Raw genomic sequence first — 72,089 nt, 5'->3', positions numbered from 1 at the left:
ACTTTCAGATGTTGTACTTCTTGGTATGTGTTACATGTTCGCTTATTTTGTTGTAATTCATTGTATATTTAAATACTTCTTAAATATTTCGCTTATTCAATTTGTTGTAATTGTATATTTAAATATGTTCATATTATCTTTTTATTCAATGAAATTAACATGTATATAAATACATCTCAAGGCGATTAAATATATATATATTGATATATATTTTCATTTTTCTTACACCACTTGTTTTCTTTTTGTATAACTATATTATAAAATAAAAAGACCACATCATCGTTAATATTCTAATAATATAATCAATAAAGACTTTTTTCTTCGATTGAATTTAATAAAGTGTCTTTTTTCTGTCTAATTTTTATCCTGTGTGACCATCCTAATAACCGTTCTAGATTAAATCCTCAAGCCTACTATTTCTCTTTCATTATGGTGGAGTATAGGAATCATATCAAAATCAAAGTTCTATTGAAAACATTGGATCTGAAATTTTTAGCCGAAAATATTGTTGATGAGGCAACTAAGAAATACAAACTTTTCGAAACAATGACAAAGATATGGCTGTTAGTATTATGGACAACATAGATAACTTATCGTATCAACAGATGAAAGATTTAATACAAAAAAAAGTTGAAAAAAACAAGATTATGCGCATATTTGAATTATTCATTACAAAATCGGACAGACTTGAGTCTTCCAGAGAGTATCTCGAAAGACTGAAAGGGTATGGTTCGGAGCTCAATCCTGAATTTTTGTCGGTGCAATTTATGTTGAATTGTAATGAAAAGGTAAAAACAAGGTTGATAGAAGAAAATACTACAGAGCTTAATATTATAGAGGACATTGTTGTCAAATTTCAATCGTTAGAGATAATAATAATAAAACATATGTAGAGAAAGATTCTTGGAGAAGAGAGGATAGAGCCGACTGGCAAGGCTATTCGTCTTGGAAAGAGAACAAGCAGGATTTTAAGGCCAACACCAACTACAACAATTTCAAAAAACAAGAAATGATACAAACGCCATATAATTTGAGGCCAAGGAATAAGATAAATATTATTAATGATTTTATGATTAATATGCAACTTAATAATCTAAATTTTTCTTTTTTGATAGATACAGGTTCTCCGGTGACATCCTTGCCCATTAATTTTGAAAAATTGGAGAATTATGAAGAATTTGAGTTGGAAAATTGTTCTAAAAAATTATTCTCTTATGAGGGTTCTCCTATCACAGTCGTTGGTCAGGTCTCGAATATTAAGGTTAAATATTTGAATACAATTAAATATTTAAATTTGGATGTATTGGATGGGGAGGGACTACCGCTATGTGGTCAAGACTGAATTAAAGAATTTGACATAATCAAATTCAACGTTGATGGGAGATAGGGTAAATTTTTTAACTTTAACAATCCTTTCAAAGATACTGATAAATTTTATAAAAAAAATTATGTCATTCAATCGTTATTTACTAAAAAAGGGTATTTTGAAGAGAGTTGTGACATCAACAAACTAATTAAGAAATTTGATTGTGTTTTTAATGATAGAATTGGAAAAGTCAAAAATTTGGAAATAGACATTTTATTAAAAAATGACTTTAAGCCAAAATTTGTGAAGGCCAGGAGAGTGCCCTTCGAGTTAGAAGAAGAATTGGAAAACACTATAGAGCAATGGCGCCAGCAGGGAGTGATTAAGCCTGTCAGATTTTCACAATGGGCCACTCCATTAGTGTTAGTTAAAAAAAAGATAATACTTTGAGAGTTTGTGCTGACTTTAGAGTTACTGTAAACCCACAATTAGAAAGGTTCAAATATTCGCTTCCAAGGATTAGTGACATAATTGCTAAAGTAGGTAATGGAAAGTTTTTTTCAAAAATATATTTCTCATCGACGTATCTGCAGATTCCTGTATCTAAAGAAACTTCCAAATTTCTGACCGTTTCCACCCACAAGGGTCTTTTTCAATTAATATACTACCTTTTGGGCTTACAGTATCAATTGCTTATTTCCAGAAGACTATGGACGAAATATTTGCTGATATTAAGGGGGTCATTTATTATTTAGATGATTTGTTAATTTTTGGTAAGGATAAGTTAGACCATTTTTATAAATTGAAAAGAGTGTTTGAAAGAATGTTGGAATTTGGGCTGATTGGAAATATAAAAAAAAGTGAGTTTTACAAAGAGAGTATAAATATTTAGGTAATTTAATAAGTGACAAAGGCATACTGCCAATCAAAGAAAAAATTGATCCTATAAGTACAATGACCGAACCTAAGAATAAGGATGAATTACATTCTTGGTTGGGTCTTATGAATTATTATTCTAGATTTATAAGAGATTTTTCTAAATTAGCAGCTAATTTATATTATTTAATTAAAAGGGGTAAGAAATTTTGTTGGGGATAAATGAAAGAACTAGTTTTTACGAAATTAGATAAAAATTGTGTAATGCACCAATTCTTGCACATTATTATAGAAATAAGGAATTGTTTATTTCAACGGATGCGTCCAATAAAGGCATGGGTGCAGTCTTATTTCAGGTAGAAGAAGATGGTTTAGAAAGGCCAATTGAGTTTATGTCTAAGGCATGGGCTGGAGCTGAAAAAAGATATTCAATTATTGAAAAAGAAGGATTGTCTGTTGTTTTGGCAGTAATAAAATGGAAAGAATATGTAGTAGGTAGGAAATTTAAAATTTTTTTGGACCATAAACCACTGGTGAATTTGTTTGGAGTAGATCCTGTTAAGCTTTACAATATGTCTCCCAGATAACAGAAATGGGGTTTTTGTTTAGCCGGTTTTGATTTTGACATTAATTATAGGAGGGGTAAGGATTAAATCATTCCTGTTGGATTATCAAGGTTAATTAAGGAAGATATCATTTGTTTTGTTAATGTTAATAATGATATGAAGGATGTAAGAATAATTAACAATTTAGAATTGATTAAAGGAGAAACCTTTTTAGATTCAGAATTAATCCAAGTAAAAAATTGTGTTGGAAAAAGGTGAAAATGATACGCTGATTAAAGGTTACAAGGCATTCGGTAAGTTGTTGAATATTAAGAATGATTGTATTTTTAAGGGCGAACAAGTTATTATTCCTCAAAGGTTAAGAAAAAAGTTTCTTAGTGTGTTACATGAGGGACATATTGGGTTGTATAGGATGTTAGATACTATGGAAAGGTATTTTTGGTGGCCAGGAGTCAATAAAGATATTAAAGAAATGATTTTTAGATGTAATATGTGCATGATCAATGCGCCTAAACTCCCAAAAGTTAAACAAAATTATTGGGTACAACCTAACAAACCCTTGTACCGAGTCTATATTGATTTTTTTGGACCTATTAAAAAATTTTACGGATTAGTAATTATTGATGGGTACTCTCGCTGGTTAGAGATTATTAAGGTGAAAAACATTAATGCGACTACAACCATTATGGTATTAAATAATATTTTTTCCAGATTTGGGTATCCAGTAGAATTGGTATCAGATAATGTACCAGCTTTTAGGTCTGTTGATTTTAATAACTTTTTAAAAGAAAAGGGAATTTTACATATATATACTCCTGCATACCATCCTGCGTCAAATGGTATGGCTGAAAGAGCTGTACGATCAGCAAAAAATATGATATATAAATTAGGAGGCTGAGATGACATTTTGGAAGATGTGTTGTTAAATTATTGCAACACGAAACATGCGGTTACTAAGTCATCACCTGCTTTTAGATTATTCGGAAGGGAGTTAAGATGGAAATGGAGTTTTTTAAAAGACGATAACTGTGATAATAGACCCAATGTAAAAAGAATAAATTTCAGAGAATTAACATTAGGCAACTCTGTCTTTATTAAAGTGGGCTCCAATCAAAAATGGCGTGTGGGGATTGTCGTTGGGAGAATTAGTAACGTCATTTGGGAAATTCAGGTAGATGATAAGTTTCTCTTTGTTCATTTCGATCACATTAGAAATTATCAAAAGGAATATATTGCATTATATTTTTTTTACTTATCTATTGTTGGTTACAAATATTAAAACATCATACATATTCCATTTTTCCTAGTTAATATAATTATGATTAATAATACATTGTTAATAATGACAATAATTCCCCCTTCCCGATTGTAATTGTTTATTATATTCCAAAATAATGAAATAATGACAATAATTCCCCCTACCAAATGTAATTGTTTATTATATTTCAAAAAAAGGAAAAAATGACAATAATTCCCCCTTCCCAATTGTAATTGTTTATTATATTCCAAAATAAGGAAATAATGACAATAATTCCCCTCCCAAATGTAATTGTTTATTATATTCCAAAATAAGGAAATAATGACAATAATTCCCCCTTCCCAATTGTAATTGTTTATTATATTCCAAAATAATGAAATAATGACAATAATTCCCCCTACCAAATGTAATTGTTTATTATATTTCAAAAAAAGGAAAAAATGACAATAATTCCCCCTTCCCAATTGTAATTGTTTATTATATTCCAAAATAAGGAAATAATGACAATAATTCCCCTCCCAAATGTAATTGTTTATTATATTCTAAAAAAAGGAAAAAATGACAATAATTCCCCTTTCCCAATTGTAATTGTTTATTATATTCCAAAATAATGAAATAATGACAATAATTCCCCCTACCAAATGTAATTGTTTATTATATTCCAAAAAAAGGAAATAATGACAATAATTCCCCCTTTTCAATTGTAATTGTTTATTATATTCCAAAATAAGGAAATAATGACAATAATTCCCCTCCCAAATGTAATTGTTTATTATATTCCAAAAAAAGGAAATAATGACAATAATTCCCCCTTCCCAATTGTAATTGTTTATTATATTCCAAAAAAAAGGAAATAATGACAATAATTCCCCTCCCAAATGTAATTGTTTATTATTTTCCAATATAAGGAAATAATGACAATAATTCCCCCTTCCCAATTGTAGTTCCTACTATCCCCATATATATATTATTTTTTATATAATTCCTTGTTAATCTTAATGTAAGTATTGGGTATTATTTTAATAATGAAACCATTATTGTAACATTAAATATTAACCCTATTACTCAATTAACATTATAAGAGTTACCTCCCGCATGCCAAATGAGTTCTTTCCTTCCCCATTTTTTGTACCATGTTGTTTTTTCAAGACTTAAATTTTTTTTATATATTTTTCTTTGGAGGTGGTGCATGTTACATGTTCGCTTAATTTGTTGTAGTTCATTGTATATTTAAATACTTCTTAAATATTTCGCTTATTCAATTTGTTGTAATTGTATATTTAAATATGTTCATATTATCTTTTTATTCAATGAAATTAACATGTATATAAATACATCTCAAGGCGATTAAATATATATATATATTGATATATATTTTCATTTTTCTTACACCACTTGTTTTCTTTTTGTATAACTATATTATAAAATAAAAAGACCACATCAACGTTAATATTCTAATAATATAATCAATAAAGACTATCATTTTTCTTCGATTGAATTTAATAAAGTGTCTTTTTTCTGTCTAATTTTTATCCTGTGCGACTATCCTAATAACCGTTCTAGATTAAATCCTCAAGCCTACTATTTCTCTTTCATTAGTATGTTTTTCAGAGACCTGCAGGCCCGGCTCCTGGGCAGGACAGTATTTTAATTTTTTTTTAATATCCCGGGCCGGGCCCAAAATTTTTTTTAAAAAATACCCTGGCCGCGGGCCTGAATTATTTTTTAAAAAACACCCAGGCCGAGCTGTATTTTTTAAAACAGCCTATATTTGAAATCGTTATTATTAGCTATAAAAATCAAAAATAAATATAATTTATTTTAAAAAAATCCGGGCCGGGCCTGAAAATTTTATTTTAAAAAAAGCCGGGCCAAGCCTGGCCGGGCCTGAAAATTTTTTTAAAAAAACCCAGGCCGGGCCATAAAAATTTTTTAAAAAAAATCTGGGCAGGGCCCTGCAAGTGGTACTTCTGCAGGCCTCTGTTATTCTTCTTAAAAAAGAGAATGTTCTCTCATTAGTTTGCTAAAGAAGAGTTTATAAACCCTTTTAATACATTGGGAATTTAATCTAAAATGTGTTTGAAATAATGCAGAGCATCCATAGCATTTTTTGGGACTATGTCAACCATAGTTAATCTTATAAACATAGTTATTCAGCTAGTAAGGCATCATAAGATACTTTAACATCTTCATAATAAAAATCTAACAAAAATTTTTTTTCCTATCACCATCTGAAAAAGGTTGGGAAGGCTTTTGTGGAAGTAATATTTGCAGATTAGTAAGTGCTGCATGATGAATTAAAAATTCATTTATTTGGATTATAAATGTATCTGTATCTAAGATATACTCTTCTACTTATCCTATATTAATGTTTTAACGATGAGCTTGCCTTGCTACAAGTCGAGGGAGACAAGTATTAAACACGTATATCTCTGCTTTTGACTCAACAATAAATTATAAAATATGAAATTCTTCATCAACATTAGCCCTAATTTCCTTGAGTTCTGATAAAATGTTCTCCGCTATTCTCATCTTCTTAATCAAGTCAATGTCATGTTTTTGAAAAGTAATACTTAAAATAGTTGTATAATTATATAATACATTCTAATGAGAAATAAAATTTGGAATAAGCATTGAATCCAATAATTTTCTTGCTTATGAGGAAATATTTCTTTCAGGCCATTGTGATATTTCAGTAATAGCAAATAATTGACTCTTCTAACAAAAGCTGTTACTGCTTGATGGCAGAGATATATCAATTTTATGTTAAATATATTATGTAAAATAAAAATATTTGATTTTATTTATAAAAACTAGACGCCATATAACATATATATTTTATTTTGAGTAATTAAAAAATGAATTTCTATATTTAAATAAATTCGGGCATGGCCGACAAAACTTTTTAAATATAATTCGAGTTCGGGCCGGGCCGGGCCTACAAAATTTTTTAAATTTATTTCGGGCGGGGCAGGCTTGAAAAATTAGGCCCGATGCAGATCACCAATTCTTATTGTAAATGCAATATTTTATTAAAAATAGTAAAACATAAATATTATGACTTAGAATTCATTATAATTACGTATAAAAATTTTATGACTAAGTATATATTATAATCATATAGCAATTTTATGATTTGAATTTATAAAGAGATGTCTACTTTTCTCTGAGATTTGGATAATTCATCTAGAATCAAATTTTTATTTAAAAGGCTTTCACCGGTACTATTTCTTAAATAGGTTTTTAACCTTTTCAAAGTTGAAAAAGACATTTCATTAGTGCTAGTGCTAATCGGTAAGGTCGCTAAAATAAAAGGCAATGTTTTGATATTAGGCAGGGAATCTAAAGTGCAATTACACATGGAAAGGGCCTGCAAATGCATTTTTTGGTCTAAAAGAATACTCTTTTCTGTCTAAATTTTTGACATCACAAAGAAACTTATCATACGATCGTGATAATTCATCAGAATAAAACTTTGAGATTTTCTTAATATCCTCGCGTGTTTCAAGTGTATTCAGACTCAACCAGCAAAAGAAAATAAAAGCTGTTTAAAATAAAATTATGACTAATAAATCTTTCCTTTAATTGAAATAAAAATGTATCAATAAGGAGAATAAAAATATTTGTTTTATAAAAATCCTCAATCGTAGATGCATTATTAAGCAATTGGACTATCTAGAAATTACTATAGGTTAAAAATTTTTAATCCCAAACATATTAGCAATTCACCTTTACTTTCTCGTTATATTTACAAAATTAAATCTTTTCTTTATTTAAAAATTATAAAAAATTAATTAAAATTTTTAAAACTATCGAATTAGTTTAACAATATAAATTTTATTATTAAATTTATATTGATTTAATTTAACTATGCCAGAAAAATTTTACAATATATTTTTTATTGTTATTTAATAATTTACATATAATTTTTAATATATATTTTTAAACCATGTTATCATTTAAAATTGAAATTATTTGTTTTTTTAAATATATTTCATTTTGATATAGTAAATATTATTTTATTTATAAATAGAAACTGTTTTTTAAATAAAATTATTCGCAATAAGAAAAAAATTTTCTAAAAAATCTTTATTTAAATTTTTAAAAAAATTTCGGAGATTATGGTGGCGGGGGGGGGGTTCAACCTCAAACCCTGCCCCCCATTGTCTACGCCACTGAATGATATTTTTGAAATTGATAGCATCCACATCAAAAATAAGCCACGATAGGATGAAGTTGTTAAAGAGGAGAGCACGGTATCTAATGATATGATAAAATATTTAAATCTTAAAGTAATGAGTTTGATTTGTTTAATTTAGCAAGATTTTAGTCTACTTAGTTCACAATTTATGAACAATTAATTTAAATTTAAATTAATTTTTATTTATTTATTAATTATTAATGATTTAACTTTTTATATAAAGATCTCACTTGAGAAAGAGGATATTCAAACGGATATCTAACTTTGGTAGGAAATGACAATAAAAAGATTTCAAAGCTATTAAGATTATCTAGAAAAATTTGGAATTTCCAACTAGTGCTTCTTCTGAACGAGGATTTAGTATTGCTGGAAGGTTTTTAGAACAAAGAAGAATATGTTTGATACAGATAATTTGGATACATTAATATTTTTATTAATTATATTTATAATTTTTTCATAAACATTTTATTTGATCAAAAACCTAACCCTTAATATAAATTGAATATTTTTTTTTGCTTAATAGCAATTTACTAAATTATAAAACTTTTTTGAAGGGGTGTAGCGTTGAAACCGAATCATATTTTTATTAGATACTTAAAAAATTGAAAGAATGAGAATATTAAAATTTATATAGGTGTAGGCGGGCGTAGATAAATTTTATATAAATAATGGGAGGTCGGGTAGATAAAATTTTTAGACCAATGGGCGGGTATGGAATTTTAAACTAATGGACGGGTGGGTATGTTTCTTTAGGGTGAGCAGGTATTGAGTGAGCTGGCTTATAAGCTAAAAACCCGTACATTGCAAACCTCTAATATAAGATCTTTCATACTTAAACCCATGCTCCGATGTAAAAATTATCGGCGAGGGCGTTTCAACTTCTATTGGCAATCGGCAATGCACCCATTTTTACGCAACCGTTTCCGGGTTGCGCGCCGAATTTTTCATTACAGAAATTATTTTCAATTTTTCTTACTTTATTGTAATCATATATTTGAAATAATTATTTCTGAAGTAAAGTTTACTTTTCTAATACCAAAATGATAAATTAAGTTAAATTAAGTTAAATTTATAAAATATTAGATATCATTATAAAAATTATTAGGGTATCCCATCTATATAAAATACACGCTCACTGGAACTGCTTGTAGCTGGAACATACAATATTTAATTTATGCGATTTCAATCATTTTACATATGGATAAAACATAATCCACTGGTGAAGATTAAGGAAATAATAAACATTCTCGTATTGTTTATAATATAGTTTTCCTGAGGGAATTAGATGAAGGTTTATTCACTAATTTTTGTATGTAATCTGATTTAAAATAAAAATCTTGTTCACATTCTAATATTTGATTTATCTCCATATAAAACAATAGTGCGGTTGAATAAAGATTGAACAGAGTAAATAAATTGAGTATTCTCTATATTCATCTTTTGAAATATAGGACCTAAATTGCCGCCAATATCTTGCAAAAAATAAAATAATTTATATAAAAAAATTAAATATCTGAAGAACAGTGAATTGGTACTCTATGATCCAATTTATTGTATTGGATATATTTTGTTTAAAAGAGTATATTAATATTATTAACGATCAAATGATTGGTTATTTCACTGCGAAATAATAAAGCTAAGTTGCATTTTTTTAAGATGATAAAATTATGAATTTATTTATTATAATATTAATCCACCATATTATTTTAAACATACATGGGTTTTGGCTTTAAATAATATATTAAAATTATTGATTGGATTTTTTTAAGGGATTCATAAAAATCGAAATCATATTAAAATTATTTAAAATGCTAATGCTAGTAATGCCTGTTGATATTTTAAATTTTACTTCATAAATTTGATATTAAATTTACATAGAAAGATTTATATTTATAATATATTATATAATTTAAAAATTAATCTATTTTATAATTATAAATATAATATAATAATGATAACAGAATTAATTTTAAAAAGTTTGTATATATATAAACACTTTCCCAATTCATATAAAATTTTAAAAAATATTACAAAGTTTGCATATACATAAAAATTTCAAGATAGCACATGGAATAAATTCCTAATTCATATAAAATTTAAAAAGATTAAAAAGTTTGTATCGTATTGAGATTATGGAATTCATTGCGATTGGGAATCTCTTTATTTTAAACCATTTACTGATACCGATTATTGAATCTAAAAATTATATTTGACCGGAAAGACATTTCAATATGTAGAGAGACTATAAATTTCAGACAATTTTGCCCAGGCGCCTACGCAGGAATTTAGTCTGGGGGTGGGGGGATAATAAAATTTTTTAAGAAATATTATTGTTTTTTTTAAATATCAAGCATAAATTTATTATCTAATAACTATTTCTAATACACAATTTTAAATTAATGTGAATTATAAAAATTTTTATGTATAAACCGGCATATAAAAAACTATAAAATAATGAGAATTAAAAAATAATAAACGGATATAACTGGCGGGCGGTATATGAAAAACTATAAAACAAATGTGAATTATAAAATATAAAGTGAATATAGCCACTATAAGAATCACTTAAATGACCCTAAATAGAAATTTGAATTTTTTGAGCCTTTAAAATTTATATATAAGGCCGAGCCTAAATTTTTTTAAAAAACACCCAAGCCGGGCTCTATATTTTAAAACAGCCTATATTCGAAATCGTTATTATTAGCTATAATAATCCGAAATAAATATAATTTATTTTAAAAAAATCTGGGCTGGGCCTGAAATTTTTTTTAAAAAAACCCAGGCAGAGCCGTAAAAAATCTTAAAAAAATCCCGGCCATGCCCTGCAAATGGTACTTCTGCAGGGCTCTGTTATTCTTCTTAAAAAAGAGAATGTTCTCTCATTAGTTTACTAATGGGAAGAGTTGCTAATATATACGAGGTATATTTCATATATATTTCATATATATTTCATATATATTTCATATATATTTCGTATATTTTATATATATTTAAGATATTATTTTTAAATGATTGATAAATGTCAATCAGTTGAATAATTTTATATTTAGAAAAATTATAGATATTGATTAAAAAAACAGAGTTATTATTTTTTGTTGATTTTAATCGCGGAGTGATATAATTAAAAAAAGAAAAAAATTGATTCGCCATTAATTGAATTATTAAATTATTCTGAAATATATTTTATTTGTACTAAAAGTTGATATTTGGATTGAATTATTGTGAATAAACTGATATACCAGAAATTATAAATAAATATAAATATATTCAGTGAAATTATATAAATCTAATAATGAAAATTAAGTTAATTGAGTAATAAAATGTGTAATATTTTATTCCTGGTATATCAGTTTATTCACAATAATTCAATCCAAACATAGGCGTAGCCAGAATTTTCATAAGGGGGGGGGATTAAAAAATTACTGGGGGCTTCGCCCCCAGACCCCTTTTGGGCGGGCCTTCGACCCGCTTTCCCCCGGCCTTCGACTGGGTTTCTTTAGTCTTTATAAAAGCTGGACCTCCATCCGATACAATTATTTTAGGAATCCCGAATTTAGCCCACAATTTTTGTAATAATTTAATAACAACTTTAGTTGTTAACCTTTGAACCTCTTCAAATTCAATCAATCTGGAATATGAATCCACAACCAAAAAATATAATTATTTATCCAATTCAAAAAAAAATCAATATGGAGACGATCCCATGATTTCTTTGATTTGGGCCACATTTGTCCCTCTTTACGGGGCATAACGGCACAAGTATTACATGGAACACATTACTTTATAATTTTTTCTATATCATTACCCATCCCAGGCCACCACACATATTCACGAGCCCGAGATTTCATTTTAACTTGACCCTGGTGCCCTGCATGTAACATATTAATTATTTTAGCACGTATTTTCAAAGGAATTACTGCCCTATTTCCTCTCATTAAACAATCATCCACCACGGATAATTCTTTTTCGAATTTTTGATAAATTTTATAATTATTTTTCCATGGTTTTTTTCCCGTTAAAAATAATTTTATTTGTCTCAATACTTTATCTTTTAAAGTATATGATTTGAGATCTTCCCAAGTTGTAGGACCTCCCTTTAACATATATGATAGAGTACGCACTAATGCATCTTCTCTATCAATAATCATGTTATCAATTATTTCAGGAGTAGCACAACCTGCCCCTAATCTCGATAATATATCTGGCAAATGATTTTCTCTACCTCGCCGATATTTTATATCTACGTTAAAACTTCCCACAAGTAACAACCACCGTTGTAATCTCGGGGATATCATTAATTCTTTGTTATCTTTCTTGAACAACTGAATTAATGGCTTGTGATCTGTATAAATCACAAATCTTTTCCCGATTAAATACTCGCGACATTTGGTCAACCCAAAAATAATCGCTAAAGCCTCCTGTTCTATAACAGAATATCTAGTTTCCACTTTGTAAAAAAACAACATTCCCTTACCTCTCCACCTCCTTATCTTACTTACTTTCAAACCTTCCGGAAAAGAATATTTGATTTGCACTACTTTATTTTCTGAATATTACCAGATGATTTTACCGAATACAAAACAAAAGAAAATCCAAGACAATGATAATTAATAATTGCTCCACGAGCAATATATGTATAAACATTTCATATATAATATTATAAATATATGTATGAATACAAATAACGTTGAAAATAACTGGTATCTCCTATATATAAATATATATATGTATGACTACATATAATGTAGAAGTTAACTGACATCTCGTATCTAAAATTATATATATGCGTAATTGTAAAAGTACAAAACACAACATGCCCGCCCTTCAAAAAACCCGGTGTTACATTATCCCAAAAGTATTATTATTATTTTTTTTAAAATTTATTGTATACGTTCGATTCATTTTCATGTAATTTTGCCCCTTTGCTTCATCTCTCATCCTTTATTTGATCATCCTCACATTGTTCCATCATTACGTTCGAGTCATAGCTCTTGATAATAATTTTCGTCTGAGTCATAGCTCTTGATCATTATTGCTGCCACACTTCCACTATCTGTATCCTCCAACACATCAGGGGTCAAATGAGACATATATTATATATATTACTTTCTCAAAATAACAATCAAAACATTGAATCTTTTCAAAAAAATATATGAATGGTAATATTTTATTTGAACGTACCACTGAAATTTCAAAAAAAAAATGTATGATACAATAAATTTCATTGTACAAACAATAACAGATCTACAAATATGTTATTGTTACTTAATAAATTTTAACCCCAATTAGGATACCACAGGAATATGGTAATACAAGAATTAAAAAGCTACATATCAAAATGGGCTCAGAATAATTCTTACCCAACTTACAAAAATATTTTTGAATAATGCAAGGAAAACAACAATATCAACATATCATTTCATTGAAGATTAATATATATGTTATTAATGTGATGGTTTATCTCAATAAACTCTTGGATTTTAAAAATAAAGTGCAAAATATTTCACTCAATTATTAACATTGGTGGAAATATAAAAATATATGATTGTCTGACATAAACATAATGAAAATATTTATTACAATCTAAAATTTAAATTTTGAAACAAATAAAATAAGTATCAAAAATTGTTACATATTTATTCTGAAAATAAAATATAAAAAAAAATCTATTAATCATGCTAATATCATCACCAATAATGTTCAAAAACAATGCAACCTGTAAATGGATCCCTTCTCACATTTACCCATTGTATATTTAAACAAATGTGAGACCAAACAAAAATCTCTTATTGATATATTGAATATATATAATAAAATGTGATGTGTTATAAAACTATGAAAGTATATTTTATAAAATAAAATTTAAAAAAAAACATGTCCAGTATCCAACTGAAACCTATTTTTTTTTTCACATAATTTGTACACCATTTACAAATTATTTCCTCACATTAAATTTCCAATAATCATCCAAAACATATTGTTACAAAAACTCTGACTCTACCAATTTATGTAACAACATTTGCTTCTTTTTTAAACAAAAATCACCCATATAAAAGTAATTATTTATGTATAGATATATATATGTATATTATTTTTCTTTATTTACATTGCAAGACCCAAATTTATTCCTGCTAATTAAAATCCCCAAAATTCAAATATTAAGTAATATTTTCTGTCCTATTAGGTCCTGAATTTTCCTCTGACGGAAGACCTTTACCTCCATTCAAAGAGTCTTAAGGCTTAAAATAATCACCAATAAAACCTATTCCCAAAATACCTGACACCAAATTGTCAGGTAATAGATATTTGACCATACCTAATGGTAGCTGACACAAAAACTGACACAATAAAGAGTTAGCTGACACGAGATAACAATATCTGTTACCCCCCCCCCCCAGGTCTTATGTTGGTGTAACTTATTTTAATTAAATGCAATCCTGCCACCTAGTGACCCTTACATACTTTCAATCTTATTATTACTTACTTAACACTTAATCTCCCCTATAATGTATGAATTAAAATTATTTAAATACTCATTCAAAAATGAAAATACATAAACCTCACAACACTTTGGCCCGTATACTCTTATACTTCCACAATTAACATACCATTTTTCTTCCATAAAATCCATAGTACATTGCGTATATATGATTAAACATAAAATATTAAGATATCAAAATATTATTTATTTACCTGTTTACCCAATACTAACCCATACCCTCGGATCCTGGTTCACGGTCAACAACTGTAAAAAAAACAACATTCCCTTACCTCTCCACCTCCTTATCTTACTTACTTTCAAACCTTCCGGAAAAGAATATTTGATTTGCACTACTTTATTTTCTGAATATTACCAGATGATTTTACCGAATACAAAACAAAAGAAAATCCAAGACAATGATAATTAATCATTACTCCACGAGCAATATATGTATAAACATTTCATATATAATATTATAAATATATGTATGAATACAAATAACGTTGAAAATAACTGACATCTCTTATATATAAATATATATATATGTGTGTATGACTACATATAATGTAGAAGTTAACTGACATCTCGTATCTAAATTATATATATGCGTAATTGTAAAAGTACAAAACACAACACACTTCATGAAATATTCGTGAAAAAAAAAATTGGTCTCTCTAAACCATCAATGACATGTAATAATGCGCCTCCGACACCTTTATTTGATGCATTAACAGCAAGAATTATCTCCAAATTATTGTTAAAACACACTAAAATTGCTTCCTCACCAATATTTCTCTTTAAATTTTCAAAAGCACTTCTTTGTTCAATTTTCCACTCAAAATTAACACCTATTTTAATAAGTCATATAATGGAGCTGCTATTTTTCAAAATTATCCACAAATCTATGATAATAATTTATCATGCCCATAAAAGATTGTACTTCAGCTTTATTACTAGGCTGTTTTTGTTTAAAATATTTTTTAAATTTTTATCAAGTGGTTTCACTTCAATTCCATTAATTTGATGACCCAAATATACTAATTCAGTGACACCAAGAATGCTTTTCTCTTTACTAGCTTTTAAATCTTTATCTTGAATTCTCTTGAAAACCTCTTCAAGACGTTGATTATGCTGTTCTGGCGTCACTCCAGTTATCAACACATCATCCATATAATAAAATACACCTTCCAAACCCTGAAAAACTGATGCCATCGTTCTCTGAAAAATCGGTGCAGATACACTTAACCCAAAAGGTAATCTACAAAACGCAAATAATCCTTTAGGCGTTGTTATTGTCAACAATTTACGAATTTCTTCTTTCAAAGGCAATTGTAAATATGCTGATGAAAAGTTAACTTTTGAAAAATATTTGGCTCCCTTTAAATTTGCCAAAATTTCTTCAATTCGAGGTAATGGATATTTCACTTCCACAACCCATTTGTTAAGTGTTACTCGAAAATCTGCACATAATCTAAGTTTTCCATTAGATTTTTTAACATGTACTAATGGTGTAGCCCATTCACTATATTCCACAGGAATAATAATACCATCATTCTAATTCTTCGTTGATTTCCTTTTTCCACTCAAAAGGAACTCTACGACATGCTAAGAAAATAGGTGAAAATCCCTCTTTTAATTTTAAATCCACTTGATAATCATTTAGACATCCCAAAGTGTCTTCAAAAATTATATAATATAACTAAAATAGGTATAGCGTTTTCAACTCTATTTAATTCATTAATTTCATTATTAATTTTTTTATCATTATCAACTTCACTATTGATTTTATATTGATTTGAATCTATTATTAATTTAGCGGGATATTCACAAATATTATTATTAACTATAGATTCTTTCACTTCACTCATTAATTTATTCATTTCCTTTTCTTTAAGCTTTTCCCTGACTTCATTAGTCATTATTTTTCTTTCGGCATTATCTCTAGCCAATTCGTTATCAATTATAAATAAATCCCAATAATTATTTCCAGGTCCAAGTTTGCTAATCCAATCCCAACCCATAATTGTCTCAACATTTTTTTTACTATCCATAAATCTAAAATAATGCGAGTACCATGGAAAAGAACATCCACTTAGTTTTACCCAAAACTTGGATTTCAGATCCATCAAATTGTTTTATACACATATTTTGTCTCTCGACAATACCATTTGGCCAATATTTATAAAAATTTTCATTAGACATTATTGATATACTTGCTCCAGTATCAAATAACATTTCAATATGTCCATCAATTTTCAAATTTATATGAGGACATGAACCTTGTTCAATTGTTCCCTCATCACTTAACTTTTCAATTACTTTCATTGGCTGAATAGTATTTATTATAATCGAATTTCCACTATAATTAACATTCATACCTAAATTCATCTCAGAATTTAAAGGTCTCTGAATCTCATTTATGTTTTTATTAAAAATCTCTCCTGGATATTTCTCACTTGTTTGATTACAATAATCCTTTTTATTCAGATTATTGGTTAATTTATATTTTTTTATTTCATCAAAATGACAATAAAAATTTCCTACATTACAACTCTTTTTATTCGAGTTAAATTTCAATGTATAATCATCATCCCCATGATGATTATCTATTTTATTATATATAACCACCAAATTTTTAATAAAACTATATATATCAAAATATTTATTATTCTCTAAATATGATTTTTCTATTTTTATATGATTCTCTTTCAAATCATATAGTCACTGTGACCCACTCACACTTTGGATACAATGTATGGCAATGTCCATTTCTTCACATTTGAAACACATTCTATCATGGTCTGTATTGTAAGTTTTAGTTTTAGCCACATTTATAATCGGAGGATTTTGTATACTTCGAACTACTGAATTTATCACTACCGATGTTCGTTGAAGAAATCCACTTTTGAAATTGGCTTCTTTCACCATGCAATTTCGTTTTATAGGTCCCACAAAACCACATCGATAACACACCATGTCATTTTTTTCCCTTGTTTTAACAGTGACATTATCATTAGTTTTTCGGTCTCTTGCATAGCAATTTTTACCAACATGTCCTTTTCTTCCACAGATTTCACAACTTTCAAATATATTATTATTTTTAATTTTTAATTTGGAAACATCTCTGGACAAATTTTTCATATTTTCTCTCATTTCTCTAATTTCACGTAAAATTAGAGATTCCTCTGTACTTTGTCTCAAAGTATTATTGGTATTATTTGTATTATTATTTTTCAAAATTTCTACTGGTTTCTCGATTAAAACCTCAGAAATTTGCTTTTTAAATTCTATCACAATTGAATTGAATTTTTTATTTATATCCTCCGATATGTCAATATTTTGAGGAAAATTAAATACTTCACCCGTATCTAATATTTTCTCGGATTTTTCTTCCAGTATAACATTTTTTTTACCATTTAAATTTTTCAATTCTAACAAAATTAAATGTAAACTATTTTTGATATCTTCAGAAATATCTGGAGATTTCACCAAAACTTTAGGAATTAAATTTTCGGCATTTGTATTTTTTATATCATTTTCTCTATTTTTAAGAGATATCCTTTTTATTTTCCTTATTCCTTGTTTCATTATAATTAAGATTACATAAAACACAAAAAAAATTACTGCAGTAATGACATTATTGGTCACATCCACTTTATTAAAGTTTGAATTAAAAATTTTATTAAAATGATCCTTATAACTCGACATTTTATCAAAATTAGGCTTCCTATGCCCAGTAATAAAAGAATAACCCATGATTTCATAAATTTATATTAAAAATAAAAAAAATTTTTAAAACTCTAAAAAAATTAAATTTTAAAATTATTGCGTTGTGTAAATTAAAATCAAATAAAAACAAAATTTCTTACCTTTAAATATCCGGAATCCACTATTATTTAGAAACCCGGTCCTCGAAAATCTTTTTCTTGATTAATAACGTCTGAAATTTATTTTAATAAAACACTCTTTTGTTTTATTTTTTCCTCTAAATATCTTAATTTTATATTTTTCTCTAACTTATTTTTTCCCTAATAAGTGTTCACAAATCCTGGTCGTTCGGTACCATTAAAATATTACTTATTTTATTACTCAATTAACTTAATTTTCACTATTAAGATTTATACAATTTCACTATGAATATTTATATTTATTCATTATTTCTGGTATATCAGTTTATTCACAATAATTCAATCCAAATATCAACTTTTAGTACAAATAAAAATATATTTCACAATAATTTAATAATTCAATTAATAGCGAATCTATTTTTTTCTTTCTTTTAAATTATATCACTCCGCGATTAAAATCAACAAAAATTAATAACTGTTTTTTTAATCAATATCTATAATTTTTCTAAATATAAAATTATTCAACTGATTGGCATTTATCAATCATTAAAAAATAATATCTTAAATATATATGAAATATACGAAATATATATGAAATATACCTCAATATATAAACCCTTTTAATACATTGGGAATATAATCAAAAATGTGTTTGAAATAATGCAGAGCATCCATAGCATTTTTTGGGACTATAACAACCATAGTTAATATAGTTATTCAGCTAATAAGACATCATAAGATACTTTAACATCTTCATGATAAATCTAACAAATATTTTTTTAACACCATCTGAAAAAGGTTGGGAAGGCTTTTGTGGAAGTAATATTTACAGATTGGTAAGTGCTGCATGATAAATTAAAAACCATTCATTTATTTGGGTTATAAATGTATCTTTATCTCAGATATATTCGTCTACTGATCCTAATCAGGGTTGCTAGTCAAAATTTTTAAATTGCGGGAGAAATTTAGTATTATGCGGGAGAAATATGAAAATTGTGGTAGAAATATAAAAATTTCTAAATAGTTCCGACTAGAAGTCTGCATCAATGTTTAAAAAAAAATTTAACCTGTCCGCCCATAGTTTTCAAAAAATATATACCCGCCCGACCCGCCCATGTGTCTAAAATTCCTTACCCGCCCGCCCGCTCGCCCATTAGTCTAAATTTTTTTTAACCCGCCCCCCCGTCTGCCCATTTTCGAAAAATTTTTTGAATTTTCTTTTAATTTATCTACTTCTTCTTTAGAAAGAAATAGGTCGATTTGGGTTAATATTCTTATGAAAATAGAAAACGATTGAAGATCTAAGACATCAGGAAAATTGATTAAAAAATATTAAAGAAAATAATAATAATGAATATGAATCAGAACAAGAATCTGCTACGGATAGCTAAATGTTAGTTATTTAATGACAATGAATTTAAAAAATTAATAATATCGATTCATTTTACTATTATATTCAAAATAAAGTTAATATATCATTTCCCCAGGCCAAATACTCTGATATCCATTATATCCAATTACCGAAATGGTGGCTCCAGTATCAAACAACATGGGTACCATTCTTCCCCCCAAATTTATCATCACTCTTGGACAGGGATCATGTACTAGACCCTCTTGTAACATATTTACACACCCCTCCCCATTTATTTCTTCCTGATTATCCTGCTCCTCTGTCCATTTTAACCTCTGCGCCTCGACCGGTCCTGCCGATTTTTTGCCATCATATAGTCACAAATTTTTACAGTCCATCGCCACATGTCCATTCTGTCGGCACCAAAAACATTCCATATTTTTTTCCTCCACATTTTCGATATTTACTACCCTAACCCCCTCCGTTTTTTCCCGCTCAATTGTCCTCACATTTGAAGCACTGGAACCAACTTCTCTTTGTGGAAAACCGCTTTTATTAATGTAATTGCTCGTATTGCACTCCCATTTATTGTGCCCAAATCGACCACAACCCGCGCATCTTAATCTCTCTTGCTTATTTGGACAATACGGAGCTATATGTCCTAACTTCCCACACCCAAAACATTTTGCCTCGCGGCATTCTCTGAGCATATGACCTGGTTTACCACAATTATAACAACTCATTACTCCCTTTTCACGCGGCACAAAATTTTGTCTTATTTCTAATCTTCTTCCCCGAGAATTCTCTCTGGGCTCTCTATACGGTCGTAACTCTTGATTACTTTCGAAATAACGTTTATCAGAACTATATAAATCTCTACTAACATCACTATCCGTCCATCCCTTAATTAATTCCTGAACAGGTAGCCACGTAACTTTACCCATCATATCCTCCTCCCCATTATGCCCCTCAATTGTTAATGTTTGTCCCCTTATTCTTACACTGCGACTCCTTCTCAATCTCCTGCCCCAGACTAGACTACATACCCATATTAATAGTATAACCAGCGCTCCCAAAATGTTATATTGTATCTCCCAGTATTTAATAAATTTTAAACTTTTCATTCCGGCGTTACAAAAAATTTATAAATAATTTCAGGATATAAATCTTAGTTATCTGTAATGTTAGCAAATAGGATATTATTAATAGCGTAAATAAGCCAATTATGCACATATACATGCACACTTTATATGCTAATATTTGACAAAATCTGTATAAATTTCTTGTAACAGTTTTATATCAACTAAATTTTTGGGCAGCACTCCCGTGTAACCGCTTATTATATTAAAAATTTGCGCGAATTTTAACTAATAGATTTATCTATGCCAAAATTTGGGCAGCACTTCCGTGTAATAGATGCTTTTGGTAAAATTTCTGATAAGCCAAAGTCTCAACTTAACAACTAGGTAATAGTAAACCTCCGCCTAACAGGTAATTAATTATTCCAATTAAACTTCTGTCCCACGGGTATCAAAATAACTTCCGTCCACAGGTAATTTATACTGTCCACGGGTATACCTAACTAATTTTCAAAAATAACTTCCGTCCACAGATAATTTATACTGTCCACGGGTATACCTAACTAATTTTCAAAAATAACTTCCGTCCACAGATAATTTATACTGTCCACGGGTATACCTAACTAATTTTCAAAAATAAATTCCGTCCACAGATAATTTATACTGTCCACGGGTATACCTAACTAATTTTCAAAAATAACTTCCGTCCACAGATAATTTATACTGTCCACGGGTATACCTAACTAATTTTCAAAAATAACTTCCGTCCACAGATAATTTATACTGTCCACGGGTATAACTAACTAATTTTCAAAAATAACTTCCGTCCACAGATAATTTATACTGTCCACGGGTATACCTAACTAATTTTCAAAAATAAATTCCGTCCACAGATAATTTATACTGTCCACGGGTATACCTAACTAATTTTCAAAAATAACTTCCGTCCACAGATAATTTATACTGTCCACGGGTATACCTAACTAATTTTCAAAAATAACTTCCGTCCACAGGTAATTTATACTGTCCACGGGTATACCTAACTAATTTTCAAAAATAACTTCCGTCCACAGATAATTTATACTGTCCACGGGTATACCTAACTAATTTTCAAAAATAACTTCCGTCCACAGATAATTTATACTGTCCACGGGTATACCTAACTAATTTTCAAAAATAACTTCCGTCCACAGATAATTTATACTGTCCACGGGTATACCTAACTAATTTTCAAAAATAACTTCCGTCCACAGATAATTTATACTGTCCACGGGTATACCTAACTAATTTTCAAAAATAACTTCCGTCCACAGATAATTTATACTGTCTACGGGTATACCTAACTAATTTTCAAAAATAACTTCCGTCCACAGGTAATTTATACTGTCCACGGGTATACCTAACTAATTTTCAAAAATAACTTCCGTCCACAGATAATTTATACTGTCTACGGGTATACCTAACTAATTTTCAAAAATAACTTCCGTCCACAGATAATTTATACTGTCCACGGGTATACCTAACTAATTTTCAAAAATAACTTCCGTCCACAGATAATTTATACTGTCCATGGGTATACCTAACTAATTTTCAAAAATATATTCCGTCCACAGATAATTTATACTGTCCACGGGTATACCTAACTAATTTTCAAAAATAACTTCCGTCCACAGGTAATTTATACTGTCCACGGGTATACCTAACTAATTTTCAAAAATAACTTCCGTCCACAGATAATTTATACTGTCTACGGGTATACCTAACTAATTTTCAAATATTTTCTATCCACAGGTAATTTATACTGTCCACGGGTATACCTAACTAAATTTTCCAAATATCTTCCGTCCACACGTAATTTATACTGTCCACGGGTATAACCTAAATAATTTCAAAAATAACAAGACTCGTCTTGGCCACCACTTTTATATTTCTACTTGTAATAGAAATATTTCTGATGAAATGGTTCGGTTGCACTTATTTTATTTTTATTTTAATCTTTACAAATAAATATATTTATTGTTTTTTTGTCTTACTTGAAATTCTTCATTTTTTTAAAAACACACTCCAATTTTTCTTTTTTAATAACTAAATTTCTCCAAAACAACAAAAAAAAATTAACAACCAATTTTCTTCCAAAAACCAACAACGAAAAAATTTTCAAAAACCCGATAACTAACTTTTTATTATTTTTTTTTCTTTATATTCACTACACAAAATTTAAAAAAATAATAATAAATAACAATAATAATAATAATATGCCATCAAAGTCTAAGAATAATCTATTCGCGAAATAATATAATATCGAAATTAAAAGAATAATAATAACAATAATAATAATAATATTCCGTCAAAGTCTAATAATAATCTATTCGCGAAATAATATAATATCTAAATTGAAAGAATAATAATAACAATCATATATTAAATTATACTAATCCTATTTTAAAATAACCAACTATAATAACTCCTTCTAATGACCACATTATAACTTAATATCCCCCCACATCACAGAAATGTGTAGAGGCTTATAAATTATTGGAAGGTAGACCTACCCGTTGCAAAGGACGATGCCACACATTAAATGAAGAGGTAATTCTTCATATTGATAAACATAATCATGTGATAGATGGTATAGAGGTCTTAAAAACCGAATGCCTAAATAACATTAAAAAACGGGCTATTGAGGTGACTGATACACCTCAAAAAATTATAAGCATTGCAATAGCAGAGGGTTCCCCATCCCTTCATGCTGCCCTTCCGCCCATCACGTCAATAAAACGAACCATCTAGCGAGCTAGATCGCTCATGGGTTCTCAATTAACTACCCCGACAAACAGTTATGATCTAGATTTACCTGATATCTATAGAAAAACATGTTCGGGGTTGCCATTCCTTCAATATGATAGCAAGCATTTGCTACCGGAACTACCAAGAATTTTGATATTCGCCACTGCCCAAAACCTTAGATTGATGGCGGAAAGCAGTCACTGGTATGCAGATGGCACGTTTAAGACAACCCCTTTAATTTTTTACCAACTTTGGACCCTCCATGTCCTATATAATAAAACAGTTATACCCACAATTTGCGCTATTACCGAATAAAACCACATTACATATATAAGGGTCTTGGATGAGATAAAAAGATTACAAAACAATGTAAGTACTATATAGGTAATGATCGATTTTGAGCAGGCTGAAATAAATACCTTTACACATTCATTTCCATCGATAACAGTAAGAAGCTGTTTTTTTCATATGACTCAAGCAATTTGGAGGCACATCCAAAGTGATAGCGAATTATTATCTCATTATTTAGATAGAGATGCGGGAAGTGATTGGTCTATAAAAATTAGACAATGGTGTCACTTGCATTTGTTCCCGTGGAGGACGTTTGATGCCTTTTATGGGCTATTACACACAAAATTCTATCAAGACAATGAAAGTGTCTTGGACAAACTTATAACATATTACGAAGCCACCTGGATTGGCAAGATTCTTCGTAATGGAGATAGACAAGAACCAAGATTTCCAATTCCCCTTTGGAATCAATACGCTGCTATATTGGAGGGAATCCCAAAGACAAATAATGCAGTTGAAGGTAATTTTTTTAAAAAAATTTGCTATCTTTTTAATCATTATTACACAATATTTTTTATAATTTACTTTGCAATTATTTTCTAAAGGTTGGCACAGAGCATTCTCATCTCTGCTATCATCGCACCATCACTCTATTTGGAAATTTTTAGATGCTCTACGTTTAGAACAATCGTTAACCGAAGCAAAAATTGAACAATATATTTCTGGTACGCAACCCCCGAGATCAAGAAAGGTGTATCGGGATACAGCTGAAAATATTATATTAATTGTATCTGACTATGTAAATCGCCCGATTAATGATTATTTAAGAGGGATCGCATATAATTTTAATTTACAAACAAATTAATGTTATCTATTTTTTTTAAATGTTCTTTTAAACATATTTTTGGCATGTTTTATATAGTATATTTGTATTTTCTATAGTCATTTTATATATAAATAAAAAAATTGTGCGTTAATTCGTTTTTGATTATTTTATAATAGAAAAAATTAGTTAAACATAATATATATTTAAAATGATTAATAGAATTATTTTAAGGAATTTTAATAAATCTAAAAAATGAATCAGTCTTAATTTGAATTTTATTGGATCAACATTAGTGTCGTTAAACGTCCGATTTGGGTCGATTAAGATTTTAGCCATAATAACATGTAAGATTAGAGATAGAAGTCCAAACTTTTCTTACATTTAGCGCAAAATCTCACTTACATAATATTGGCTACTAATCAAAATAGGGGAGACTGGGGTTAGGTACCTGGGCTTGGCAAACCACTTAATCTCATCTTAAAATTAAACATACCAGAAGGTTAAAATTTTATCATAATATAGTTTTTATTAGTTTACGTCTATAGACAAAAAATCTTTTGAAATAATTATTAAAAATTTTATTTAAGAAATAAAATATTGATGAAGTTTTTATAATTTGGGAAAGTTTTATGAGTATTTATTATATCCAGAAATTTATAGTTAGAAGGGCTTGCTAAACCATACACGTCAATTATGGCAGGTAATAATGAAAAAAATACAAAATGTTTATCGAGATAAAGGTTCACGCAAAATCTCCAGGCTTACATAATATTGCCTACTAATCAGGGGTTTGGCAAACCACTTAATCTCTTCTTAAAATTAATTACAACAGAATGTTAAAATTTTATTATAATATAGTTTTATTAGTTTACGTCTATAAACAAAAAATCTTTTGAAATAATTATTAAAAATTTTATTTAAGAAATAAAATATTGATAAAATTTTCAAAAGATTTTTACATGACAGAAATTTTATTAAAATATATAATCATTCATATGTAAATTAAATTTTATAGCAAAGTTTAAACACTCTTCTATAATTTGGGAAAGTTTTATGAGTTTATTATATCTAAAAATTTAGAGCTAGCAGGGCTTGCTAAACCATACACGTCAATTATGGCAGGTAATAATGAAAAAAATACAAAATGTTTATCGAGATAAAGGTTCACGCAAAATCTCCAGGCTTACATAATATTGCCTACTAATCAGGGGTTTGGCAAACCACTTAATCTCTTCTTAAAATTAATTACAACAGAATGTTAAAATTTTATTATAATATAGTTTTATTAGTTTACGTCTATAAACAAAAAATCTTTTGAAATAATTATTAAAAATTTTATTTAAGAAATAAAATATTGATAAAATTTTCAAAAGATTTTTACATGACAGAAATTTTATTAAAATATATAATCATTCATATGTAAATTAAATTTTATAGCAAAGTTTAAACACTCTTCTATAATTTGGGAAAGTTTTATGAGTTTATTATATCTAAAAATTTAGAGCTAGCAGGGCTTGCTAAACCATACACGTCAATTATGGCAGTAATCTTGAAAAGGCAATTTCATTGCTGTTTATTATTGGTATTTAGGATTTATGCTAAGAAATCATAATATCTCCTTTATGTCCAAAATGTTTATTAAATTAACCTAAATTAAGTTTCAATTTTTATATATAATTTGCTTCAATTTATAAGTATTATGATATTTTTAACAATAAAACAATAAAATTATTCTATACGTATCATTATTAATAAATAAAAATGCATTTCAATTTATTATGGCTAAAAAAACCAATGATTTAGGAAGCCCCTTGAATTTGCCTCACCCCGCTATTGGGGCTTTTTGGATATTATTTTTACTTTTTCAAAAAGTAAAATTTAAAAAAAATGATTATATTCTTAAAATTTTTATAAGGTACCTTTATAGAGTATAATTTTAGGAGGTATCTAATCATATATTATTTTTTATATTATCTAAAAAAATCAGGAGCTAAATTTTGTAAAAATCGGTCCGACTAACCCCAGTCTCCCCTACCTTATAATGTGGTAAATTGGTCCAGCAAGGAAATCGGTATAAATATTGGTTGTTAATTTTTTTTATTGATATTACACATTTAGTAAATAAAATTGAGATTTTTGTAAAAAAAAATACGAAGAAATAATTAATATGACCAACATTCAAAATCATTTCTATTAATCATCCTTTTTTTTATACTAATAAATTTATAATAAATTGCAACTGTATTAGATACGCGCCGAATTGACGCAGCGCCGAATTAACGTTGCGCTGAATTGTCGCCGCGCTGAATTGACGATGCGCCGAATTGACGTGATACCAAAAATTATAAAAGCTGTCCTAACATTTTGAAAATTTTTTTCAATAATGAATGGCAGAGGTATATTTAGGAATGATTTCACATGTAGGAAATCTACTACATGCTGTTAATGTGTAGTTGCAATCAGAAGAATCTTAGCAAAGATTCACAAAATTATGCTGCAGATGTGTTCATCTTTACAGTTAAAAATTGACAATAAATTTTATGGCGCCATTGCTAAGACTTAATTATATTTTATTTGAAATTTAAATAATAGAACTAGATGTTTACCATCGTTATTGAGATTAAAGGCGCGGGCTTAATTTTTTAATCACGGCCCGCCCGCTCATGGTTGCAATAAAAAAAATTCACGCCCATTCACGCTAACCACTAAAAAAATTTCGACCCGACCCGCTTACTCACGAGAGGCAATATTTTAATTCACGCCCTTCACGCCCGAAAATTCACGGTGTTTTTAAATTTTACAAAACTATTGCTATTATTTTATATTTTTTTAATTTATTTTATTTATTTCATTAATCATAATCCATATTAATAACAAAAAATAAATATATCAAAATTTTTATTGAGAAAAAGAAGAATGTACATCTTTTTATTTCATTGTGTACTCCTTTCCTCTAAAGAGATTGGTTACAGAAAATAACCTTTCACTAGAAGCCTAACTTGCCGGGGCTGACAAAATATTGCTCGCTAATTTTCTCAAAAAAGAAAATGAATATTCCCGTTTCCAAAACTTCAAAATATTGTCTTGTTATTTGTCTTATGAACGATGAATCTTTTTAGTTCATCCTCACAGCTTTCATCGAAGATGTTGATGCTTCATCAGAATCATCTAGTAATTTCTAAATTTTTCATTTAGAATAATGAGTTTAGGATAAATTAGGAAAGTTATAAAGGATAATTGGTATTATTTATGCATATCATCTAATTTTATATCATTTAGCATTTTTAAAGTTGTTTTATATATATCATCCTTTTCTTCTTCTATTAAAAACTTAAGACTTTTGAAATTCGTATCTAGAATTAAGCCTACCTTATGTAGGGCTGCATAATGATCTTTATTTTAAAAGAATCTTGTTCTGTTTTTTAAGGTTTTGATTATTATTGTATCACGTTCAGAAGGTTGTCAAAATTTTACTAATTTTTGTTTCCATAGATAAACTTCATTCATTGTTGTACCTGCGCTCAGATTATCCGAACATTCTTTAAATATTAATAAAAATTTATCTAACTCGTATATGATTTAATATCAATTGTGGCTAAATTATTTTATTCTTGCTTGCTAAACAAGTACACCCGTATTTCAGAATATGATTTTAAGAGACTCTGGATCATGATATATACAGAGTTTCCATATCGTTATTACATCTTGTTTAAGGGTGTGGTTTAGCTTGCTATTAGCTGTAGATTCTCTGAAATATTATATACTATAATTTTACACCATTTATATTTAAGGATATTTCAGTTAAACAATTGTCAAAAATATGATGCATAATATTATTTAGTATATGGCATACACATGCTAGCGTTTCGTCATATTTGAATGCATTTAAAGGATTTGCTCCGTTATCAGTCACACAACTATATATTTATTTAAATAATTTTCTACTTCTGTGTATTCTTCTAAAATTGAATTGATTAAACTTTTAATATTGATGCCTATTTTGATTTCCCTTGTGGTCAAAACAAATTCTTTTAATTCAAAATACTTAATGATAATATGTCCTGTAATAGTTAAAAAAAACTTTGATTTTTATAGTCATCCATCCAAAAATCAGTGGTTATGAACAAGTAATTATTATTGATCATGCTTTGAATCTTAATTTCATCGTATATTTTCGGAGCTATAGTATTCTTGAGAGTTTTCCTGCTCACAAGTATATCTTTTATATTTGATTGTCCATATATAACACCAACATTTATTAACTCTTGGCCTAGCTTGTAAAATCCTTCTCTCTTTGTTGCATTTAAAGATCGAAGATCTTTACAAATAAAATATAATTGACTATTCTGTAAAATGCTTTAGCAAAATATAGCAAAGAGTCTTGCAATAAAACACCTAAACATAAAAAAAAATAGAACTAACGGAATGATATCGGATGTTGTTTATAAAATGAGGAAGATTTTTTTTTTCAAAAATTATTCTTTTTCAAAAAAAAATTAAATTAGAAAATATATATTATAATTATAAATTGCAAATTTATATTTTAAAAAAAAAACAATTTTAAAAATTAAAATATCCGTGATTCACGGGAAATTTATGTTCACGCCTGGGTAAAATTTTGGGAAGGCCCGTCACGCCCAATCACGCCTCATAATTTAAAATTTATTCATATTCACACCGTGACCCACAGTGACATGATGGGTCACGCATAATTCAACGGCCCGCGCTCACCTCTAATTGAGATATTTAAAATTCCTGGCTTATTATATATTTGTTTAACCATTAGCTCGGCCTCTAATGTTGTTAAAGTAATCCGATTTCTCTACTTTTTCCAGGCAGTCTTCATCAGGCTAAAAATGCGCTCGGATAAGGCTTTAGAATGAGGGAGAAGATATACTCGCATATTTTTTCCAAGCATGGGGATTTATCGTTATTTCGAAAAAATTCTACCCATTTCTCCTCTGCTTTTAGACCATCTAACTTTAAGTATTTTGGCGTATCATAAAAAATAGAGAGAATCACAATCTTCTCAAACAAGACATCAATGTCTTTCGGTATTTTCAATATATTTATTAAATTATAAAAACCATCAATTGATGGTTTCTGTTCCAAGGTCATAATATTTATACATTTGTAAATAGAGTTATTAAAGTCAAATTTTGATTGTAAATATTCTAAAATTTTCTTAATAAAAATATCTGCTTCATTTAAAAATGTATTAATTAGAGTATTATTTGAACATTTTAATATAATATTTTTAGAATAGCGCCATAAAATTTATTATCAATTTTTAACTGTAGAGATGAACAGACCTGTAGCATGATTTTGTAAATCTTTTTTAATAAAGAATATTCTGATTGCAACTGAATATTAACTGCATGAAGTAGATTTCCTACATGTGAAACGAATCCCAAATATGCTTCTGCCATTTCATACTCGAAAAAATTTTTCAAAATTTTAGGACAGCTTTTAAAATCTATATTTAAAAAGTATTTTTTTAATGGTTTGTAAAATTTTAAAATTCTATCGATGACAGGTTTTAATGACAACCACCTGATAGGTATATATCGCAACAACTCACACCATTCCAAGTCAGACCACTTCATCACTCTTTTAATTCATAAACTCTTTTAGTTGATGAACTAAATTCGTTAAAACATTTCATCACAAATCGACATCCACAGATTTATTGCCTTCTTGCAAGATATGTAATATATGGCTTATAAATTGGTATTAATTCATTATTGTGCTGCCTCAATTCGGTAACTTAGGTTTTGGCCAAAATTTACATTGATAACCCTGAATCAGCTATATTTACCATTATGTGGCTAGCTACATCGTTGGATTTTTCACTATCCGAGGAAAAATTTTTAACAGTTTTAAAATGTTCTTATTATTGTTGAAATAGTTGAAATATTTTAATATTTCCCTTATTAGATGCTTCTGTTAGAATTGTATATGGATGCTCATCTTTCAAATCGTCTAGAATTGACCTTTAGGATTCAGGTACTAAAACACTTGTGATAGCCTTGCTCATTTTTGCTCCGCCACAAGTAAGGTTTGCACTTATACTGGAGTGGTTAAATATCATGAGAAAAGATTCGACCCACATTGTGACGATATAGCTCTGTGAATGTTGAACTACATGATAGATGTATACGATTTCCGCAAATGTAGTTGCGTCTGTATTATTTATTATTTTTGAGAATATTTTTGTATTGCAATCGATGTTGATATACTCCCCTATGAATAAAATGATGTTGATTTATTATTGGATAAAAATTAAACAGGATAGAAAGAAATTTACAAACTAGATATGTTTTTCGAATAAATATTTAAAATTTATTTTAAAAATACAAAAATATTCAATTAATGTCTCTCAAAATTATTATTTATATATTAAAAACGTTAAAATACTAAAAAAAAAAAATTGCCGAAGAAATTAAAAAATTGCGGTAGATTTTTGCGGGAGATTTCCAATTGCGGTATTTTTGCAGGAGAGAGATGTCTGTGTGTAAACTAAAAAATTGCAGGAGTCTCCCGCTGATGGGGGGAGACATGGCAACCCTGATCCTAATTAATGTTTTAACGATGAGCTTGCCTTGCTGTAAGTCCAGTGGGACAAATATTAAACACGTATAGCTCTGCTTTTGACTTAACAATAACATATAAAATATGAAATTTTTCATCAATATTAGTCCTAATTTTCTTGAGTTCTAATAAAATGCTCTCCGCTATTTTCATCTTCTTAATCAAGTCAATGTCATGTTTTTGAAAAGTAATTCATAAAATAGTTGTATAATTAAATAATACATTTTAATGAGAAAAAAAATTTGGAATAAGCATTGAATCCAATAATTTTCTTGCTTCTGAGGAAATATTTCTTTCAGACCATTTTTTGCCTATAACTGTTTAAATACTTTTAATTTATATGTATATTGATGAATACACAGGTTTACTTCGAATAGTTTGAATTTTATAGGCTTGATACTCCAGACATTCTGAAATACATTTCCTCTAAACTTTGATTTTTCAAATTTAAAAAATGATATAGTTGGGAGAATCCGAATCCATGAATTTTATATCACAATACGACATATATAAAATATTTTGTTGCATAAGAATGTTAATAATTTGATATTTCCTTGCATCAGAATGTTTCATTAAGAATGTTTTTGTTGTAAGAATGATAGATAATAAATTATTAGAATTTTTAACGAGATTTCGTGAAAAATATTACCAAAATTTTAAACAACAGCTGATAAATGATTTTGGGAAAACTCGATGGTTCATAAAAATCTTTTTACAAATCGGTTATATATTTTTTTAAATTTCAAACATGTTTAAATCGATTCCTATAATTTCTAATCATAAGGACCTAATACACGATGTAGCTTTTGATTACTATGGGAAAAGAATGGCAACTTGCTCAGGGGATCATACTATAAACGTATTTACATAAAGGTTTTAATGCTATATTTATAATAGGTATGGGATCTGAATAGTAAAAATGAATGGGAATCTTTAGCAAGCTGGAAAGCACATAATGGGCCAATATGGAAAATTTCTTGGGCACATCCAGAGTTTGGTCAAGTTTTAGCATCCTGTTCATATGATAGAACAATAATTATATGGGAAGAAATTTATAATGGTAATATTTATTTTTGCATGAAAGAATTTATAAATATTGTCAGTCACCAATTCAAAATATGCATTATCAAGTCCTGACATTAAAAACAGTTATAAATGGATCAAAAGAGCAAGTTTAGTTGATTCAAGATCTAGTGTCACTAGCATTCAATTTGCCCCTCATTATGACTTTACATTCTTTTTTAATCCATATATAGATAAAAATAATGATAACACTATTAGCAAAATTATTAATAATGTTATGGATAATTATTTGGGCTTTGGTCTTGCATTAGTCTCAGCATCTAGTGATGGAATTCTACGGTTTTATGAAGCACCAGATGTTACAAACCTTAGCCAATGGTCTCTTACCAATGAAATAGTTTTAAGTATTAATGAACAAAGCATCAATATTAATTCTCCAGTTCTGAATACAAATCTTAGCACCAATACATTAATTTACCCAAATAATAAAAATTTGAATTTAGAAATATCACTATCCTTTAGTAATTGTAGGTAATATAATAAATTTATAATTTTTTATTTTTAAGCTATTATTGGAAAAAGTACCCTAAAGATATATAAACAAGAGTTTGAAACTGGGACCAGAACCTTAATCTTTCTTAATATTTATAGGAACCAGAACTCATTTTATATTTAGAAACCATTTCTAACAAATCCAAATGTGTCATGATTGATTTTGGAGTTTATTTATTGTTTAATTATTTTGAATTTTGTGCACAATATGATCAAAATTTAAAGAATGTGCCAGGTTTTAAAAAAACCCTAGCAGTGCTTAAAATATATTGATTAAAAAATCGGGTATTGCTTGACCACCTTAATTTTTAACTTTTAACAACCTTCATTTGATAAAATTATTATGAAATAAATTTTATTAAGTTTTATAATATATAATAATGATTTGATAGAAATTAATATTAAAATATTCTAGCAAAATTCTTAATAAATCCACTTATTTTAATTCAGTTGTGTGACTTTTAGATTTAATAACTGCTAATATTTATTGAGGCATATAACCATAGATATTGTGGCTAGATTTTGCTAGGGGGGGATCACTATTGGGTGCATTACCCTTATATATTTTATGGTAGCCTTCTTGAATCTTTTCCATATATACCCCACATTAGGCTTATTCAAAAACATATATGAATTGAATAGTGCATTATTTATATTCAATATGAATTGAATAGTGCATTATTCATATTCAATATGAATTGAATAGTGCATTATTCATATTCAATTCTAGACAAATTGAATACTATGATACTTTTTTATTTAATTAAATCAAAATTATTACATTATGAAATATCTACATATAATAATTCTTATCATTTAAATATTATAATAATAACAAAATAAATGTTTAAGAAATTTGGTAAGGTTAGAAAAAAGTATCTTATTTGAATATCAATATTTTGAAATAAAATATTTAACTTTTTGACTTATACATTTATATATTTATATTTAGAATCCTACCCCCATTATTAGCCGTTGGATTGGATAATTCTCATAACATAAATCAAAATATTAATTTTCCGAACAAAGATATTTTTAATGGTGAAGTGCAAATTTACCAAAATATGGCAAATGGAAAGTACTAATAAAATATTATGCATTATGGGATGTCTCTTAATAAAACCCTTATTTACTTTTACATATAGAAAATGGATATTAGTTGACAATCATTTAGCTATGATTGCTCAGGGCATCAAAGATATAAAATTTGCACCAGATATGGGCAAATCTCATCACATTTTGGCAGTGGCAACTTTAAGTGGTGTCCATATATTTGCTCTTCAAACTCAAATTGAAGAAATTCAAAATAAGGAAGAAGGATTGGATGCATATTTTGAAAAAAATAATAGGTTTTTATTTTCAAATATTATAAAGATATATATGTGTTGTTAATTTATTGGTTGTGTAAAACCCAGGGTTTGGGTCTAAAAATTGACTAAACCAGCTCTGAGCACGAACCCTTAGCCCAGACCAAGGGTTCAAACCCGTGGTTTAGACTCGAGGTTCCGATGAATAATATTATTCCAAATACTTCAAATAAAAATTTACCAAAAATATAGAATGCAATGGAATTTTCTGAGGTTTGATAGTAAAGTCCTGCAACCAACTCAGCTTAGGGTTAAAAAATTTTTAACCAAAAAATAGGAGAGTTATTATGTTGGTTAGCCATACAGTTATTTCCAGCTTTACCATCTTAGTTCAGAATTGGATCGAACTTTCTACCCGGTATTAATTTTTAATAACAATTGTTTTTCAAAATTTTCATCTGATAGACAGGAACGCTTGATAGTTAATACGGCATTAGCTATACTAAAAACGCACTCTACAGGGGCAGATAAGGGGATAAAAAAGGATACTTTCACAGTTCTTACATTATTATTTCTAAGGTTTTCAATGCATTTTTTCAATAGCGTTATAGCTTATTCTTTATAGGTTCGTTCTTGAAAATTTTTTCTGGTCATTGAAGCTTGAATACTGGATGTATAATTGCAGAAAGAACATATTCATCTTCATATAAATATGTTCAAATCTTTAAAAAAATAGAATATATGTTGAAAGTGATAGGTTTAATACCTTTTATTAATCCCATTTAATACTGCGTCTATCAATGGTTGACCATATTTTAAACAGTTATTATTGGGGTCAAATAGCCCAAATGCATTTTTTTCAATTTAATGATTTTACTTAGTTATATTATATAAAATATTAATATTACAATTTTGAAACTGATATAATACTTTTTGGGCACATTTTACATTCAGTAAATATTGAATTAGTTCCTTCAAAATGGGATATTACTGTAAAATATTTATCATATTTGGGCCATGGTAATGTCAATTCTGAAATAATAATATCCATGTTTATGCTAATCTATTAAATTAAAATATAAACAATAATATTCAAATTAATATAAAATTGAAATGTGAAAAAGGAAAAAAAGTTGATTATAAAATATAACACTTTTTTCTTAAAATAATCAGATTAATATTAAATTTTTCAAATATATAAAAATAAAAAGTGTTTTTAAAATTGAACGATTAAATTCGAACGCGTTCGTCATAAAAAAAATGTGTTCACGTTCAAAGTTCGTCAAAAATAAAAGGAACACCGTCATCATTTTTTCAAAAAACGAACTTCGTTTACGAACGCGTTCGTTTACAAAACTAGTATTTAGCCATAACCCTATAGTAATTACACAAACTTTATAAAAAGTATAAATTGAAGATTTTATATATTTTGACTTCAGAATAGGCTGTACAAAAAGACGCTTGCTAACCCCCCCCCCCACCCCCCAAATAAAAAAGATTCAAAAGTATTCTAAATATCACATTCAAGCTCATACTTACCGAATTTCGGAACTAATATTATCAAATGTACCTATCTAAGATACATTTCTAAAATTAGAAAAAAATCAATGTGTTTTAAAAATAGCGATGAAATTCCAAATCCGGCCAGAAAGTCCGTATCTAATTCTGAACTAGGATGGTATAGCTGGAAATAATCGCTCGGCTAACCAATAATATAAAACATTTTAATCTTATATTTTTGGTATTTCTAAGCGCTAGGTGGTCCCAACTAAAAAAATTTAAACCTAAGCTGAGTTGTTTGCAGGGCTTTATTCTAACCTCAGACAATGCCATTGCATTTTGCTGTTTCTATATTATTGGTAAATATTTTTATTTAAACTATTTGGAATAACATTATTCATCTGAACCAAGGGTTCGTGCTCAGAGCAGGCCTGAGCACAAAATTCGATCTTCAATTTTATGACAAGCAAATTAACAACACTAATATAATATTAAAAATTAATAGCTTTCTGGAGACAATATCCACACCGATGTCTACATCTCCCATCAATAAATACTTTAGGGTACACCAGATGGCATTTCTGAGCTCCCAAAATCACAATATCTGGCGAGTGGCTTGGAATTTAACAGGAAGTGTTTTAGCCTCATCTGGGCACGATGGTTTAGTTAGGCTTTGGAAAGGTTATAATGTTTAACATTTTTATTTTTCTATTCTCCAGTGATAAATTTCATTAGATAACTTTTATTTGATATATAGTAGAACCTGCTGTTATCGGCGGGAACTTTTTACCTTAAAATCTTTGGCGAGATGTTGCGCCTTTTTACGCCGGCGCGCAAAATTTCTCTACCTTAAAAAGGTTTTGTTATTTTTATTTATTCATTAAAAAAAATAACATAAATATGCATAATTTATTTGAAATTAATTTTTTTATATAAAATTTATTGGTTCATCATTATAATGATATATTATAAATTCAATAACTTTATTAAATTATAATTTTTTTAAAAAAGAATTTTATTTAAATTTGAATGACATTAGGCTCTTACTGAATTTAAAGTGAGTCGTTACTGTGTGCTTGTAGCTGAAACACATAATATTTATGTGGCTAAGATTGAAATCTTAAAAGATTTTATTTTTTTTCTTTTAATCAATTATATCTATTGGAGAGAGGATATACATAACGATAAATAATAATATCGTTCTTTATGATTCAGGATATTATTTAGCTTATTTTGATAAATAAGTCACTCCACTAATATTTGTTATAATTTGATTATGAATAAACATATTTCTGGTGCATTTCCTTGGTATATTTTTTTTCATTTGTTCACAATATTTTGAAATTGATAAATGTATATATAATATTAATGTTTTATGTAAGGTAATATATACACCAATGTCATCATAGGCTAAGTGCTAAATACCTCACATTATTCTTAAGGGGATAAAAACATTTGAATCCCCGAAATCCGAATGAAATAAAATTTGAATTAATTCTCAATTCTTCTATTAATCGGATCTTCAACAAGCAGGGGTTACGACAAAAAATCGTCATTAAAATGGGGGAGAGTTAGTAACAAGAATTTTTTGCTAATTTTTATTACCTTTTTTTGCTATTAATTTATTTATCTAAAGCTTATTTGTTGGTAATATTTAAAGCTTTATAATATTTTTTAAGGCTGCCGATCGACATATTTTCATCGATCCGATATTTGTTCAAACCTCCAATATTTATTTTTTTTAACCACCTCTCTCTCTTTGAATCAAATGTAATTAAAAATTCATAGTTTCTTTGCAAAAAATCGAATTAAGCATTTAATTTAATTTTAATATTTTTATTCCTACAATTAGGACTATAATTTAAAAAAAAATTTATATTTAATAATGTATCCATTCTATTTTAAATAATATATGTGAATTCCATATTAAATCAACCAAGGTTTCAACCCGACCCCCTTCAATTTTTCGTATACTGGTAGTATATACTATAACTAAAAAAAAATGAAATTTTACCTTCCAACACTGTTTAACCTCTAAGATATGGCCGTTTAAAGCGCGGAAAAATGGTACATTTTTGACAAAATGCACCTCATTTATTTTCAAATATCTCGAGAAATAATTAAGTTAGAAAAATAATTTAAATTTTATTTTGTAGCTTAATAAAAGTTCTTTAAAATGACATAAAAATAAATATGATTGACATTTTATTAATATCGAAAACCAGATGTGTAAAACCGGAAATGGCCATAGAAAAAAAAGGTATTTTTTTCAAAATTTTTTTTCTGTAGATAGATATCACACTGCTTTATATTTGTTCAAAATCCTAGACTGGGATGAACATGGGTTTAGGAGTTATCACTCTTTATATGGCTAAAATTGAACAAATTAATTTTATGAATAGTTATGAAATAATGTTAATTTAAAAATTATGTCTAAATGATAGGCTTCCGGTTTTACACATCCGGTTTTCGATATTAATAAAATGTCAATCATATTTATTTTTATGTCATTTTAAAGAACTTTTATTAAGCTACAAAATAAAATTTAAATTATTTTTCTAACTTAATTATTTCTTTTCCGCGCTTTAAACGGCCATATCTTAGAGGGTAAACAGTGTTGGAAGGTAAAATTTCATTTTTTTCTTATAGTATATACTACCAGTATACAAATTTAAGAAAAATTGAAGGGGGTCGGGTTGAAAATCGACTTTTTTTTGTTGATTTGATATGGAATTCACCATATATATGTTGGTATGAATTATAAATTATAATATTTAATATATAAAATTATAATATATTAGATTCTTTTAATAAATATGAGAGCCTCTAGATTTTCTGGCAATAAGCTTCTACGATGTGGACTATCTATATCCCCTGCCGTGCTGAAGATAGACTCAGATGGGACACTTGTTGCAGGAGACGCCAAAATTTTACCTGTAACTTTTGACAAAATTGGATACTTTTCAGCATTAATTCTCCAATAGTTAAGTGGATCCACAAGGGACATAATATAATGTTATTAGAGTTATCCAAATAAAAAACAGATATAAAATTAGCATTTTTAAAATAGTGGGTTTCATACAAACTTATTTTGGGGTTTGAAAAATAATCGGATACCACCTAAACAAATGGGTCAATAACCCAACTAAGCAATACTAGATAAAATATTATTATACTGTCTAGATATAAAGATTCTTTTAAATATTCCTTATTTTTTTAAAAGTATGACAAGTCATCTGCATTATATCGATTTTAATTATTTTATTTCTAACTCTTGATTTTCAATTTATAAGCATCCCTTAAATTAAATTTGCATTTTTTAATGTGAAAGATTTTCATTGTCATTACCTAAGTTATCAATAAAATCTAAATTTATTTAAAAAATATATATAACTCGGCAAATCTTGGAGTTGTACATTATTATCACTTTAATAAAGGGTCACATGCAGTCATGAGATTTTTAATATATGAAATGTCATTTGGTAAAAAGAAATCCTTATAACAAGGATCAAGTAATGTTGCAAGATAATTGTCATGATCATAAAGCTCAAAAAACCGAGTTCTTATTATTAAAATTATCCTTCATAGTCTGCACACATCTATCCGTGTCCCCGTTAGAGTTGATTCACTTTTCAGAATTTCAACAAAGGGTATAACATTGATAATTACATGACTACGTACTTATTTCTTTTGTTACCCTCTGAATTGGTTCCAGAACATCAATAACCTCTTCTGCTAATTCCCACTCATATAATGAGAAATTTACCAAATTAGGATTATCGATAATGAACGGCCTATCAATCGTTCGAGCATGTAATAGGTAGAATCCCAAGGGGTTAGCACGTCATGGATTAATTTGTGCCTAGCTAGGCTCGATCGATTGTGGATTCCTTTTAGACTATTTTATGAAATAGAAGAATGTTTAAAGTGGGCTACTATTTTTCATACCCAATCAAACATGTCAATGATAGATATCTGTGATAAAATTGCTGCCTGTATAACTAATTGCAAATGAGCAAAACAGGAAACGCTTTGAATTTCCCGTTTTTCATGGCCAAAGCTATAATGGGGCATTATCACTAATGATTAGGTGTATTTTTTTATTCCCCAATAATTAATCATCTAAAATATGAGGAATGTTTATTGTTGTGTGCGACTCATTAAATGTTTTAACATTTGATACTATTAGTTCGTTTACAGTTTTGGTTTTTATAATGGCATGTTAATGAGATATGAGAATCGCCACCTGGATTTCTAGTTCATATATGGTAAAGGAAAAATAAAATCTTCATCCAAAATCTTTTTTCGGGGAGTATTTTTATATATATTAGGAATAACTCCTTGCGAAAAATACTTTCTATTGGGAATTTTATAATTTCGACATAAATGATGTAAAAGCCTTTTAAAGCCGTCATCTTCATAGAATTCGACTGGTGGTCACAGGCTATCATTTCCCTTATAAATTTAGGATCAGAATTTTTCCAAATATTAGTTTTATTAAGTGCTATTCTTTTTTAAAATTTGATTTGTTTTTTTCTAATATTTTTCGTTTTTTGTATTAGCTTTTCGAATGCCGCTTGATGAAATCGCTTTAAATGTTTATGGATATTGGTTGTATTAAATGAATTTTTCATTATTCCTTCCCTGAAATTAGAATTTCGCAGATAGCGCATTTTGCAAAATTATTTTTGTCTTCTGTAAAATATTTCCATAATTCAGATGACATATTTAAAAAAATTCCTTTATTTAAAGTATAAATAATAAAATTGGCGTTATTATTTAAAAATCTTTTCAAACACTTTAATTTAGAATCGTTCTTTTTGAAATATTATAATAATGAAAAATAAACGATTAATATATATATAACATAAAATAAAAAATATCTGATCAGGTTTTTATAGGTATCGGCCCGATCTGATATTTTTGGAAAAGGCAAAATATCGGTGCTGATCCTATATTTAATATCGCCACAACCCTAATTTTTTAGCAAATGTTTTTTTAATCATGAAAAGAATATTTAAATTAATAAATATTATACATATTAATGATAATATAAATCTTAGTCTACCAGGCGCCGATAATTTTTCAATGGTGTCGTGGTGAGAACCAAAAAACCTGGCAGCGTAGGCTCTGTATAGGTTTACGAAAAGAATTATTATTTAAAAGTGCAAACCGGTTTAAGGCCGGTAAAAAACTGGCCTAAGACCCAATAAAATTTAAGGAGTGGGGGGGGGGCTAGGAAAATATTGATTAATTTTTTACACAATATCAAATGGTTCTGGGACCTAAAAATTTGATATACTATTATTAATTGTTTTGCTGTATATTCCTTTTAAACGAATAAAAAATCAGCTTCCTTGTAGTTACCATATTCATTTATTATTATTTAGCTGATTATGTTGGAAAATGGAAATGTTCAGCAATATTAAAGAATGACGGTTTATTTGTGCATCTCAGCAGTCAAAACGTTTCAGATCCAGAAATATGCAAGGTAACGTTAATAAGGCAATAAATTGATCTATATTTTTAGGTTCATCATTGCTATACATTTATTAATAATTTAAATTGCTAGTTTTATCATTGCCAAAAACATTCATACCCCAAACCCAATATTTTTAGGCACTTTCATCTTTATTTTTTTTATCTAAAATTAACAGGAAACTAATAGCAATAATCAGGCGAAAATTGAAAATGATATATACGATTTGAAACAGATTCAGAATAAAATTTTATCTCAGAATTCTGCCTTAAACAAAAATATGAATAAAATTTATAAAAATGCTAAGAAAATTGATTCCCCGTCCCAAGTTGTTTGGCATTGACAAATAATATTACATAAATCCTTACAGTGTTTTGTGATTTTTATTACAGACATAAAAACAATAGATTAAATAAATAATTTTTTTATTCAAATATTAATCGCTCTCGGAGTTATACCCACCATAGGAAGCTAATGTGTTAAGTGATGAGGATATTGCATTGGAACTAACGTTATTTAACTTATTGTCATCCGTATTTGAAGCGTTAACATTTGCGTTATTAGCTTTTTTTTTAATTATGATTTTAGATAAGGCTATTCTAGAAGTGGATGTCATCGAAGATGGCTTTCTAAAATTAAAATAACTTGTTTCCTATTATTGTAATATTAAAAAATATAACTTTAATGCGGTATGGGATTAAAGAAAATGGTGAAGTTATCAATTTATTAACTAAAAAAAATGAGATTATTAATGGTAAATGAAAAACAATGTAAATTAAGTAATCAACAATATGTCACTCCAATACTAGACAATACAAGTATATAATATAAATAATTTTTTTAATCTATTTAAGTGCTACATTTACATTTTGATAACTTGTTTGTATTGTAACTAGTAATTATGTGATAAAAAGATGTTATTTATTTAATAACTAATTTTTTCTATTTATTGGAGGACGATAACCTAGTATGTTACTGACATTGTATTAATATCAAGTAAAGTAGAGATGTACTGGATCCAAATTTTTCACTGGCACAGGACCAGATCCAAATCATTATTACCCAGCTGGGTCCGATTAAAAAATATATATTTATCAATTCTCTTAATATGTAATGTTAAAAAATTAAAATAATTTTCCGGATTTATAAAAAAAAAATATACACCTTGCTTTTTGTATAACTATTGCACCGAATATATTTAAATACACATCATGAATTACCTAATAAATTTGTTGATAGTATATTTTAAGCAATATTTGAATGAGATAGAGAACTAATTGTATATTAATATAAGTATGAAATTTATCCATGACCGGGTACTGAAAGTTCAAAAATCTTGATCTTGCTTTTCGAATATCAAAGGGAAAATCATAGAAGATTTTATGTTAAACCCTGTTTGTCCATGACATATTTATGTACACCTGATAATTTTATTTTTCAAAAATCGCCATTATGAATTGCCTAATTGTTTTATATAATGCTCTATCATTCATTGTGATAAAATAATGAAAAATTAATATGATTTATAAAAACGAATTTTTTATCAGTTAAGTAAAAAAAAGTGTAGGAAGATATGTTTTGATCACATTTTTTTTTCTATGAGAGCACACATTTGCGAGTTAATTTCACATTAAAAATTATAGGGTTTTCCAGGTTTCAGTAAATCAGTTCCTCCATTAAAATCATCTATTTACATTTTTTTAAAGAAGGGTATCGCCGAACATTTCTCTCATCCAATATCACTCTTATCTACATCGTCATAGGCCCTAATTCCCTTACCTTCATTAAGGTGCATTTTTTCCCAATCGTTTATTGTGCCCAAACCATAATCTATCCATTTCTTATCGACCAATATAATTGCTTATATTCAAATCCTTTCTCACAATTCCTTGCTTGTTTCTCTCTCTTGAGATGTTCCACATATCCATTCTCATTTCTGTTCTTTCCTTTTAGTTTCGAATGCCACTTTTATTGCTTATTTTATCCCGCCATATACTATCAAACTTTTCACATAGATTATATAACATTTTCTTTCAACTTCAGTTAAGGTTTTTTTTATTAGAATAGATAGCATTTCTCGGAACTTCCTCCATGCATATCGCTTGCAACAATAGAATAAGTAACATCTCCATCTGTGTTTAGCATGTCATTTAAATAACGGAACTTTCCCACTTTTTTCCAAAGTTGATCCATTACCAATAGCCAATCCACTCTTATCTACATGATAGTCTCCTATCACATAATTTCTACCGATAAAAATTAAGCTAACTGGCTTTGCGCTACCTTTTTCGGCACTAAATATAATACTATTTCAAAAAAAATGGCTATTTGATAGAACCAGCCAGGTCCAAATAGAGGAAATCTGGTCTAGTACCGGATCCTGTATATCTCTAGTAGCAAATTATTAATAAATATCTTATAACTTGATTAAATTTTGACTGATTAATATTGTTTATTGGGTCTAATTCTTCCCTGATTTTCTTGTTATCATTTTCTAAATGTCTACATGTACCCTTTGATATCTCGTTAAAGTTATTGTCATAAGTAATCCCAAGCATATTTTCATCTTGATCACTATCTTCATCCCTAATCCTTTTGTATTGACTTTGTTTTTGCTCAGCTAAGATATCACTGAATAAGTAAAATTAATAGACATAAGCTTTTAGGATAAAATTTAAGCAAAAAAAATCCATAAAATAGATCATGTAACAAAATTATAATTGTATTAATTATTTCATGATTTTATATTTGTTTTAAATGCTTTCTTTTTTGCTTAACTAAAATTTAAAGCAACTTAATTTAAAAAAAACGAAAATTTAACTTTAATAGAATTTCATCATTTTGAATTTGATTAATAAAAGCTTGTTTGGATATGTTGGTGTGTTTATGTAAAAGGGCATCATAATCTATAGTGGAATTTCTGGCATTCATTTCCTTGATTTCTTCCAAATTCTCTAATATCTCCATTTCCCTTTGAGAATCCTTTGTCCTGTTTTCTAATATCTATATACATAAATATTAACATTACCTTAAATAAAAGAAATTTAAATATTTTTATATTAATAAAGTTGTAAGTATAAAAAAAAATAGAAAAGAAAAGTTATTATATATAAAAATATACAATATAATACTTTCATTGGATTTTGTATCAACTCTTCCTCCATTTTCTTTGTTTTTTCATCTTCCATCTTTCTAGCAGTAGTTTCAGCTTCAAAATTCCTTGTAGCACCATGTTCAATTGCATAATCAGTGTTTTCTGGATCAGTCTGCATTGTAATAAAATAATATTAGAATTGAGGGCATAATGTGGAAGGCTCAATTTTGATTTTTAAATGACAAACTCAATATTTTAATCTTAAAAATATTGCCTCTTAAGATTTCAGAAATAGATGTCCTAATTTGTGCCATCATAATAGGAAATCTTCAGGTTTACACAATTCTGGATAAAATACTGGGTTAGCCAATTTTTTCGACTCAAATCAAGCCTTTTAAAAACACTATGAGAGATAATGTCTTCATTTTATTTTAAAATAAAAAAATATATACATAGCTAACTAAATATAAATTTTTTAAGCATTCTCTTGCATTCAACATTATAATACTTTGTAGGTGATTTCTGCTAAACATCTAGTACATCTTATATAAAATCTGTATATTTCCAGCCCTAAATAATCTTCACCTTTGACGGTTTCCTTTCTTGAGTTAAATTTTTTCCCTTTATAAATAAATTCTCCGCATGTTTTGCATCTAAGGATAATTTAAAAAAAATTAAATTATTATAAAACCTCATATTAAATGGTGCCATTGTTCGAATATGATATTGTCTATATCTGTCTAGCTTTAATTTAGGAAGTATTGTTGGATCAAAATCCGGTGGATAATATTTCTATAATAATTAATAGCTGTAGATACATTCTATTTTTTATTATTCTTACATTTAAAACTTTCCTTTCAGACATGGTGAATTTAATAACTGAGTGATAAAGAATTCAGTACGAAATAGCGAAAACCAGAATAGCGAAAAATAAAAAATATATAAATTATGTTAAATTTAAAAATTATACCTCATGAGGCCGCATATATAAGTTACCAAAATTTAACAGATTTTGATATGCGCTATATATCACGGATCACAGAAATTGCACATGGCATTTCAGCAGTTACAAAACTATCACCTTGATACCATATGTATTGATTTTTTTTCCAAATGAATTTGCTTCATGGAGTTGATTGTATTTGTCTAGTTTTTATGCAGATATTACATTTTATTATCGATTAAAACATGTGAAAATTAAATCATGGCTCTATCTTTATACGAATATTTAAAAACCATATATCATAATGGATGATTTGTAATTGAATTCGATATTTCTAAAATTTAAATTGAACTGGAATCGAATACTTGCAGAAAAATAAAATATTTATTTCATTATTACTATGATCAAGAGTTAAAATTATTGCATAGACAATATCACTGTGAATGTATCTGATTACATTTACTCCAATGATATATTATATTTTTTGATAACCACGATCGATTGAATATAGTTTTAATGAGCTAAATCCAATATGCCGACGCTAATATTATCCATAATACCAGTCGATCCAAACTGATGTACTTTTCCATGCGTTTCTTAGAAGGACTGACAACTAATATCTCAAGAAGTCAAGATCGTGAAGCGTTTCTTAGAAGGACAACTAATATCTCAAGAATAGTAAAGTAAAGTAGATTTAGAACAGGTCAGAATTTTTTTTGCTTTTAAAACCTTTTTTATAATTGGTGTCTAAGTTTTAGTTAGTCTTCTCAAAACAGGTATATTTTTCTTCCTTTTATCTTTTTCCTCATTTTATCTCTTAATCATAATGTAGCACAAAGTTAGCTTTAATCTAACATTATATATACTCATATTCTCTGGTTATGTAATATGTCAGTAATTTGTCTTTGCCGTGTTATATTTTATAACCCTGTTATATTCTATCAATTTTTAAAATTTCTTAAAATGTTTTGCCCATAGGCGGAGCCAGGATTTTCGTAAGGGGGGGGGAATTAAAACATTACTGGGGCCTTCGCCCCCAGACCCCCTTTTGGGCGGGCCTTCTGCCGGGTTACTTTAGTCTATATATGGTTATAAAATATTTTTACAAATTTTAATAAAAAAAATAAGCCTGGAACAAATATGAAATATACTTTTATTAGTTTATATAAAAATTAATAAATTACTTGTATTGTAAACACCTTAATATAAAAGAATGGTAATAATTCATTCCAAACAATTATAAGAAATTTATTTATAAAAAGTAAGTAGACATATAGTTGATTTTACTCTATTATATAGAATTAGTTATAAAATAGTAGGTAAAATTCCACTTTTACAGACATATTTGACAGTTAGAGAATATATTACAGTTAATAGTTTAACAAATTTTACTAATCAATGCTCTTGATATTAAATATGCAACAATTTGCATTCAATTATTTAACGCCATCTATTTGTTTTAAGAAAAATAATATTTAAATTTAATTTTCATATTATTCATCCCACAATGTCTTTAAAAGATATTTTCTGATGTCCTTATCAATATTTTATAGTTATCTGTAAAATAGATTGTTCGCTATATAGGTAAAAATTACTTGATTGTCATTTGATAATTAGATATACTGTAAATCTACGACATATAATATTCCCCTGTTTGTATTGTGCTTTAATATTTTTTTAATTTATTTTTTAATTTTATCAATAGTTTTAAAATTATATTTAACTTTTATTAAGATTAATAAATTAAAATTACTCACTTTATAAAAAATTATATTTGATATATTATATTATTTATTAATTTTATGGATCTATTATTAATAATTATACTACAATTCACTTCTGTCTTAAGACTTATCTTTGGCTTATATTCCATTTATTAAAAAACATTTTTGGTTCATTTTATATATTTATAAATTTATTTTTCCCAAAAATCTATAAATTATGATGAATAGTTTTATAAAAAATATCAACTTTTACATTCTTTCTTATAAATTATTATTTAAGATATATGCATACATATTTGAGGGTCAGGGAGTGGGGGGAGGACTAAGGGGGATATTTTTTATTAGCTAAAAATGATATTTACAAAAAGTGATAAATTTCTGAAGGGGGGGTGGGAGGAATTTCCCCTTGCCCCCCCCCCCATGGCTACGCCTATGTATTCAATGTATTAAGATTGACAAAATATACTTGTAATATGTCGATTAAAACTAATTTAAGATGCACATGTATAAAATATAGCTGTAATATGTAGATTAAAACCTATTTTAACTAATAAGAGTATTAAGGCAATATTAAGTCATTACCAGACTGACATACGCGGAGCTGAAACCTACTTGAGATTGATAAAAAATTAAGGCAAAGAACAATATAGTAATGAGGCAAAAACAATAAAGTATATTAAGGCAAAACCCGTCAATCTATAGTTATATATATCATTGGCTTCACATAATAAGTTCATCTTATCTAGCATATTATAACATTAATTGTATGTTATCTTTTGTAAATTTTCTTTCAACTTCACACAATAAGTTCATCTTATTTAGCATATTATAGCATTAATTATATGTTATCTTATCTAAATCTTATATTAACTTTTCCTAATCAATGATTTTTGACTTCCCAACTTTTATATATACTACATTATATATTAGTTAAATTTGGATAATTATCTAAATCAATGATGTTTTGACTTCTTAACATTAAATATATACACTACATTATATATATTAGTTAAATAACAGTATATACATATAACTATTCTATTATATTCAAGTGTTTTCAGCTTCATGTCAATCATATATTTTATTAGTTTTTAGTATTATTTCTAGCATATAAAAACAAGCAGCATTTTTTGGCTTATAAAAACAAATATATTTTTATTAATTTTAATACTTTTACTAATTTTTAGATTTTTGTTAATATTCATTATTACATAAATTATGTTGATAATAAGATTATTATGTCAATATCATTTAATATGATATAAATGAATTTTGGTTTTTAACATCATATGTGCATTATATTTTATATATATATTAGTTTATTTATATTACATTATATATATTATTAATTTGATTTTAAACAGTATATGTATATCTTACTCTAGATATTTGTTTAATCATTTGAAAATCTGTAACAATTATGTTTAGGTTTAATTTTTCAGTTTTATATTCAGTCTTCTCCTAGATAATATATTACATTATTCATATATTTAGTTTAATTTTAAACTTCAATTATTCTGGATAAGTTTTAAATATACCAACTCCAATATGAATCCTTTCTCATAAATCATTATTTATATATAATAATTCCCAGTGCAAGGTATAATATGTTTTCCCTGTGTATAACTTGATTTTTCTTTTATTACTTTCTTGAAGGTTTTAGAAGTAGTTAACTTGCTTTCCCTTTTATTACTTTCTTATTGGTTTTAGAAGTAGTTTTATAGCCTAGCTTTACATTAATTAGTCATTTTATTAAATATGTTTTCCCTGTGTATATTGCTTTTACTTTTCACTTTCTTGGAGGTTTTTGAAGTAGTTTTATATCTTAACGTTAATTTGTCATTGTATCGCTCATTTTCTTTCAAAATTTTTTTATTGCTAATTCTTTAGGCGCCGCTTGATTAATATTTGATTTTATGAAATATACATATTGTTCTCATTTTTCTGTCAAGAATTATGCACATTTTCTATTTATAAAATAGAAAATTTTTCAATTTTCTTTTCTCTTTTTCTTGTCTCATATTGTCTTCTCTTGTTTCCTTTTATGAAATATGCACTTATATATAAGTAATTTTTTGATTTTCAACATCATATGTATTTTACTTCCCTTATACTTATCAAATAATTTTATTAATTGTGTTAGGCGCCGACTAGGCGATGATTATAGGAAATTTTTTTTTCTCTCAAATAATATTATTTTCATATATTCGGCGCCAGAAATTTTGAATTTTACATTTTCTTTATTTTATTATTATTTTTTTCAATTTTTCTACACTCCTATTTGTTTTATGAAATCTTTAAGAGTTTCACACATCTTATTATTTACTCTATTTTTATGCCATCACACTTTTATTGTATTTGATTAGAGGGGATATTTCCCTTAAATTTGATTTATTAAATAGTTTATTAAAACATTGATGTGTGACAGTAGCTTTTATTAAAATGAAAAGGAAGTATTAGACGTAGGAAATCCCACCCACATATTCCTATGCCTTTCACTGATTTCTTTTCTACCTTTCATATTATTATTTTAGTGCTTGATTATACTTTAATCTAATTTACTGTGGCTAATTTCTCTTTATCACTCCCAACACGATCTTATATTTTAATTCTAACAAACCTATATTCACGAGAGTATACCGTAAACTGAAGTAACATATTTTTAATTTGTGTTTTCTTAATTTTCATTAGTTTCCTATTACAATAAATTTTCTTGGTTTAAAATATACTAAGAGGATGATCATACCCTTTGTTTCCCCTGAAAATCTTTAGCCCCCACTTTTCGAATTATAATTAACCTTGGCTAGTCATGTATAAAATTAGCTTCTCCCTCTCATAAATATTTGGTATTATATCTTTCTTGCTCTACTTACTTGTTTTATTTATTGCTAACTTTGTACCTTTTTCTTAATTTCTGTTTCCTCTAGGAATATTTCACCGGTAAATAACTAGGGCATCCCTCTTATATAAATGAGTTAAAACCTATAAGTGTTTCTTAGATATATCAAGAGTAAAGGATTTAGATATCATAGACAAATTTTGTCATTTTCTATAAGATCTGGTATCCCGACAACTACTATATTCATTAATTGTTGCTCTACAAATTTAAATTCCTAAGAAATTATAATTTTTTGTTTTGTAGTTTTATTTATTTTAATTTTTTATCTTACTGTTTACCCAAACACCCGAATTTAGATAATTTTCTATTGAATTAATGGAGAATAATTATTGCAGAACTATGCAAAATCTTAAGGGATAGCTACTTATTTCTTCACTAAATATTAATGGCCTATGGAATAAACTCGTTATTTTACTGAGATTAATGGCAGACGAGAAAATAGACATAATTGCTCTACAGGAGACTCATACCCGAGACAGCGTTACTGCAACCTTTAATCACTTTATTTTATACTGCTTTGGTACTACCTCTAACAGTTGGTCAGGTGTCGGATTTTTGATAAACAAGAAAATATTCAGCCATATAAATAAGTTTACACCTATTTCAGAGAGATGTGGGTTATTATATATCAACACAAATTTTAGGCCAACAATACTAGGGAATGTGTATGCACAACCAAACAGGAGGGATAGATTACTTTTTCTCGACGATCTGAAAATATAATTAACGCTTTACCCAGAAGATACAACATAATTTTGATGGGCGATCTAAATAACAGGATTTGTTCGGAGGAGATTTATAAAAGGAAAAACATTATTGGAAATGCAGCCCTTGCTCAGCCTAATGGAGACGACAGTAGAAAACTACTTGAGTTGTGTGGTAGTAAAAATCTCAAAATTAAAAATACTTTTTTCTATCATAGAGAGAATAATACACTCACTTTTAAAAGGGGAAATTACAAATCGCAAATAGATTTTTTTATTTCAAACGTCCACGGCTGGTTCGAAGATATAATGGCCATGACGTGTGTAAATCTTTCTGACCATAAAATGGTCAAAGCCAAGATCCTGATAAGGAACATATGGAGTACCTCAATTGGACCAAATAACAACTCTAACCAATCGGCAAATCTACCCAGAAAGCAAAATATCAATAATCTACAGGTACCAGAGATTAAAGAGCTCTTCGACCGAAGATTATGCAAGAATGCAATGAATTTTGAAAGCATATCCCGGTCCAAAACTGTGGAAGAATGCTGGATGATTTTCAAAAATGGCATTCATGAAGATAGCGAGGTTTTAGGAATAAATAGCCCTCTCGCGAGAAAGGATTGGACATCCACGGCAACTATGGAGAAAATTGAGGAGCTGCGTTTAAATGGCCACTTTGATAGGGAATTTTGGAAGTCCATACAGAGATCTCTAAGAAGCGACAGAAGGATCTTCACTGCCAGAAAAGCTTGCTAAATCGATGCAGATATGAGAGGAAATAGACTTTTTAACGCTTATACCAAACAATATTTTTGCAAATCAAAAACCTTCAAAAAATTTCCTACCATTCGTCTGGAAAATAACAGAATCATAATTGACCAGGATGATCAGTTGGTAGACTGATTATTACATGAGGATCTTTGAATCTAGGAGACCAATAAATATACCACCGGAATTGCAAGATACGCCTCAATCCACCCCACAATTCTCACTAATTGAGATTTCCACTTCACTTAAAAAACTTGGAAATCATAAAGCCCCTGGCCCAGATAATATTACTAGTGAACATCTCAAAGCGACAAAAACTGCTGTAACATGATTTTTGCAAATTATCTTCAATCCGAAGGATTGGAATCTTTCCACCCTTTGCAACTTCCCCAAAATCTCAAATCCCACTAAATTCGGTGACTATAGGGCAATAGCACTCAAGATTCGTATTCTGCAAACTTCACAAAACCTCTTTGCCAAATATATTTGCGCTTATCGCCCTGGCAAAAATATCATGGAGCCCTTTCTTGCTCTCAAAATTATCATCCAAAAATGTGATAGGTATAAGCTACCCTTCTACTTAACCTTTATCGATTTTAAACAGGCGTTCGATAATGTCAACCATGATGCACTCTGGAAAACATTATCAGAGGTTGGAATTGACCCAAATATTATCAAGATATTACGACACCACTATAATAATCTGTTTGCCACTTGCAGAGTAAACAATAAAGTTTCTTCACCATTTAGGATTAGGAAAGGAGTAAAACAAGGCTGCGTCCTTTCACCAGTCCTCTTTATCATAGTAATGAACAAAATTCTAAAAGACACATTGGGCGCGGCTAATCTACTGGAACTTAACACATCAATGAGTAATACGTTTCATCTAGAGAATATAATTATTTCCTACGCTGATTATGTGGTAATCATTACAAAGGACCTTAAGGAAACCGTGAATCTCATTCAATTGTTGAAACTAGTGTTGTTAAACCACTCATTTGAGCCGATTTTTAAAAACGGCTAACTCACTATTTTAGCCAGAAAAATATTGCCTAAGCCTCGAGATTTTTATAATATATGTCTAGACTTTTGTTCCTTCTATGAACAAAATCTACAAGCTTGCGTAATATTTTTCTGGATAAAATATTGAGTTAGCCGTTTTTAAAAATCGGCTCAAAACGAGCCGTTTAACAACACTAGTTGAAACTGGTAAGCTTGAAAGTTGGGTTAGAAATAAATTTTAAGAAAACTATGATTCTCTTAGCAAGACCCACGCCTCCTATAGAAAATATTGATATCGGATCGGAGACGATCAAGGTGGTTACTCAAATAAAATATATTGGAATTACCTTAGATAATAGAGGGGGATGTAAAGAGGAACTCAGGTTAAGATTACAAAAAGCCAGGGCAGCTTTCTATAAGTATTTCAAGCTTTGGAAGACTAGAGAGATTCCTACCTTCACTAGACTACGCATCTTTAATTCAACGGTGATTCCTGTTCTATTATATGGTTATGAAACATGGGAAATCACTAAAGCAAACAACAGAAAATGCCAGACGTTTATTAACAAGTGCTTAAGGATAATTAACGGCGTCTTCTACCCTAGACTCATAACAAACGAAAGATTATGGAGACAATCGAAACACACTCCGTTCCACATTATACTCAAGAAAAAACGAATTCAATTTTTAGCCCACATTTTAAGATATCCTAACAGTAATCTGGTTCATGACGCTTTAACTTGGCTCTTTACCTGTAGAGGTAAATCATACAGCAGATACAAGACGTTATGGTTTCACCGCGTTTTGAAAGATGTTGATGATCTGAATATAAACTGGAAACAGTTCGTTAGATTGAATAACAATAAAAATTCTATCTAAAAGCTTCTTAAGATTAAATCTAGGTACCTAAGATGAAATTCCTCATCCTTTACCAAACCCTTCTCCCCCTTTATCTACTTGATTACCTTAATAGTACAGGTTCCTTTTCTCTTATTTAATAATTACATTTTATTAAAAATGACTCGCTAAATATTAACTTAAACGAGCCTCCCCCTTTCCAATAATGATTAGATACAAATAGGATTATAGGTATGGGTGTGGGCTGTCTTTTTAGGCCTTTCCCTCTTAATCAGCCCACAGACGTTTAAATGAAAGTCCTCGGACTATTGTGCGTACAAATACGTGCGGATTGCCCACAAACGTGTAAAGGGCTTCTCATATTTTCTTCCCCGATAACTTTAATAATCCAGTTAGATAGAAATGAGAAAAACCTAGCGTAGCTCTGTTGTTCCCACAACGTTGAGAGGGCGAATGCGCTTTATCACGTATTATCACATAATGTATTACTCCACTAAAAAGTCATAAATTAAAATATTATATCTATTATTAAAATATTAATAATAATAGTAAATATTTAGTATATAATTAATAATTATTCTATATTTAATATTAATTTTTTAAATATATAATGAAAATGATCTCTATAAATTTATCTTATTAAACTTTTCCCAATAAATTAAATTATTAACATGGTATATATTGTCAATTTATAAATACTAATTTTATGTATATTATTTTAATATATATGGCCATTAGATAAACTCTACATTCTTTAAATATTATCAATAAAATAGATATTGTAAATATTTAGTATATTATTAATTAAATATAATGTTTAATATAAATTTTTAAATAAATTATAAAAATGATTTACATAAAATTATTTAATCTAGAGCAATAAATATTTTCACAATAAATTGTTATTGCCTAAGATTACGATTATTTTTAAATCCTAAACATGATATTTATATATTTTCTGGTATTTATTTTTCAATTTATAAATACTAATTTTTTACATTCACTTTTTTGATGAGTGTCCATATCAAAATAATAGGATTTAGATTTTTTATTTTTAGTGTTAAAGCCTTCTTTATATAATAATAAATTATTTATTTTAAGTATTTATACATTGCATAGACAGATTGATCATTTATATTTGCACTGAATAATATATAATATTATAATAACACAATCATAATACAATATACATTCATATAAAATATTAACAGTGAATAGACATGATTCATATCTATACATATTAAATATATATAAAAACTATAATGATGTGAATCAATTAGAGCATTGCTATATCTATTGGAAAATCACAATCATCTAAAATAGATTTATTAATTATGTTTATTTAAAGGGTTGAAAAAAAGGAATATTATATTCATATAATAATAATCTTCAATAAATGCTTTTCTGATTTATTATCATTTGCAAGCAGAATTATTTGGACCTAAATAATTTAATATAATAAATAAATAAATCCATACCTTCAGCAGAAGTAAGCATGACCTCTGTATCTTCTTCTACTGCATTTTAGGTTGGCTGAATTAAATTTGGGCCTAAAATTATTAAACATACTAAAAACATTTGGTAAAAAATTTATACTTTCAACAGGAAAGGATTGAGTATCTCTTATAAGAAAGTTGCTTACTGAATTGAATTTGTTCCTAAATTATTAAATTTATTTAATCACATTAAATTATTAATATTTCATTTACAATAATTGTTTTTAAATTTTCAGAGACTGTTGGGATTTTCATTTGTAAAACTAATTATATACTTTTCTCATATCAAAAATTTTCGCCATACTGAGAACATTTTTGGGAACATTTTTAAAATTTTCGCTGTTTCGGTCTTCGCTACGTACCCAGGCCTGATAGATATGAATTTCTTGCTTAATATTATCAGCTGTTTTTCGGGTTACAATTATAATATTTTAATTATATATTTATTTTCTCTAAATATAACAAAAGATTTTGAAATAAGAATTCAAAGAGTTTGTTTTTATTATTTTAATCTTAATTTTTATGAAACAACAAATAATATAATTGTTTTAAGATTTGTCTACACCCTTTGGCTTGTTTTCGGTTCATTTTTGTCGGGCGTCGGCCTAATTTTGTTCATAGATTTATATTTTCCAATGACATTAATACTATAGACTGCCGATCGTAATGCTAAAATCAAATTTGAAGTGGCAAAAATTGAAGTGACTGGTGGCCATTTTGTGTTTGTATCTTTTACGAAAGAAGCATATGATAATTTCATGAATTTCAGGTATATTTTTATTATGTTTATATTTATAATATATATATATATTCTAATTAAACACCAATTTACCTTATATATTATAGTATATATGAATCAAATAAAGGTCATTACTGAATATTTTACTTGAAATATTTATGCTCTTTATTAACATTTGCAATTTATTATTTAATAATGAATATCTTTTATAAGAATTCAATTTAATATTTTTTAATTACTAAAAGATTTAAAATGGTAGTATATTGCTGAGGAAGCAAAATTTCTTTTCATAAGTATGATATCTCAAATTATTTATTCTATTGTAAAAATTATTTATGGCAGATTTCCTATGAAAGATAAAATATTATTACAAAAGTGGACCCATGCTGTGAAGAGAGAGAACTTCAATGTAACAAAATATAGTAAATTATGTTCAAAGCATTTTACACCAGATTCATTTATTCCATCTGGTACAAATCATGTTCAATTAAGAGAGGGAGCAATACCATAAATTTTTAATTTTCCAAAGCATCTTCTAAAAGTAACAAAATAATGAATAATAAATTATAACATGCAGGTTTCCTAGAAGACGAATTAATTCAAAAATACATGAATATTTTTTTTTATAGAAATCAATTCTAGATTTCTTTTGTATTTTTATAATTTATGTCTTTTATGTTTTATTTTTGCTTATAATTATGTTATTCCTTAATAAATATAAACTATCCATTTCTAAATATATTTCTTTATTTAAATTTAATTCACTAAAGTATAAAAATCAATAATGTAAATATATATCATGAAAAATACAAATAATATATATTATGTTATATTTACATCAAATAAAATAATTGTATTATTATAATTAATATGTATCGCGAAAAGAAAATATTAATCTTATAAATCAATAATAAATACAAATAATATATATATGTTATATTTATGTCTAATAAAATTAATTTATTATAACCAATAAAGTCATTAGAAATTTTCAGATAATTTGTTCTTCACCTATAAATATTTAAGTTAAATAACATATTTTTATATTACTTGGTTTATTGCCCTTGAAAAAGTACAGCCTTGTTTAGTTTTTGCCTGATATTTAATTGTAATTTTTGATTTACTTTATTACCAAAATGATGCATTCTTATGTGCAGGTATCTGAAAATAAATTTTTATTAAAATTAAGTAAATATTATATATACCTTTTTATTATAAGTCTTATTATAATTTGATAATGACTTAACCCTGCCTCTTGATCAAACATATGATCTTGCAGATCACTAAGGATATTTGTGCCTAATATTTTTGACAATATTAGACATTCTATTTTTTTAACAGCATGTCTTTTGGTTATTTCATCTACTTTTTCAAAAGCCCTGAATGAGCTCTCTGTTATTTTGCATAAATTTGATACGCTTTGGGATGGTATTATCAATCCACCATAATTCTTAATTTTTATTAATGTATAATTATTGTCGTTTGCGGAATTATCAATTAAGGAATGTAAACAGATATCACATCTAACTTTCATTTCTTCATATTCAGTAGTGACCTTTATTTGATTCATATATACTATAATATATAAGGTAAATAATAAATTGGTGTTTAATTGGAATATATATATATATTATAAATATAAACATAATAAAAATATACCTGAAATTTATGAAATTATCATATGGTTCTTTCGTAAAAGATACAAACACAAAATGGCCACCAGTCACTTCAATTTTTGCCACTTCAAATATAATCGGCAGTCTATAGTATTAATGTCATTGATATTTTCTACAATAATTTATAATATATATTTGATAGTCAAAATAATATTCAATACAATTGTTACTTTTAGATTTTCTTAGCAAAAAAATATATTTTTACCAAGTCAGCCCTTTAATTTTGCATTTATTTTAAGAAATAATATGGAAATAAAAAAAAGAACACTAAATTAATTACATAATATCAAATATATTTAAAAATCATTTCAAAAATGTACATTGAATTCACGCGTATTCTATGAAATATATATTTTTTATAAAAATATTTAGCAATTTATATTGTGAATTTATAGTTATATAAATTAAAATTTACAATATCTTTTAACAATTATTTAATTACACCATAATTTTATGAATACTTTACAAAAAATATTATAGATTTGGCTAAAACTATGAAAATCGCGAATATTTTATTATTAATTCTTGGAAAGTTAATAGATAATATCAGGGTTGTGCATTTGACCGGTCAAATACAATTCGGTCAATTGACCGATATTTGACCGGTCAAATATGGTCAAATACAATTCGGTCAATTGACCGATATTTGACCGGTCAAATACAATTCGGTCAATTGACCGATATTTGACCTATGGTCAAATATGGTCAAATATGGTCAAATTCAAATAAATGTTTTTTACACCAATATTAACTTTATTTTGCATTTATATAATATTATAATAAATCTATGTATAATAATAAATATCATAATATTTTTTAATTCATTCTATAGTCAATGTTTCACCCTCCGTGGCAGAGTCTTGTTCCGATTCATATTCAATATCATTATTTTCTTTAATATTTTTAATCAATCTTAAATTATGATACACTCTTACTAATTTTCCTGCTGTAGAAGCCTTTAATCTATTTCTGTTTTTCGTGTGAATATTGCCCCAAACCGACCAATTTCTTTCAGAAGAAGAAGTCGAACTAGGAAATGTTAGTAAAATATTAGCGACTTCTCTTAATGGGCAAGGTGGGCAAAATGCATTCCACCAACTTGAGGCCGAAATTTGATTGTTTCTTATGGAAGTTACAACTTTCCACATATTATGGCTATTAAATATACCGCTTTTGCTTCTGAAATTTACTATATTACTCAAAATATTTTGATTATCACCACCTTGTAAAATACCCAATTCTTGTATTATATTACATGCTTCATCAAATTCAGTATTAGTAAGATGCTCCCCTTGATATTGGGGGTCCAATAAATAAGCAGCATTGTGAGCACATGTATTTATATCAGTTTTTCTCTTTTCAAACATAACCTTAATTTTTTTTTCTTGAGATGGAGAAAATATAGAATCATGGCATGATTGTATTATGTGTTTTTCCAAATTAAGCATCTCGTTTTTTACTTGGGCCAAAGTACATTTATCCCCTTGCACTTTCAACAATGAGGTAGCTAAAGGTTGGAGTATAGCTAAAAATTTTAAATTTTTCGTCCAAAATTCTTCGTTTAATATATTATTGGTAATTTCTATGGGACAATTATCACAAACAGCTTCTTCAACAACTGATGCTTTTAGAGCTTTCTTGCATATTTGAATTTGCTCCATACATTTTATTGACGATGCCCATCTTGTTTGGCTAATTGTACTTAATGTAGATGGTATGCCATGAAGATTCTTATTACGGGAAAATACTGCAGCTGGTATGTATTTATTCTTGAAAAATTTAACAATTTTTTTAATTATTGAAATATGGTCACTGAAGGCGTCCAATCGTTCAAAATCTTGAAAGAATAACTGCAATGTATGCGCTGCACAACCATAACATTGTATATGATTATAAATAGATTCAGATTTTAGAATTCTCCAGGCTGCTTTCATGTTAGCGGCATTATCAGTAACTAAAGAATATACTTTTACCGGATTCAATTCATGAATTACATTTTTAAATTCCTGGGCAATATAATCTGCCGTATGGCGATTTTCCTCAGTATTTAGAAATTTGTAGAACACTGGAACAGGCGTCATCACCATAAAATTAATAATACTCTCGTTTCTAATGTTGCTCCAGCCATCTGATACAATTGATAAGTAAGGAGCTTTATCTATTATATCTGCAACTCTCACCTCCATATCACCTGACGCTTTGTCTAGAAGATATCCAGCCAGCTGCCTTCTCCTGGGTAATGTGTAAATAGGACGTATTTTTTTAAAAAATTCTTGGATGTAGGGATTTTCAGTGATGTGGAAAGGTAAATTGCTCGCATATACAGCCTTTGCAAACAATTGATCCAGCTCATTTTTTTCTTTGGGATTAATTCTATCTATGAAACCGGTTATACAAGATTGAGATTTATATTTAATCGCCTTGCTTGTAGATTGATTAGAAATAAGGGAATCAAATTCTCCTGAGTCACAAGACAAAATATTGTTCATTTGATAATCATTCTCACTAATTTCACCCAATTCTTCATTAGAGTTAGACTTAGAAGTATTACAAATTACATTTGTGATATTTTTTGTAGAGGTTGATATTTTGGAATTTGAATAAAATTTTTCCTTAATTATAACAGGGCACATAGTACAGCTGCTTAATAAATGTTTGACCATTCTATCAACGTGGGTGATATAGGACATCTTGCAAAACTTGCACACCGCTTTAACTGATTTACCATCGCGTACTTCTTGAAAATGTTTCCAAACATGATGCTTTGGTTTGACCATAATCCCTAATATATTAAAATTTAACAAAAAATGATTTTGATTATTGTAAAGTTAATCAATCTTAACTATTTTATAATTATCGACCAATTATTCCAATAATTTCTTAATATTATAAATATAATATAATAAACTTTTTACCAGAATTGAATAATATTCCGTAAATCTGACCAGAACAATTAAAATGAAAATTAATTTTAAAAACCAAATATAGCAAGTGTAAGTAAAACAAATGAGAATTAATATAATTTATACTCGGCTAAATATTAAATAAAATTTAAATTTATTAAAAAATAAGAATGAAAAAATTATATTATGATTATAATAAATCGGGTATTTTTATTTTTTTTAAGAAAAATGAATTGAAAAAAATAAAGAAGGCGAGAAACGGCAATGATTAGGCAAAAAAATAACTAAAAATATTACTATATTTAGAAAAATTACATATTTATATTTTAATAAAAAAATAATAAGATTGATAAACATGCTTTTAATGCATACTAGTTAATTATATCAAAATATTTATTCGCCATTAATATTTTAGAGTATTTGACCGTATTTGACCAGTCAAATACTCCTCCGGTCAATTGACCAGTCAATTGACCGAATTTGACCGGTCAATTGACCGACATACCAACCCTGGATAATATCAACCATTTTAAGAGGTTTATATGATTTTTGTAGCACAAAATTATATAAAATTGAGAATCAAAGACCTAGACTTGCACCTAGACACACAAATGGATGGTCTCAATATTAATATGGACTCAATTGAGGATTAGTAAAAAATAGCCGTTGTAATTCCACTCTTGGATACATTATTATAGTATTGTTAATTGGCCATCTCTAGTCGATTTGAGTCAATTTTTGGGTGGATAAAATCGATCAAAACGTTTATGAACTCATATAGTTAAACCGAGTTATAAACAGGGTTGCCATGTCTCCCCCCATCAGCGGGAGACTCCCGCAATTTTTTAGTTTACACGCAGACATCTCTCTCCCGCAAAACTACCGCAATTGGAATTCTACCGCAATTTTTTTTAAAAGTTTTTAACGTTTTTAATATATAAATAATAATTTTGAGAGACAGTAATTGATTATTTTTTTATTTTTAAAATAGATTTAAAATATTTAATCGAAAAACATGTCTAGTTTGTAAATTTCTTTCTATCCTGTTTTATTTTTATACAATATATCAACATCATTTCATTCATCAGTACAGGGGAGTATATCAACATCGATTGCAATATAAAAATATTCTCCAAAATAATAAATAATACAGATGCAACTACAGTTGCGGAAATCGTCATCTATCATGTAGTTCAACATTCACAGAGCTATATCATCACAATGTGGGTCGAATCTTTTTCCCATGATATTTAACGACTCCAATATAAGTGCAAACCTTACTTGTGGTAGAACAAAAATGAGCAAGGCTATCACAAGTGTTTTAGTACCTGAATTCTAGAGGTCAATTCTAGACGATTTGAAAGATGGGCATACATATGCAATTCTGACAGTTGCATCTAATAAGGGTTATATTGAAACATTTCCCTTGATCTTTCGCTATTTCAACAAGAATAAGAACATTTCAATAAAAAAACTGTTAATTTTTTTCCTTGGATAGTGAAAAATCCAACGATGTAGCTAACCACATAATGTAAATATAGCTGATTCAGGGTTATCAATGAATTGCATGTCAGCTTTCTGCGCTGATAATGCCTCTGTAAATTTTGGCAAAAATCAAAGTGTATTTACCGAATTGAGGCAGCACAATAATGAATTAATACCAATTGACTGTATATGCCATATACTACATGATTCTTGCAAGAAGGCGTACTATCTGTGGATGTCGAAATAATTATGATAAGAAGTTTAATTCATCAACTAAAAGAGTTAATGAATTAAAAGAGTTGGTGGAGTGGTCTGACTTGGTATGATGTGAGTGGTTACGATATGTACCTATCAGGTGCTTATCGTTAATACCTGCCATCGATAGAATTTTTAAATTTTACAAATCCTTAAAAAAATACTTTTTAAATAAAGATTTTAAAAGCTGTCCTAAAATTTTGAAATATTTTTTCAAGTATGAAATGGCAGAAGCATATTTTGGATTAGTTTCACATGTAGGAAATCTACTTCATGCAGTTAATATTCAGTTGTAATCAGAATATTCTTTATTAATAAAGATTCACAAAATCATGCTACAGCTCTGTTCATCTCTACAGTTAAAAATTGATAATAAATTTTATAACGCTATTGCTAAAAATATTAAATTTACAAATAATACTCTAATTAATACATTTTTAAAGCAGATATTTTTATTAAGACAATTTTAGAATATTTAAGATCAAAATTTGATTTTAATAACTCTAACAAATGTATAAATATTATGACCTTGGAACAAAAACCGTCAATTGATGGTTTTTGTAATTTAATAAATATATTAAAAATACCGAAAGACATTGATGTCTTGTTTGAGGTGATTGTAATTCTCTCTATTTTTTATGATTCGCCAGAATACTTAAAGTTAGATTCTAAAAGCAGAGGAGAAACGGGTAGAATTTTTTTGTAATAACAATAAATCCCCATGCCTGGAAAAAAATTGCGAGTATGTCTTCTTTACCTCATTCTAATGCCTCATCCGAGCGCATTTTTAGCCTGATGAGGACTGTTTAGAAAAAGAATTGCTTTAACAACATTATAGGCCGAGCTAATGGTTAAACAAATTTATGATATGTCATGCCAGGAATTTTATAAGTATCTCAATAACGACGGTAAACGTTAAGTTCTATTATTTAAATCTCAAATAAAATATTTTTAACATTATATTTAATTTCCCATATTTTTTTATTTATACATTCGCATAAAATAAATATATTTTTTACATTGTAAATCAATAATAGAGAGCATTACAATATCCTCAAACAAGACATCAATGTCTATCGGTATTTTTAAAATATTTGAACATTTTAATAGTTTTAGCAATATGGCCATAAAATTTATTGTCAATTTTTAACTGTAAAGATTAACACATTTGTAGCATAATTTTGTGAATCTTTGTTAAGATTCTTCTGATTGCAACTTCACATTAACAGTATGTAGTAGATTTCCTACATGTGAAATCATTCCTAAATATACCTCTGCCATTCATTACTGAAGAATCAAAATGTTAGGACAGCTTTTATAATCTTTATTTAAGAAATATATAAAGGTTTATAAAATTTTAAAATTCTATAGATGGCGGGTATTAGGAACATATCGCAACCAACATTGTGCTGACTCAATTCTGTAAATACACTCTGGTTTTTTCCAAATTCACTGAGGCATTATCAGATAAGAAAGTTGACATGTAATTTATTGATAATCCCGAATCTGCTATATTTACCATTATATGGTTAGCTATGTCTTTGGATTTTTCACTATTTGAGGGGAAAAATAATTTTGTTGAAATAGCGAAGGATCAAAAGAAATATTTTAATATTTCCCTTATTAGATACATCTGTTAGAATTGCATATATATGCCCATCTTTCAAATCGTCAAGAATTGACCTCCTGAATTCAGGTTCTAAAACATTGATGATATCCTTGCTCATTTTTGTTCTACAAGTAAAGTTTTCATTTATCTTGGAGTCGTTAAATATTATGGGGAAAGATTCTACCTACATTGTAATGATAAGTAGCTCTGTGAATGTTGTACTACAAGATAAGTGATTACAATTGCTGCAACCGTAGTTGCATATGTATTATTTCTTATTTTTGGAGAATATTTTTGTTTTGCAATGGATGTCGATACACTCTCCTGCACTGATTATAATAATGTGACTGAACAATAATAAATAAAATAATTATCATTGAAATGAGTACAATATTACCTTATTATATATTTAAACGTGATACGTGATAATTAAGTGCCTATCCCTATAATGTTATACACACAGGCAAGGTAGATTTCCAATTGCGGATGTTTTACGGGACATTCTCATAAAATATATTTTTTACATTGCAAAATTAAAATCGTTTTTTTTAAATAAAATTTTATCTTGTTTACATTATTTTTTATAAATTAATATATTTTAATAAATCAAGATTTTATTTTATTTTGAAAAATAGTTACCGAATTTGTATTTATATAAACTAATTATAAAAAATAATAGGAGGATAATTAAGTCAATTCAAAATCCCGGCCTGGCCGGGATTTTATGGGCCTTTTTTAGCAACTTTTTTATTTATACCGCAATTTTCATATTTATCCCGCAATTTTTATATTTCTCCCGCAATTTTCATATCTCTCCCGCAATTTTAATATTCCTCCCACAAAATACCAAATTTCTCCCGCCATTTTCATATTTCTCCCACAAAATACCAAATTTCTCCCGCCATTTGAAAATTTTGACCTGGCAACCCTGGTTATGAACTCAAGTCGTGAAAACGAGTTATGAAACCAAGTCGTGAGCTCGATGACGTGTAGATTATAATTACCTTAAATTAAAAATAATCATTAATTTTTATTTTCGTTTTTTAAGAAATAAATAATTATGGAAAAATTCGCCAAGCTAAGTTTTGATAGTGCCCTCTTTTTTTCTGTATAAACCACTTTTTTCGTTAAAAACCTTGAGTTTTTGTGAAATGGAGTCTTCTAATTCAGAATTAAAATCAAATAAAAATATCTAAAAATTTAGAATCATTTATTTAGCATAGAGTTGGTAATAAAAAAAAACTCATTTACCATTTTTTCCTTATTAGATGCTAATGATCAGTGTCTACATGACAAGATATTCACTGGAGCAACCTCCCCCCAACCAATACCTGTCCCTCTAAAAAATTTGCATTTCTACATTAGTAATTACCTTTTTAATTATAATAGTATCTTGATAAATTTTAAAAAAATAATTTAAATTATTAATGCTTTATTAACAATTATTAAAATATTTAAAACGTAAAAGAGTTATTTTTTAGAACATGAATTTGATTAAAATATCGCATTTTCATTGATTGCATTATTAAAGTATATTGTTTGTCATGAATATGAGTTTCCTGGTAGAATCTCTAACCCTTTTAAATTACTTTTAAAAGGATAGCAGAAATTGATCCAAAAAATGTTTTAGAAAATAATGTCTAAGATATTGTGTAAAATATAGATTTGGTCGATGTTTAGCAATATCATTGTATTATAATGGTCTATGACAAAAGTACTAATCTTTACAGCAATACATTTTGCCTTATTTTTTCTAAAAATTTAATAGATAACTCCCCAATAAATTTATCGTACCCCTAGTTTATCCTCAGTAAATGCCTACCCCCCCCCTTAAAAAATATTGGATACAAACTGTTCCTATTCCCACCTCTCATGTAGACGCTGCTAATGATAAATTTTCCTATTAATAATTTTTCATTTATAATACCAATATGTTTAGTTATAATTAAGCATTATATATTGATAGTGCTGTTAATCGACCTGATTTGGACCGATTTTTAAAAAGGCCCGAACAATATTTTAACTAGTATAATATTATGTAAGCCTGGAGATTTTGCTTATCGATGACAAAAAGGTTTGGACCTCTATTTGCCAAATATCGAGGCTGAACATAATATTATTTTGGCCAAAATCTTAATCGGGCCCTTTCAAATCAACTCAAATCATGATATTTAACAACACTAATATTGATTTCATCCTCAAAATAAATGCTTTCAAAGATTTTAGCTTCATCTTATTATTGGATTCATGGAAAAACTGATAAATTAATTTTTAAAATGTGTTAAATATATTATTAAGTAGTGTAGGCAGGGTTGCCATGTCTCCCTTCCATCAGAGGGGGACTCCCGTAATTTTTTAGTTTACACGCATACATCTCTCCCCCGCAAAACTACCGCAATTGGAAATTTCCCGCAAAAATCTACCGCAATTTTTTAATTTCTTCCGCAAAAAGTATTTTAACGTTTTTAATATATAAATTATAATTTTGAGAGACATTAATTGATTATTTTTATATTTTAAAATGAATTTTAAATATTTATTTGAAAAACATGTCTAGTTTGTAAATTTCCTTCTATCCTGTTTTATTTTTATCCAATAATAAATCAACATCATTTCATTCATATAAGTAAGTACAGGGGAGTATATCAACATTGATTGCAATACAAAAATATTCTCAAAAATAATAAATAATACAGATGCAACTACATTTGCGGAAATCGTATATATCTATAATGTAGTTCAACATTCACAGAGCTATATCATCACAATGTGGGTCGAATTTTTTTCTCATGATATTTAACGGAGGTGGCATCCATATGCAATTCTAACAGATGCATCTAATAAGGGAAATATTAAAACATTTCCCTAGATCCTTCGCTATTTCGACAAGAATAAGAACATTTCAATAAAACTGTTAAAATTTTTTCCTCGGTGAAAAATCTAACGATGTAGCTAGCCACATAATGGTAAATATAGCTGATTCATGGTTATCAATGATTTGCATGTCAGCCATATACTACATAATTCTTGCAAGAAGACAATGAATCTGTGGATGTCGAAATAATTGTGATGAAATGTTTTAACGAATTTAGTTCATCAACTAAAAGAGTTAATGAATTAAAAGAGTGGTGAAGTGGTCTGACTTGGAATGGTGTGAGTTGTTGCGTTATATACCTATCAGGTGGTTGTAATTAATACCTGTCATCGATAGAATTTTAAAATTTTACAAACCCTTAAAAAAATACTTTTTAAATATAGATTTTAAAAGCTGTCCTAAAATTTTGAAAAATTTTTTAGAGTATGAAATGGCAGAAGCATATTTGGGATTCGTTTCACATGTAGGAAATCTACTTCATGCAGTTAATATTCAGTTGCAATCAGAATATTCTTTATTAAAAAAGATTTACAAAATCATGCTACAGCTCTGTTCATCTCTACAGTTAAAAATTGATAATAAATTTTATGACGCTATTGCTAAAAATATTATATTAAAATGTTCAAATAAAACTCCAATTAATACATTTTTAAATGAAGCAGATATTTTTATTAAGACAATTTTAGAATATTTACAATCAAAATTTGATTTTAATAACTCTATTTACAAATGTATAAATATTATGACCTTGGAACAGAAACCATCAATTGATGGTTTTTATAATTTAATAAATATATTGAAAATACCGAAAGACATTGATGTCTTGTTTGAGAAGATTGTAATTCTCTCTATTTTTTATGATTCGCCAAAATACTAAAAGTTAGATGGTCTAAAAGCAGAGGAGAAATGAGTAGAATTTTTCGAAATAACGATAAATCCCCATGCTTGGAAAAAATATGCGAGTATATCTTCTCCCTCGTTCTAATGCCTTATCCAAGCGCATTTTTAGCCTGATGAGGACTGCCTGGAAAAAGGAGAGAAATCGGATTACTTTAACAACATTAGAGGCCGAGCTAATGGTTAAACAAATATATAATATGTCATGCCAGGAATTTTAAATATCTTAATAACGACGGTAAACATATAGTTCTAATATTTAAATTTCAAATAAAATATAATTAAGTTTTAGCAATGGTGCTATAAAATTTATTGTCAATTTTTAACTGTAAAGATGAACACATCTGCAGAATAATTTTGTGAATCTTTGTTAAGATTCTTCTGATTGCAACTACACATTAACAGCATGTAGTAGATTTCCTACATGTGAAATCATTCCTAAATATACCTCTGCCATTCATTATTGAAAAAACAAAATGTTAGGACAGCTTTAATAATCTTTATTTAAGATAATTTTTTTTAAAGGTTTAAATTTTAAAATTCTATCGATGGCGGATTAGGAACATATCGCAACCAACATTGTGCTGAGTCAATTCTGTAAATACACTCTGTTTTTACCAAATTCACTGAGGCATTATCAGATCAGAAAGCTGACATGCAATTTATTGATAATCTCGAATCTGCTATATTCACCATTATATGGTTAGCTATGTCTTTGGATTTTTGACTATTTGAGAGGAAAAAATTTAATAGTTTTATTGAAGTAACCTTAATTTTATTGAAATAGCGGAGGATCAAGGGAAATATTTTAATATTCTCCTTATTTGATGCATCTTTTAGAATTGCATATGTGTGCCCATCTTTCAAATCGTCAAGAATTGACCTCCTGGATTTAGGTCCTAAAACATTGATGATAGCATTGCTTATTTTTGTTCTACAAGTATAGTTTTCATTTATATTAAAGTCTTTAATATTATGGGAAAAAGATTCTACCAACATTGTGATGATAAGTATCTCTGTGAATGTTGTACTACAAGATAAGTGATTAAAATTGCTGCAACTGTGCATCTGTATTATTTCTTATTTTTGGAGTACCTTATTATGTATTTAAACGTGATACATGATAATTAAGCGCCTATCCCTATAATGTTATACACACACGGTAGATTTCCAATTGCGGTCGCGCATAAAATATATTTTAAATTGTAAAATTAAAATCGTTTTTTTATATAAAATTTTATCTTGTTTACATTCTTTTATATATAAAAAAGATCGTTGGTTTTTTTTTGCAAATTAATATATTTTAATAAATCAAGATGTTATTTTATTTTGAAAAATAGTTACCGACTTTGTATTTATATAAACTAATTATAAAAAATAATAGGCGGATAATTAAGTCAATTCAAAATCTCTTTTTTTAGCAATTTTTATCTACCGCAATTTTCATATTTCTCCCGTATAATACCTGTTATAGGTATATGTACATTATTATTATTGTTATTAATTTTAAGAAAATAATATTTTTTATGTAATGGATATATTTTATTATTATTGATTCATTGTTAGATTTTAGTGCATGAAAAATAAAAGATTTTGTTTCTTTCGGTTTGAGTATAATTTTTGTCTTTGGTTTTAGTATAATTCGTTTTCTGGTTCGATAAGTATAATCCCAAAAGTGGTGCATTTAATTTAAAAGATACCTGTATTTAAAAAAAAATTTAATCCGGAAGACCAATGACTACTATTACGAAACAGGCCAGAAAATTCTAAAAAGAAAAAAGGAAATTCGTTAAAAAAAAGGGTAAAATTTGATTTTTTTTTTGAAATTTTATGTATTATTGTGTATTAATAATTTTTGGAATAATCGGTATTGTATATTTTATCATTTAAGACAGTGAAAAATTGTTTGATAAAATTATTGATAAGTTTATTATAGAGTTAAAGAATTTTAGATTTTAATATTAAGAATTTAAAGTAAAAATAATTTTAAGGAAATGCTAAATAGCAAAAATATTAAGACCAACAATTATTTTGAGGTCAAAAATGTTGAGCCGTTAAGAATGTATTTTGGAATATTAGTGGTTTTTATATTATGGGTTATAATATATTTTTGGTATAAGAAAAGAAATGGGAATAAAGATATAAGTCGAGTAAGAGTGTTAGAGCAAGTGGAAAGGGAGAAAAATAAAAAAATTGAAGAATTAAAGAGGAATATTGAAAATTTATTTAATGAAATATATATGGTGAAAAATGAAAATGAAAATGAAAATAAGTAAATATTAAAAACAGATATCGTCAGAGATTCTGAAAAAAATGTATGTGAAATTGATATTAATAAAACAGATTTCGTTAGAGAGTCTGAAAAAAGAGAAAATGAAAAAAAAGAGGAAAAGGAAATTAAAAAAATGGAACATAAAAAAAAGGAGGTTAATATTGAAGAAATGAGAAGAAATGAGAAGAAAAATGAGGGAAGAATGGGAAAATGAAAGGAGGAAATAGAGAAAAAAGAAATGGAAGAAAGGAAGAAAATGGAAAAATTGGACTTGATTAAAAAGGAAAAAGAGATGTTGAGAACAGAAATGACAGAAATGAAAATTAAAATGGAAGAATTGGAAAAGAAAAATGAAGGAAAAGGAGTGTATGGGAATGATGAAAGGGAAAATAAAAAGTGTTATAATTGTGGGAAGTTTGGACATATTAGTAGGGGGTGTAATGAAAGGAGAAATTCAAATGTGTTAATCATAATTTGTAAAAGGTGTGGGAATAAAGGCATAAAACTGAGGAGTGTTATGTTCCGGCGTACAAATTGTTGAATGAAAATCAAAAGGCTTGTGGAAATTGTGGAAATTTTGGTCATGGTCATGATAAGTGTTTTAAGAATCAACAAAAAAATTCTAAAGCATTTCCGGCGGGAGAATATATAAAAAAGGGGGAAAAAATATCTATGAAAAAAGGAATGTCGAAGATGTAACATGTTTCAAATGTCGTAACATTGGGCATTATGCGAGAGATTGTCCTGTCACATGAATATATGGTGGACAGGAATCAATATGTGGGGTTATTACATCGGAAAACATTGGACAAGGGAAAAACTTTATTATTAGGAAATGTATTAAATATTGAAAATAATTTGGAAATTGAAGAAAGGAAAAATAGTAATAAATTAGTGGTTAAAAATAAAGGGAATGAGTGGCCCAGGGCAAATATACAAATTTGTATTATACCAAATTTGGTGAAAAAAGATATTAATTATGATGAATGTCCGAGGGTAAAAATTAATGTGGGAAACAAGGAAATTGTAATGTTATTAGATACGGGGGCAACTATATCGGTAATGGGGTAAGGAATTTTCAAATTTATGGCCGAATGAGCAATTAATAAATGATAAAATGATAATTAAACAGTTAAATGAAACTGTAATTTCGGTTTTGGGGAAAATGAATTTACCAGTGTTAGTTAAATGGGTAGTGTACCAATATGGGATTGATATTTATATTGCTGAGGCTAGTGGGAGAGATGAATACCCAAAAATGATTCTCTTTTATTTCAAATCTTTTTATTTTATTCCACTTTTAATATACCAAAAAAATTATAATTTCGTAAAAATTCATAATAAAAATAAGTAATGAAAAATTATATATTTCTTTTTCAACTATAATCTAAAAAATTCATATTCATAGACATCTTTAAAATAATTATATTTATTTGCATACGATGAAAGTTCATTTATATAAATTTGAATACCACCCAATTAAGAAGGGCTCCACTAAATATATATATTTGCATACAACACATCCACCCTTTAAGATTATCTTTCCAAGGCTTCCTTCGTTAGGGCCCCACCTTCTCGCACTTCCAACTCTGAACCGTTCATTGAAGACGTTGTTGTCGTCGGACAAAACCTTAATTTATGCATTCCCCCGCATGCCCAACATGCTAATCGACTCTTCGGAACCCAATATGGCTCCACTCGTCGTTCTATCCTTTGTCTTCTGGGTGTTTCCTGTAGTAACTCTCCGTATCTTTGTTGCGCTTCTATCTTTGCTGCTTCGATCCATCTGTTGGATTCGGCCGATCCATCTGCTTCCCTGATTTCCATCTTGATAATCTTGTTTCCTACTCGGACATATGATGCCATCTATAAAATTACTATAAAAATATATATCTTTCCTAATCTTCTAATAATCTACTATTCACCTTATAATTTCTTCACCGTTTAAACCCTCATAATTAGGTCTATCATTAAATTTATTTCCTCGAGAATGATTATTCTCCTCATTGATCTCTTGAAATTATGATTCTCAAATTAGGTCTATCATCAATTTATCTTCTTTTACTTGTATTCCCTGATAAATTATGATTCTCATCATTAAGTCTATCATCAATATGATTCTCATAATTATGTCTATCCTCAATTTATCTCTTTAATAATTGATTCTCATAATTAAGTATATCATCAATATGATTCTCATAATAATGTCTATCATCAATTTATTTCTTTTAATTGTATCCCCTGATAAATTATGATTCTCATCATTTTGTCTATCATCAATATGATTCTCATAATTATGTCTATCCTCAATTTATCTCTTTAATAATTGATTCTCATAATTAAGTATATCATCAATATGATTCTCATAATAATGTCTATCATCAATTTATTACTTTTAATTGTATCCCCTGATAAATTATGATTCTCATCATTTTGTCTATCATCAATATGATTCTCATAATTATGTCTATCCTCAATTTATCTCTTTAATAATCGATTCTCATAATTAAGTATATCATCAATATGATTCTCATAATAATGTCTATCATCATTTTATTTCTT

The 72,089-nt window shown here is 27.7% G+C and overlaps 5 protein-coding genes and 2 long non-coding RNA genes across 8 annotated transcripts; 2 read left to right on the top strand and 5 right to left on the bottom strand.

The window, feature by feature from the left end:
- Nucleotides 1-20,264: 20,264 nt before the first annotated feature.
- On the bottom strand, nucleotides 20,265-21,011 carry LOC135929859 (uncharacterized). Its single transcript, XM_065466598.1, has one exon. The coding sequence runs from the start codon at nucleotides 21,009-21,011 to the stop codon at nucleotides 20,265-20,267; it is 747 nt and encodes a 248-aa protein (XP_065322670.1).
- An 11,174-nt stretch (nucleotides 21,012-32,185) lies between these two features.
- Nucleotides 32,186-41,679, top strand: LOC135922719 (nucleoporin SEH1-like). Its single transcript, XM_065457163.1, has 8 exons — nucleotides 32,186-32,320; nucleotides 32,359-32,521; nucleotides 32,565-33,015; nucleotides 33,989-34,114; nucleotides 34,182-34,385; nucleotides 36,349-36,524; nucleotides 41,234-41,334; nucleotides 41,501-41,679. The coding sequence occupies exons 1-8, from the start codon at nucleotides 32,210-32,212 to the stop codon at nucleotides 41,663-41,665; spliced, it is 1,497 nt and encodes a 498-aa protein (XP_065313235.1). The 5' UTR covers nucleotides 32,186-32,209; the 3' UTR covers nucleotides 41,666-41,679.
- LOC135922720 (splicing factor YJU2-like) lies at nucleotides 41,529-45,301 on the bottom strand. Its single transcript, XM_065457165.1, has 7 exons — nucleotides 45,258-45,301; nucleotides 45,108-45,208; nucleotides 44,925-45,069; nucleotides 44,454-44,588; nucleotides 44,144-44,325; nucleotides 43,746-43,953; nucleotides 41,529-41,974 (listed from the first exon to the last, which is right to left on the bottom strand). Exons 1-7 carry the CDS (start codon nucleotides 45,279-45,281, stop codon nucleotides 41,759-41,761), a joined length of 1,011 nt encoding a protein of 336 aa, XP_065313237.1. The 5' UTR covers nucleotides 45,282-45,301; the 3' UTR covers nucleotides 41,529-41,758.
- A 6,301-nt stretch (nucleotides 45,302-51,602) lies between these two features.
- Nucleotides 51,603-53,341, top strand: LOC135929854 (uncharacterized). Its single transcript, XM_065466588.1, has 3 exons — nucleotides 51,603-51,782; nucleotides 51,819-52,332; nucleotides 52,725-53,341. The coding sequence occupies exons 1-3, from the start codon at nucleotides 51,603-51,605 to the stop codon at nucleotides 53,339-53,341; spliced, it is 1,311 nt and encodes a 436-aa protein (XP_065322660.1).
- A 1,208-nt stretch (nucleotides 53,342-54,549) lies between these two features.
- Nucleotides 54,550-55,170, bottom strand: LOC135922577 (uncharacterized). 2 transcript variants are annotated; one of them, XR_010570965.1, is made up of 4 exons: nucleotides 55,030-55,170; nucleotides 54,917-54,978; nucleotides 54,799-54,870; nucleotides 54,550-54,634 (listed from the first exon to the last, which is right to left on the bottom strand). It is a non-coding gene; the product is annotated as an uncharacterized LOC135922577 (long non-coding RNA). The 2 variants fall into 2 exon arrangements; XR_010570964.1 differs by lacking the exon at nucleotides 54,550-54,634 and adding an exon at nucleotides 54,673-54,761.
- Nucleotides 55,171-56,325: 1,155 nt separating this feature from the next.
- Nucleotides 56,326-56,843, bottom strand: LOC135922832 (uncharacterized). Its single transcript, XR_010571045.1, has 3 exons — nucleotides 56,761-56,843; nucleotides 56,606-56,716; nucleotides 56,326-56,566 (listed from the first exon to the last, which is right to left on the bottom strand). It is a non-coding gene; the product is annotated as an uncharacterized LOC135922832 (long non-coding RNA).
- Nucleotides 56,844-58,052: 1,209 nt separating this feature from the next.
- LOC135929845 (uncharacterized) lies at nucleotides 58,053-58,892 on the bottom strand. Its single transcript, XM_065466577.1, has one exon. The coding sequence runs from the start codon at nucleotides 58,890-58,892 to the stop codon at nucleotides 58,053-58,055; it is 840 nt and encodes a 279-aa protein (XP_065322649.1).
- Between the last annotated feature and the right edge of the window lie 13,197 nt (nucleotides 58,893-72,089).

Source organism: Gordionus sp. m RMFG-2023, chromosome 1 (assembly GCF_954871325.1).
Source record: "Gordionus sp. m RMFG-2023 chromosome 1, tfGorSpeb1-WG-v2, whole genome shotgun sequence".
Classification (NCBI taxonomy): Eukaryota; Metazoa; Nematomorpha; class Gordioida; order Chordodea; family Parachordodidae; genus Gordionus; species Gordionus sp. m RMFG-2023.
This window is presented reverse-complemented; position numbering and strand designations above follow the sequence as displayed.

Bases quoted from the DNA above. Each gene is read 5' to 3' on its own strand.
- LOC135929854 (XM_065466588.1), top strand. From the start codon at position 51,603: ATGAGGATCTTTGAATCTAGGAGACCAATAAATATACCACCGGAATTG. The intron at 51,783-51,818 runs GTAACATGATTT...TTCAATCCGAAG, and splicing joins TCAAAGCGACAAAAACTGCT to GATTGGAATCTTTCCACCCT. The intron at 52,333-52,724 runs GTAATACGTTTC...TGATTCTCTTAG, and splicing joins GGAACTTAACACATCAATGA to CAAGACCCACGCCTCCTATA.
- LOC135922719 (XM_065457163.1), top strand. From the start codon at position 32,210: ATGTTTAAATCGATTCCTATAATTTCTAATCATAAGGACCTAATACAC. The intron at 32,321-32,358 runs GTATTTACATAA...TATTTATAATAG, and splicing joins CAGGGGATCATACTATAAAC to GTATGGGATCTGAATAGTAA. The intron at 41,335-41,500 runs GTAACGTTAATA...TAAAATTAACAG, and splicing joins CAGATCCAGAAATATGCAAG to GAAACTAATAGCAATAATCA.
- LOC135922720 (XM_065457165.1), bottom strand. From the start codon at position 45,281: ATGTCTGAAAGGAAAGTTTTAAAT. The intron at 43,954-44,143 runs GTTAAATTTTCG...TTACTTATTCAG, and splicing joins AATGATGAAATTCTATTAAA to TGATATCTTAGCTGAGCAAA. The intron at 41,975-43,745 runs GTTATAAGATAT...TTACAATAATAG, and splicing joins ATCAGTCAAAATTTAATCAA to GAAACAAGTTATTTTAATTT.
- LOC135929859 (XM_065466598.1), bottom strand. From the start codon at position 21,011: ATGAAAAGTTTAAAATTTATTAAATACTGGGAGATACAATATAACATT.
- LOC135929845 (XM_065466577.1), bottom strand. From the start codon at position 58,892: ATGGAGCAAATTCAAATATGCAAGAAAGCTCTAAAAGCATCAGTTGTT.